General features: G+C 44.0%; 1 protein-coding gene across 1 annotated transcript; it reads right to left on the bottom strand.

The window, feature by feature from the left end:
* Positions 1–53,708: 53,708 nt before the first annotated feature.
* LOC115077686 (olfactory receptor 5V1-like) lies at positions 53,709–54,668 on the bottom strand. Its single transcript, XM_029579977.1, has one exon. The coding sequence runs from the start codon at positions 54,666–54,668 to the stop codon at positions 53,709–53,711; it is 960 nt and encodes a 319-aa protein (XP_029435837.1).
* Between the last annotated feature and the right edge of the window lie 17,421 nt (positions 54,669–72,089).

The raw sequence follows: 72,089 nt of genomic DNA on the forward strand, positions 1-72,089 counted from the left end.
AGGCACGCCGGCGCGCGAGGGCCCTGCGCGCGTAAATCTGGGTGGATTTACGCGCGCAGGGCATTTAAAATCCGCCCCACAGAGTATAACATTATGAACTAGGTTTATAAATTAATCAAGAACATAATACAGAACTAAGTAAATCACAAGAATCTTGGGTCAATCTGTTTTCAAGTGTGAAATGATGAGAGCGGAGTTTTTTTAGTCATTGGGTGAGTTGGTAGGCTTTGGTAAACATCCATGTTTTTAGCTCTTTCTTGAAAGTTTTTAAGTTTTCTTGAATTCTGAGTTCAATTAGGAGGGTGTTCCAGAGTTTGGGGCTTCTAAGTGAAATTGCTCTCTTTTGAGTTGAGGTGAGTTCTTTGGATCTAGAAGGAGGAATCTTTAATAAACCTTTATTTGCTGAACTGAGTTTTCTGTTTGGAGCATGCAATTTTATGGAAGAACTAAGCCAGTTTGCTTGATTTTCATAAATTATTTTATGTAGTATGGATAGAATTTTGTATTTGATCCTAAATTTTATTGGGAGCCAGTGTAGAGATATAAGTGTGGGAGTGATGTGATCATGTTTTTTAGATCCAGTGAGTATTCTTGCAGTTGCATTTTGCAGGATCTGTAATGGATGGATTGTGTTATGAGGTAAGTTGAATAATGTTATGAACCCTCCTGTAGCAGTAGAGATGTGGTTCGTTTTTCGCCCTATTTAGGAAATTTACCGAAATTTCCTAATTCGTTCGTGTTTCGGAGGCCCCGAAACACGAAATAAACGGCGGTGTTTCGGAGGCCCCGAAACCGGAAACGAAATTTCCCCCCGACTTTCGGTGGAAATTTCGTTTGCACCCCCCCCCCCCCCCCCCATCCCGATCCCTCTCCAAGACTTACGACGATCCCTGGTGGTCCAGCGGGGTCCCGGCTTCCATGTGCCCTCCGTGCCAGTGCAAGCCGCGCGCCTCAAAATGGTGCCGAATAGCCCGAACTACCATGTCACAGGGGCTTTCGGCGCTATTGGTCAGCCCCTGTCACATGATAGGAGCACAAGATGGCACCGATGGCCATGTGACAGGGGCTGACCAATAGCGCCGAAAGCCCCTGTGACATGGTAGTTCGGGCTATTCGGCACCATTTTGAGGCGCGCGGCTTGCACTGGCACGGAGGGCACATGGAAGCCGGGACCCCGCTGGACCACCAGGGATCGTCGTAAGTCTTGGAGAGGGATCGGGGGGGGGGGGGGGTTGTTATATATGTACGAAAATGTTTTTAAATGCTTGGGGTGGGTTTTTTTTTCGCTTCGTTACCGATTCGTTTTTCGGTCCGGTTTCGGGTTTCTCGTTTCGTTTTCGGGCAAACGACCCGAAAACGAAACGAGAAGACCCGAATTATACCACGAAGTATTCGAACCGAAAAACGACCCGGTAGAAAAAAATGAAGCACATCTCTATGTAGCAGTGCTATGGGAGGCTTCTTACCTCTTCATGGAGGCCGCTCCAAGCCAGGGCCTCACCTGCGAACTGTCCAGGATTTCCTCCAAGGCCTGGGAGGCCTCGATGTCCGTGAGGCTTGCCTGTGGCTGCTTGTGTTTGCATGGACTTCCTGGTGTGAGCCACGCCCTTCCCTAGGGGCCGGCCCGCAGCACTTCTCCGTAGTTATAGGGCCAGCTAGGTGTGGGCCTTCCATACTCCTCCCAGGGAGTCGTCGGTCTGCAGCCTTATAAAAGGACTTCAACTTAGTCTGTCTTTGCCTTGCATCCGCGTGAGTTCTCTCTGGAGGTTCTCGCCTGCCAGAGCCTTGTAAGGCTTTCTGTTCTTCGTGGAGTTCCTCGTACCATGTCTTCGTGTTTTGATGTCTTGCCTGAGGTCCCTGACCATGTCCTGATGTTCCGCCATGATCCTCCTCATCCTATTGTGTTTGCCTGCCAGGATGTTCTTCCCTGCGTTTTCGTCCAATGCTCTTGAGCCTTCCGTACTGCCGGCCGTGGATCTCCCAGTGACGTGGCTTCGTCTTAGAGATGCTGGCTCAGGAGTCCCTGTTCTCCTGAGCCTCTGTTCCCGCCAGCCATGGGGGAAGCTTCGGATGACACCGGCTTCGTCATTGGAATTCCTCTTTGCCTGGACCTTCCCTGCGCTCGTCCCATTCTCCTCATGGTCCGTGACCAGCCTGCAAGGGCTGTGTAGGGCGCGCAGTGGGACAGGGTGGCCCGCGACTCAGTCCCGCGGGTGGGCTGAGTAGGGTGCCCTGAGAAACAGTGCCAATGTCCTCCTGCCTTATGTCTTGCCCGGTTTGGATGTCAAGTTCCTTGTCATGCCTGTGATACCGTCTGCATCAGCCCAAGTGTCTTCGCCAGTGATACTGTCTGCATCAGCTCAAGTGTTTTCGCCAGTGATGCCATCTGCATCAGCCCAAGTGTCTTCGTTGAGATGCCGTCGCATCAGTCATAGTCCTGCCTACGTGTCAAGGCCTCCGTCTGCCCTCAACCTCAGGCCAGGCCTGCTGCTCCAATGCCGATCAAGCGGCAGGTCTGAAAGGGCTCGGAACAGTCGGAGGACCGTTCCCCTACCAACATCTGATGTTGTTGGCTCTGGGAGCTTGCAGGTCTGGCAGAGGGTAAGACCGTGTTCAGCCATGCTGGAGCATGCCGTCAACCCTCGGCTCAGTCCTGGATTCGTCTGGGGTCGGGCTGAGGCCCAAGGGCACACTAAACATCCCTTCTCAACAGAATGCAAGGCCTTTCGAGGCCGCTCTCAACAGATAATAAGGACTTACAGTAGTCCAGGTTGGAGAATATAAATAGTTGAAGGACTGATCTGAAGTCATTGGGGGAGAGGAAAGGTTTTAAATGACGTAATGTTAGGAGTTTGTGATAACCATCTTTGATTTTAGGTGTGATGTGATTTTTGAAGGAGAGTTCTTTGTCAATTATGATTCCAAGGTTGCGTGCATGATTGACTTGAGTGATAGCCACTTTTTGGTTTATTAAGTTGAGAGGAGGTAATTGAGGGAAGTTGTTCTTTCTGTCCAGTATGATTATTTCAGTTTTATCAAAGTTTAGTATGAGTTTCAAGTTGGATAGTAGTTGTTTTATTTTGTTTAAGTAGGTGGCTGTTTTTTTGTAGGTTTCTTCCAATGAGTTGATTATTGGTATTAATATTTGAATGTCATCAGCGTATATGAAGTGGGTCAGGTTGAGGTTTGATAGGAGGTGGCATATTGGAAGGAGATAACATTTGAAGAGGGTTGCTGATAGTGTGGATCCTTGGGGGACTCTGGTGTCAAGATTTTTTTTTTTTGAAAGGGTATTATTGACGCATACTTGGTATGTTCTTTGCAAAAGATATGATGCGAACCATTGTAGGGTTTTTTTCTTTTGCACCAATTTCAGATAGTCGTTCAATCATAATGGAGTGGTTTACCATGTCAAATGCTGCTGATAGATCGAGTAGTACCAGAAGGTAGCTGTGGCCATTTTCAAAACTTTTCAGTACGGTGTCATTCAAAGACAGTAGTAATGTTTCTGTGTTCAATTATTTTCTGAAGCCAAATTGAGTGGGAAGTAGGATGTTGTTTTCTTCAAGTTGGTCACTGAGATGGGAGTGTACAATTTTCTCAATGATTTTGGCAATGAAGGGTAGGTTTGATATGGGTCAGTAGTTCAGTGGATTATCTGGATCAAGGTTTTCTTTTTCAGAATAGGTTTAATAATTGCAGATGTTAGACATTCAGGGTAGTATCCTTCAGTGAGGGATAGTTTATGATGTCAGTTAAAATTTTAGTTATTGAAGATTCAATATTTTTTAAGGTCATTATGGGAATGGAGTCCATAGGGTGTTTTGCTGGGTTCATATTTTTGATGATTGTTTCGATTTCCAGTGATGATCCAGTTTCAAAACTGGGCAAACTTAAAGTTTGAGAGATTTGTATTTTTTGTTTTTTCTGGTTTTGTGAGATGGTGTTGATGTTGAGGTTGTTATTTATGATGTTTTTTTATTTTCTCATTAAAGAATTCTGCAAATTCATTACTTGTGATCTTGGATGTTGAAGATAGCTGGTCATCATTGATAGGTTTGGTAAGGCTTTTTACTATAGTGAAAAGCATCTTTGCGTTATGTTGGTATTTATTTTATTTGAGTAGAAGTCTTTTTTTGTTTTGTGGATGAGATTTTTGTAATCTGCTAGTTGTGCTTTGTATGCGTTAAGTAGAGTGGATGATTTATTGTTGTTTCTCTATGTTTTCTCTTTCTTTCTGTGTTCTCGTTTGGCTGATCTGATGTTTTCATTGTACCATTGATTCTGATGTTTTGGGTTTTTTATTGTTTTCTTTATCATGGGGTTTATCTTATCTGCTACTGTTTTGGTGATGGAGATCCAGGAGGAGGTTGCATTCTCGGCATTTTATAAGTCTATGTTTGTTAGTTCTGTTTGTAAGTATTCTTGAAGTGTTTTGATGTGAAAAAGTGATCTGTATATGAAGGATTTAGGTGGATTTTTTATTGTAGTAAATTTATGGTTTGAAAATAAATTTGCATGGATTAGAGAGTGGTCTGACCAGGGTATCTTGGTGATCTTTGTTTGGTGGTTATTCCATGTGTTAGTATTTATGAAGATAAGGTCAAGTGTGTGACCTGCTTTGTGAGTTGGGCCATTGATGATTTGGCTAAGGCCAATTGATGAGAGTGCGTCAATGATTGAGGAACAAGTGTGGGAGTGAGGGATGGTATCTATGTGTATGTTGAAGTCACCTAAGATGATTATGGGTTTGTTGATGGATATTTTTGTAAGGAAGATTTCAATAATTGGTGAGCAGTTTTGATCCATAGTTTTGGTGAGTCGAATAGTGCAATTTCCAGAGGGGTGTAGTTATTAGTTGGGAGTAATTTCATCTGTTAGTTAGCACTAAGGGGTGCAAACCTTAGTGCTAACGTGACATTGGAGGGGGCAGGGCTAGCCTCTCGATCACGGCTGTCCCTGGTTCTTTTTAAAGCTTTTAAGGCTTTTTTTTACTTGCCATTTGTGCTTTCTTTTTCCTTTCTCTTCCTTTCCCTGTGGGCGCCTGGTGTTCTCCGAGGCTCAAGTGTTATTGGTTGTGACCGATTTCTTAGAAATTAGAAATTTCTTAGAAATAGATTGACCAAGTTCTACGGCGCACAAATATGGATATATCTTGATATAGTTAAAAGCATGCAAGAGCACAGAAAGCAGTTTCTTGCAATGAGGGAAAGGGTACTCACTATGGGGCGGATTTTCAGCGCCCTGCTCGCCTAAATCCACCCAAAACCGGGCGGATTTAGGCGAGCAGGGCCCTGCGCGCCGGTATGCCTACATTCAAAGAGGCATACCGGCGCGCGCAGACCCCGGGACTCGCGTAAGTCCCGGGGTTTTCGGAGGGGGGCGTGTTGGGGGCGTGTCGGGGGCGGGCCCGGTCGTCGCAGCGTTTCGGGGGCATGTCGGCAGCGTTTTGGGGGCGGGTACGGGGGCGTGGCTATGGCCCGGGGTGGTCCGGGGGCGTGGCCGCGCCCTCCGTACCCGCCCCCAGGTCGCGGCCCGGCGCGCAGGAGGCCCGCTGGCGCGCGGGGATTTACTTCTCCTTCTGGGAGGCGTAAATCCCCCGACAAAGGTAAGGGGGGGGTGTAGACAGGGCCGGGCGGGTGGGTTAGGTAGGGGAAGGGAGGGGAAGGTGAGGGGAGGGGAGGGCAAAGGAAAGTTCCCTCCGAGGCCGCTCCGATTTCGGAGCGGCCTTGGAGGGAACGGGGGTAGGCAGCGCGGCTCGGCGCGCGCCGGCTATACAAAATCAATAGCCTTGCGCGCGCCGATCCAGGATTTTAGTGGATACGCGCGGCTCCGCGCGTATCTACTAAAATCAGGCGTACTTTTGCTTGAGTCTGATGCGCAAGCAAAAGTAGGCCTATTCGCGCTTTTTGAAAATCTACCCCTATGGGTGCCCGATTTGTATTGAAATTCCCCAGTAAATGTTGCGTTAGATTTATGAATAACAATTATATTTTCTTTGACATGGAACAGCTCAGGGATTTTCTCTCTGGCCACTCGCATAGCACCCCAAGGGATGAATCGACATGAAGAAAGTTAGGTGCTCCTTCCTATCAATTACTTTGAATTTTTCCTTTTGTACTCGCTCACTAGTTTCCTTTGCCCCCTGATTTTCCTATATTTAGGTATACATATATTCCGTTTAATAATGTATAGTATGTTATCATTTTCTTGCAGACTATTTATGTGGAAATATGCACCGTGTTCTAAATTGTATAATGTTTGAAATTATTTGAGAATTTGGAAAATTAAAAAAAAAAAATACAGCCCCTTCATTCTCAAAAGCTGTAATCCTCATACCATCTTGCCATACTCACTTAACTCCTGCACTATATCTCTCTATTTATAGAACCATATTTTCACCTTTTTTCTGAAAGATAAGTAATCTTTTTCCTGCTGTAGTTCTTTAGGAGCAGAATTCCTCTATTCTACCCCAATAACAGAAAACATCCTCTTACGTTTTTTCTTTTTTTCCAAACTCTTACCAAAAAGGCACTTGTAACAAATGTTCACCCCCTGAATGAAGTCTCCTTGATGGAATATACTGTCACAACAGATTGCTCAAATATCCTGCACCCCTACCATGTATTGCCTTAAAAACTGTAGATTCATGCTCAGGAGGTACTTGAGGAGCAGAGGTAGAAAACACTCATTATTAGGGATGTGAATCGTGTCCTCGATCGTCTTAACGATCGATTTCGGCTGGGAGGGGGAGGGAATCGTATTGTTGCCGTTTGGGGGGGTAAAATATCGTGAAAAATCGTTAAAAATCGTTAAAAATCGAAAATCGAAAAATCGAAAAACCGGCACATTAAAACCCCCTAAAACCCACCCCCGACCCTTTAAATTAAATCCCCCACCCTCCCGAACTCCCCCCCCAAATAACTTAAATAACCTGCGGGTCCAGCGGCGGTCCGGAACGGCAGCGGTCCGGAACGGGCTCCTGCTCTGAATCTTGTCGTCTTCAGCCGGCGCCATTTTCCAAAATGGCGCCGAAAAATGGCGGCGGCCATAGACGAAAAAGATTGGACGGCAGGAGGTCCTTCCGGACCCCCGCTGGACTTTTGGCAAGTCTCGTGGGGGTCAGGAGGCCCCCCACAAGCTGGCCAAAAGTTCCTGGAGGTCCAGCGGGGGTCAGGGAGCGATTTCCCGCCGCAAATCGTTTTCGTACGGAAAATGGCGCCGGCAGGAGATCGACTGCAGGAGGTCGTTCAGCGAGGCGCCGGAACCCTCGCTGAACGACCTCCTGCAGTCGATCTCCTGCCGGCGCCATTTTCCGTACGAAAACGATTCGCGGCGGGAAATCGCTCCCTGACCCCCGCTGGACCTCCAGGAACTTTTGGCCAGCTTGTGGGGGGCCTCCTGACCCCCACGAGACTTGCCAAAAGTCCAGCGGGGGTCCGGAAGGACCTCCTGCCGTCCAATCTTTTTCGTCTATGGCCGCCGCCATTTTTCGGCGCCATTTTGGAAAATGGCGCCGGCTGAAGACGACAAGATTCAGAGCAGGAGCCCGTTCCGGACCGCTGCCGTTCCGGACCGCCGCTGGACCCGCAGGTTATTTAAGTTATTTGGGGGGGGTTCGGGAGGGTGGGGGATTTAATTTAAAGGGTCGGGGGTGGGTTTTAGGGGGTTTTAGTGTGCCGGCTCACGATTCTAACGATTTATAACGATAAATCGTTAGAATCTGTATTGTATTGTGTTCCATAACGGTTTAAGACGATATTAAAATTATCGGACGATAATTTTAATCGTCCTAAAACGATTCACATCCCTACTCATTATCATGCTCTCAACTGTCCTTCTCCACCTGAACCCAGAGATTCTGCATTCCTATTCATCTGCAGTCTTAACTATGCTCAAAATGTAAGGTATTTGTAGAGCTCTATAAAGTAGGGATGTGAATCGTGTGCCCGATCGTTTTAACGATCGGGTTTGGCTTGGGGGGGGGGTGGGGGGAATCTGATCGTTAGAGATGTGAATTGGGATCGGTTCCGATTCCAATTCACATCACTAATTGTTTTTTAGTGAGGCCTGCGCCGATAATAAAACCCCCACCCCGACCCTTTAAAATTACCCCCTTAGCCTCCCCCACTCTCCCAACACCCCAAAAAAAACTTTTTACACATACCTGGTGGTCCAGGGGGGCCACGGGGAGCGATCTCCCGCTCCCAGGCCATCAGCTGTGCTAAAATAAAATGGCGCCGATGGCCCTTTGCCCTTACCATGTGACAGGGTATCCGTGCCATTGGCCGGTCCCTGTCACATGGTAGGAGCACTGGATGGCCGGCGTCATCTTTAAAGATGGCCACTGCCATCGTAAAGATGGCCACCGCCATCTTTAAAATGGCGCCGGCCATCCAGTGCTCCTACCATGTGACAGGGGCCGGCCAATGGCATGGATACCCTGTCACATGCTAAGGGCAAAGGGCCATCGGTGCCATCTTTATGAGTGGCAGCCGATGGCCCGAGAGCGGGAGATTGCTCCCCGCGCCCCCCCCCCCCGGACCACCAGGTAATTTTAAAAGGTTTTTTGGGGGGTCGGGAGGGTGGGGGAGGCTAAGGGGGTCGGTTTAAAGGGTCGGGTGAGTTGTTTTTTTATCGGGCCATCGGCGCCATTTATATTAATGGCAGCCAAAATGGCGCTGATGGCCCGAGAGCGGGAGATCGCGCTGGGACCCCCCACTACTGGACCATTAGGTAATTTAACATTTTGGGGGGGTTCGAGAGGGTGGGGGAGGGTAATGGATTGGTTTTAAAGGGTCGAGTGGGGTTTTTTTTATCGGGCCATCGGCGCCATTTATATTACTGGCAGCCAAAATGGCGCCGATGGCCCGAGAGCGGGAGATTGTGCCGGGACCCCCCCCCCCCCCACTGGACCACCAGGTAATTTAACATTTTTGGGGGGTTCTGAAGGGTAAGGGATTGGTTTTAAAGGGTCGGGGTGGGTTTAGGGGTTGTTTTGGTGTGCCGGTTTTCTCGCCCTCCCCCCAAATAATTCCCGTGCCCGATTTAACGATGTTTAACGATAAATCGTGGGAATTGTATTGTATCGCGCACTCTAATGATTTTTGATGATTTAAAAATTATCTGACGATTTTTTTAAATCGTCAAAAAACGATTCACATCCCTACTATAAAGTACATTCATTGTCCCCGAGTGACAAATGTGACATAAAAAATTACTAGAGTTGTGTTTCCTTACATTTGCTAGGCCTAGGTTACATAAAGGCACTGAATGTAGCTTACCTCTCTCCTGCTTCACAAGGACTGGCCTTCAGGCCTAACTATGCAGCAGATGGATGACATGAAGAAATCCCTTCAAAGAGCAGCAAAAATAATAGATGCGAAGCACCTACCATTCCAAGTCCACAAGTTGCTTTTGCTCTTTCATATATGGGTAAAGCAAAGGAGGGACAAAGATTGAAAACAATTCTCACAGCAAGTCTCCCAGCATTGGAGAGAGCACAAGGTAGACCAGATATGTTGAGGGACACTGTTCAGTAATAAAGGGCTAGGAAACACATACTCAAAACATGAGGTTGCGTTTGCTGATAGAGAGACAGAAAGCTTGCTGGTATGGCCCAAATAGCTGTCTCACCAAATGAAGCCAGTGGTGGCAAGCTAAGATGAATGGAGCTGGCATCCATGCTATACAACTACCACTCTCCACTCATTCATATTGGATACAGCTAGTCATTCAGGTGTCCTTATCACATTGACTATTCATGAAGTTATCTAGCAGGCAATGGGCTTAGAGAGTGGAAATTGATCTTCTGCAATAGCACTCATAAAATGAGGAACACCTGAGAACCTGAAGGGTTGGATCCAGGATATAATGAGGAGACAATGTTTGACTTCTTTACACAGCCATAGAGATTATGCAGGTAAGATTGCACAATTATGCAAGAAGCCATGTACATGCCTTAAAATGCTTTCTATTTTAATGGGTAATGCGGGTAACCTTTACCCATGTAAACTTCACCCACTTACCCATATAAAAGCACACACAGTTGGGCAGATTTTAAAAGGGTGCACACGGGCATACATGTGCGCTCGCTACCCGGAGCGCGCACATGTACATCCGATTTTATAACTTGCACGCGCCTGCACGCGCAAGTTCTGAAATCACAGATTGGCGTGCGCAAGGGGGTGCACAATTGTCCACCTTGCGCACAGCAAGCCACGCTGCCTTCCCCCATTCCATCCCAGGCTGCTCCGAAATCGAGCGGCCTGTGAGGGAACTTCCCTTTCCCCCAGCCTGAAATTACCACCCCTTCCCCTAACCTTTCCTCCCCCAGCTCTACTCAAACCCCCCTCCAAAAAAAGTTTTATTGTACCTTTTGTGCCTGTCTGGAGGTAGGAGCAGGTTGTGCACGCCGGCAGCCTGCCGGCACGCGATCCTCCAACACAGCGGCAATGGCCGCTGTGTCGGAGGCCTCTGGCCCTGCCCCCGCCCTGCCCCTGGACCTCCCCGCTCCCTCCCCACCCTTTTAGTAAAGCCCCGGGACTTACAAACGTCCAGGGCTTTATGCCCATCACCGGGCCTTTTAAAAACAGTCCCGGCGCGTGTAAGACTGGTTATGTAGTGAGTCCTCATTTTCCCTGATATCAAAATGGACATTGAATGTAGAATGAAGATAGGTATGGATTTTTATACACATAATATCAGATATTTGAGGTAGGATATTGTGTTGAAATTTTGAATTTATTATGTTGCCCTGCAGATGCCTGAAGACAGTCAAGCAGGCATATGTATATTAAAGTGCCACACTCACTATTGTTTGGAAGCGGTTCTATATTGGAGAGACTCGAGGACTACAGTCAAGCTGATATGTGAATAGAGTGAGAAATAAAGAGAGTGAATGTGAAAGTTCATGGTATGATCAAAAATTGTGTATTGTAGTACTATGTAGATTGACATATAATGTATATATTCCAATTATACAACTACATGAGATATAGAGTTGTTATGATGAAATTTATTGTTTTTCAGATACATGAAAGGACATAATACCATGCAATGGACCCACCGAGCATGAATATGTATGCTAGATTTTAAAAGAATATACACACTGAGAGAATCTACTATATAATGTAATACACTCTATAATGTATATCATACAAAATACATTGTTTATTGGTATACATATAAAAGCATAAGTCTCACTAGACAGAGTTAAAACTAACTACTCACATTCACTCTCCATACACACCATTAAAAACATCACAAAAACAATGTGACGATCCAATTGATACAATGTATTAAAGTGTGTTATACTGTCTCAATTCCTTTCCCAACTTATTAGAGTGTTCCCCAAAATGCATCATATATTTTCACATGATACAATATGTGTTTTTTAGTTTCCAAAGGATTACTCTTCTTCAAATATGGGAACTGAACGCTCGTCAGTTTTTTTAAAAGGGTGACAGATTAATAACACACTACAATCAATGCTTCTGCTCTTCGAGGGGACAGATCAGTTGTGGTAAATGTTCTGTATGCCAACATGTTTTGGTGATTAAAGCATTTCAACACTCCTGTTTGAAATATCCATACCAGTTATTGGGGACTTTTTCGTGTGATTCGAGGGGGGTGGTGTACGCAATAATATGCTCTTGTGGCTTAATTTACATAGGACAGACTAGTAGAATGATTCGGTCCCATATTATAGAGCATAGAAGCCAGATTAAATTGTTGAACAGAAATGCACCCTTAGTTGAACATTGGATAGAACAGTCACATACAACTGAAGATATAAAGTTTTTTGTGTTAACTGAATTATCTTTACCAAATGGTGGTGATCTGTCTGCAGTGCTTAAACGAATGGAACAACGCTTTATTTTCAACAGGGTTACGGTGGCCCCGGGGGGACTTAATGGTCCCATTGAATGGGAGGCATTTTGGCATAGTAGTTGATTGACTACCAGGTGTACTTCTTTTACTCTTGATTGGATGATATAAAAGTTGGGGGAGACGTGGTTACACCGTTTACGTTTGTTGGACATGTGACTTCCGTGGTCCCGGAAGAGGTAGACTCGAAGAAGGTAGGTTCCTGTGAACTTTCTTTTTAGTTTGGTTTGGTCCTAATTCTATCAGTTGTGAGTTCCTGATTTGATGGAGTGTATGTTTCTGTTGTATAGAATTGTATTTTTGTTCTGTTATTTTGTTGTTTTTTTTACTTTTATAGAAACCATAATTATAGCTGATATATTCGAGTGGTGATGAAACTGTTAATTGATTTGTCATTGGACTGAGGTTTGAGAAACTTGTATGTGAGTAAAGAAATTCTGTGAAGGTTAGTAGGCAATAATAAAATCTTGGAATGTCTTATAATTGTAGTTACGGAGATAAGGTGATAGTAAATACATTATGTCTTTTTGATAGATAAGAGACGTAATACCTTTGGTGTTTCGATGAGTCCCTGATGAAGCCCCAGTGGGGGTGAAACAATGCGCTTTTGTTGGATGTAGTGTAAATTGAGGAGTGAAGGTAAAACCAGTCCCTGTTTGAATTTCATGGGACTGGTTCAGTACACCGTATATATCGAAGAGCAGAAGCATTGATTGTAGTGTGTTATTAATCTGTTGCCCTTTTAAAAAAACTGACAAGAGTTCAGTTCCCATATTTGAAGAAGAGTATTCCTTTGGAAACTAAAAAACACATATTATATCATGTGAAAATATATGATGCATTTTGGGGAACACTCTAATAAGATGGGAAAGGAATTGAGACAGTATAACACACTTTAATACATTGTATCAATTGGATTGTCACATTGTTTTTGTGATGTTTTTAATGGTGTGTATGGAGAGTGAATGTGAGTAGTTAGTTTTAACTGTCTAGTGATGTACAATCGGATGTACATCATGCTTTTATATGTATACCAATAAACAATGGATTTTGCATGATATACATTATAGAGTGTATTACATTATATAGTAGATTCTCTCAGTGATGGGTGGGAGGGAGAAAAAGGGTGGAGGGAGAAAAAGGGTGGGAAAAAAAGGGAAAAAAAAGGGTGGAGGGAGAAAAAGGGTGGGAAAAAATAAATAAATAAATGGATGAACTGCGTGGCTTGCTGGGCAGACTGGATGGGCCGTTTGGTCTTCTTCTGCCGTCATTTCTATGTTTCTATGTTTAAGGGCTGATCTCTTCTACTAGCACTACCACTTCTTTAAAATCATGCATTTTCTTCTCATTGCGAATATCAAAAAGTGTGTTTCGCAACAGTAAAACTATTTTCTCAGTCCATCATCTATATATATAAATGCCAAAGCCCTCACTGACTCACTCACTCATCACTAATTCTCCCACTTGCAGATAGAGATGTGAATCGTGTGCCAGATCGTCTTAACGATCAGATTTGGGGGGGGGGGGGGGGAATCTGATCGTTAAGCTATGTGAATTGGAATCGTTTCCGATTCCAATTCACATCGCTAATTTTTTTTTTAGGGAGGCCCGCGCCGCTAAAAAAAAACAAAACACCCGACCCTTTAAATCGACCCCCCCTCCCGACCCCCCCCAAAACCTTTTAAAATTACCTGGTGGTCCAGGGGGGCCTCGGGGAGAGATCCAGGGGGGCCTCGGGAGAGGAGAGATCCAGGGGGGCTTTGGGGAGAGATTTCCTGTTCCCAGGCATCAGCTGTTCTAAAAAAAAAAATGGCGCCGATGCCCCTTTGCCCTTACCATGTGACAGGGTATCCGTGCCATTGGCCGGCCCCTGACACATGGTAGTAGCACTGGATGGCCGGCGCAATCTTTACTCATCAGCCCCTATTATAATAGGGGCTGATGAGTAAAGATGGCCGGCCGGGGAGAGGCCCCCCTGGATCTCTTCCCGAGGCCCCCCTGGACCACCAGGTAATTTTAAAAGGTTTTGGGGGGGTCAGGAGTCTGCCTTGCAGACTCCTGACCCCCTTTTTTGCCAACCTGATTAATTTCTTTGTCTCCCTCAGTTGATACAAATATTCTTCTTTGTGCTCCTCCCTTTGGGATCTTTTATATTTCTTGAATGCTGTTCTTTTAGCTTTAATTTTGTCAGCCACCTCCTTTGAGAACCAGATAGGTTTCAATTTTCTTTTGCTTTTCTTTACATTTCTAACATATAGAGCAGTTGCCTTGGTGATTGCTCCTTTTAGATTGGTCCACTGCTGATCCACATCTCTCTCGTTCTCCCATCCTTTAAGTTCTTCCTCCAGGTACTTCCCCATTTCCTCAAAGTCTGTGTTTTTGAACTGTAAAACTCGGGTCTTTGTGGTTCTTTTCCCTATTCTTTTAGTGATATTAAATCATACCGTTTGACTACATATTCTGGAAACAGATCAACTGTAAATCATAAAGGACTAGCTATTAGGACAGGTGAGAGATGCTGTCAAATATGGCAGACCAAGAGCAAGGATCATGAAAGAACTTTTCGTACATCTATAAGATGTATACTGGTCTCAAGTACCTGCAAGGGTAAGGGTAAGAGTTTCATGATCATAGATAGGCTCCGGGAAAAGATCTCTGTAGATACGCATATAGGGGCAGATTTAAAATGTTACATGCGTGGGGTACATTTGTGCCGCGCACATGTTATAAAATCCAGAGTCGGCGCGTGCAAGGGGGTGCACACTTGTGCAACTTGCGCGCGCCGAGCCCAAAGGGAGCCCCGATGGCTTTCCCCATTCCATCCAAGGCCGCTCCGAAATTGGAGCGGCCTTGGAGGGAAGCCCCGGGACATACGCGTGTCCTGGTGCTTGCACGTACCACCGAGCCTATGCAAAATAGGCTCAGCGCATGCAGGGGTAGGTTTTTCGGGGGTTACGTGAATAACCCTTTGAAAATCTACCCCATAGCTTGCAGAAGGATTTAAATGCACTCTTTTTCCTACTACAGAATAATGTAGGCCGTCCTTACCATCTAACCTTTTATTGCTCCATACATGGCCCCAGACTCCAGGGGCCGACCGTCGGTACCTATGACATAGTGAGGGCTAAGGCAATCTGCGCCATTTTGAGTACTGGCATCGGACAGCTGGCATGCAGGAGGTCGCTCCCGGACCCCCGCTGGATTTTTGTCGTCTTGTGGAGGTCAGGAGGCCCCCCCAAGCTGGTCAAAAGTCCCTGGGTGTTCAACGGGGGTCCGGGAGCGACCTCCTGCACTCCGGCCGTCCGATGCCAGTACTCAAAATGGTGCCGATAGCCTTTGCCCATATTATGTCACAGGAGCTACCGGTGCCATTGGTCAGCCCCTGTCACATGGTAGGAGCACAAGATGGCACCGATGGCCATGTAACAGGGGCTGACCAATGGCATCGATAGCCCCTGTGACAAAGGCTATCAGCGCCATGATGAAACCGGCACTGAGGGTGTGAGTGCAGGGGATGGCTCCCGGACCCCCCCCCCCGCTGGACCACCACGGAGTTTTGGTAAGTTTTTTTGGGGGGGGGGGTTCAGGAGGGTTGGGGGGTTTGTTTAAATTTTTATTTAGGTGGCCATATAATTCAGCGAAGATTCGTGTATTCGTGGGGAATCGCAATCATTTTGCTTCCCCACGAATACTACAAATAGTGCAATATACGTTGCAGATCGCCAATACGGCGAAAATAAATGCACACCCCTAATAATTTCTCTTTCAGGTGAATTAATTTCTTTCTCATGGAAAACAGCTGAAGGTAAATTGGAGAATCCTTAATTGTCCAAATGATAGGAACTGGGACATAAGCACCATAAATGTTGCACTGAATAATGAGCATTTTGTTTATATTGATTAATAAACAAGTTGTGGGATTGGTACTTAGGACCTATATTATTCACTAGAGATGTGTTTAGTTTTTGCATGTCGGCTAGGGCTTTGGCTCGGGCGACCTGTGGAAAAATTTGTTTTCCAACGGGTCGGGGTTTTTTTGTTTGGCAATTTTCTTCAAAAATGAAAAACCCACCCCAACCCTTACAATTTAGTTTATTACAAACCCCCCACCCCCCACCCTCTGAACCCCCCCAAAAAAAAACTTGCCTAAAATTTGTGGTGGTCCAGCGGGGGTCCCTGGAGCGATCTCCCATGCTCAGGCCGTTGGCTGCCAGGAAACAAAATGGTGCTGGTGGCCCTTTGTCTTTACCGTGTGACAGGGGCTACCGGTGCCATTGGTCGGCCCCTGTCACATGGAAGAAACAATGGACAGCCGGTGCCATCTTGTGCTCCTTCCATGTGACAGGGGCTCTACCTAGATTTTAGTATTTCCTTGTTTCAATACCCTTTACTGTGCAACTGATTACATACCACACCCATAAGTCTGCTAGTTAGCCCTGCATTTCTCTTAAAAATACACAATTATGCCCAGACATAAGGGGCAATTTAGAGGCATTCCGGAGTGGGACCAATATGTATAAGTGTAAGTTGCTATTTTAAAAGATGCTTATGTGCATATACTAAATATTTGGCAACTTTGTCATGGAAATTTACCTCTGCTGATTATCTGCTGAAAGTGATATTAAATGTGTTTATTATGCAGCACTGACTGGGTGGGAGGTCTTTATCTTTACCTTTATCTTTATTTTAAATTTGTTGATTGGCTATACTCTATGCAATGTACAAAAGGAACCATACATAAAATCTTGTACATCTACAGAGCTTAAGCATAACAAACAAATAACTCAGAGCAAGAAACAAACTCAAAAAACAATCCTGTAGACTAATAAAAAGCCTGTTATAATAACCATGTTTTTACAGAAATCTTGAAGAACTTTACACTGTCCACCAGCCTCAAAGATTCAGGAAATGAGTTCCAAAGGATGAGTGCTGCCACCCAGAAAGCTCTGTCCTTGGTATAACACAATCTGGCTAGCAATGGTGAGGGTACATCTTGAAGGCCCCTCTGCTTTGATTGAGGCTGATGCGTAGGCAGTAGAGATGCAGTAGGACATTACCCCAGGGAGAAATAACAGAAGATATCAGTTTAAAAGTAATGAGAGCAACTTTGTATTTGATACGCTTGGCAACTGAAAGCCAATGTAAGGCATAAGGACAGAGGTGATATGGACACATCTATTGGTACCAGCAGTGAGTTGCATGACAGCATTTCTAAGCAATTGAAGGGTTGTTAAAGTGACTGCTGGTAGACCCAGAAGAATGAAATTGCAATAATTCATAAAGGAAGGACTGAGGCCTATACTGCTCGGTGGAAATTAGAGCTATCAAGCAAATCTTTAAGTTCATAAAGTATATAGAGTTAAAAAAAATACTGACTTTATTCTGCTTTTAACATAAGGGCAAAATTATTTATTTATTTATTTAGTACTTTTTTTTATAGCGGCATTCATGATACAGATCATATCATTTCAGTTTACATGGAACCAGGGGTAGTAACAGTAACCTTAACATAATAGCAGAGGCAAAAAAGTTACAATAAAATAAGGGTGAGGAACTAGGAAGATGAAGAAGCCAGAGAAAGAAAGGTAACTCAGTAACTATAACAAATCAATTATAATGTCTGAGATGGAGTGCACTGAACATAAGGCCTTAGTGAATGGTCTTTGGCATAGCTGATGTAGGCCTGGATTAGGGGAAGGCTTGTTGAAACAGCCAGGGTCAATTAAGATACCTAAATTGAGGGTGCAAGAATGAGGCATAAACAAGATTGTTCTCAATCAAAATTGAGGTATGAAGTGTCTTAGAATGAGGGCGCTGGATTGACATACACTGAGTTTTAGAGAGGTTAAGAGACAACTTAACGAAAAATAACCATCTCTTGATGCTGGACATGCATAGATTTACCAGATCTACCATCTCAAACCAGGAGGGATGGATCCAAACATAAAACTGAATATCATCTGCGTATAGTTTGTAGGGATGTGCACAACTTTTGTTTTCAGTTCGTTTTCGGGTTTGGGTTCGGGGGTGGACAATTTTGGTCCACTCCCCGAACCCGGAAACTTTTTTCGTTTCACTTTTGGAAACAGAGCGAAAAAAAAAAATAACCCCCCCAACCCTTCAAATTTACTTAATTAACACCCCCCACCATCCCTATACCCCCAAGACTTAATAAAAGCCCTGTTGGTCCAGTGGGGTCCCGGGATCAATCTCTCCCTCTCGGGCCATTGGCTGCCACTAATGACTAATAAAAATGGCACCGGTGGTCCTTTGCCCTTACCATGTGACAAGGGCTACCAGTGCCATTGGTCAGCCCCTGTCACATGGTAGGAGCAATGGATGGCCGGCCTGCCAGGAATCAAAATGGCGCCGGCCATCGGGCCTGCCAGGAATAAGACTGGTGCCAGCCTATCATGCCAGGAATCAGACTGGCGCCAGCCTACCATGTGACAGGGGCCGACCAATGGCACCAGTAGCCCTTGTCACATGGTAAGGGCAAAGGGCCACCGGCACCATTTTGATTCTTGGCAGGCCCGATGGCCTGAGAGTGGAAGATCACTCCTGGGACCCCCACTGGACTACTAGGGCTTTAGGTAAGTCTTGGAGGGGGGGATAGGGATGGTTAGGGGTGTTTGTAATTAAGTAAATTTGAAGGGTTGGGTTGGGTTTGCTTGTTTTTTTAAATGTGCGCCTCCTCCCCGTGCTAGCTCAAAAACAAATTTTTTTCTGAAGTTCGGGAAAAACTCCGGTTCAGAATTCGGGTCTCCTGAACAGGATGAATTAGGAAATTTTTTGAAATTTCCTAATTCATTCTTTTTTTTAAATTTACTGTTTATTCAATTTTTCAATATTTACAAAATAGTAAACATTTTACAGTATGTAGATCAATAAAGCAAATTTAAACAAATATATCTTCCATTCAACATGGATTTACATATCTTAGATTCATATCTACTGTTCCAAGAAATCCTTGGGGGAATCTTATATAGGCGGTCTAAGAAAAAATAATTTTTACATTAATTTCAGATTCATGGTTCATCACATGAATGTAGCAAGAATCTTTAATTTGCAACAATGCATAGCAGGACACTAAAACTTCTGCAATTGAATAGGTTCTAGAAAAATATACTTTGCATTCTGGTGTCTTATTATACATTTACTAGGATACCTAATGCTAAAACTAGCCCCTCTCGCCACTACTTCTGGCCTTAAAGAAAAAAAACTTCTTTCACCTCTCTTGGGTTATGTGAGAAATATCTGGATAAATCCAGATCTTTTTCCCATAGTACAATTCTGACCGATTCTGCATAAACCTCTTCATAATCATTTCTCTATCAGTATCAAAAGTACAAGACAAAAATAACATCATTCTTTTCTTAACTTCAGATTCCAGCGATAGTTCCAAGATTTGAGTCAAATTTAATTGATTATATTCCTCTTCACCCATATTTTCTTTAACCTTTCCTCATTTTTCTGGTAAATAGTAAACTCTGGAAATTACAGGAAGTCCTTCTGTTGGTATTTTTAATATTTTTATAGTGTAATCTTTAAGCATTTCATATGCAGAGATTTCTCTGATAAACAGAAAATTCAATATACACAAATTCAAGTATTTTGTTTGATTTTCAATATTTTCTAATTTTTTCAAATTGATGTCTTCCACTCTTAGTATCTCTGCTTGAATGGTCTCCATTTTCTCCATTCGTGCCTCCATCTGCTGGATCTTGGTAGTTTGCATATTCATTTCTTTTCCTATACTTAAGAACCTATTGTTAGATTCAAGTGTTATCTTGGTCAAGTTCAGTATGGCATATTCAAAACCTTTCATAGCGTGCCACAGGGATTCCATAGTTATAACCTTAGGCTTCTCTAGTGGTACAAACGTTTCCAATATTGATTTCTGAGCCTGATTTTCCCCTCCTGCCATGCTCCCTCTCACCACCTCCTCGATGGCTTTCCTTTCCACTTCTTCACTGGTCTTGGGTAAGTCACTCATTTTAAGTTTGTTTAAATCAGCAACAGTCCCAGAAAGAGAATACAGTCCTTGAGGACTTACCCCAACAATCACAGCGTCAGGTGGAACCAGAGATGGGATGGTCATTAGAGCGCCGGGACTAAGTGTGATCTCATCGGCCATCAAGGCCGACATCTGCCCCATGCCGGCACTTGAAGCGGCCTCCTCCACCAGCATTTCTCTTGCTACTGTGGTAGCGAAGAACATTTCAATCCTCATCTGGCCATCCTCAGAGACCGGCGATGATGAGGTGATGATTTCTCTGAGTTTGGCCTTTGTTTTAATGCGGCATCGTTAAAGAACTAAGTTTCAAGGAAAGAGCGACTTCGCCAACCGTTTCACGCTGCATCCATCTTAGATTCCACTGCAAAATGTCCTAATTCATTCTAAACAAATGCACTTCCCTAATAGTTTGTAACCCTCGCACAACCATGCTAACACTTTGCACAAAGGGGATAAATACACATTGAAAAGCATGGCTGAAAGTGCTGACTCTTGTTGCAGACCAGTTGTAATTTCAGCCCAGTGGAAACATTTTTTGTCAAACTTGACTCATTGATGATGGTGTGAAAGAAAGGAGGTGAAGCATTGCAAAACAGTGCCCAATATGCCATATTCACGAAAGCTATGTAGAAGAATAGCATGGTCTACTGTGTCGAATGCCACTGTGATGTCTAAAGAAACAAGAATATAGCTGTTGCCTATATCTAAACATCTTCTAAGTGTGTCCAAAAGGGACAAATTTAGTAATTCAGTACTCAATGATTTTCTAAATCTGTACTGATAAGGATCTAATATTTGCTTGGTCTCAATATAATCAGTCAATTGAATGAAAACACTACTTTCAATCAGTTTATATAAAACGGGAAGAGAAGAGATTGGCCTATAATTATTAGGATCTGATGGAACTAGGCTATTCATTTCACATGGAGTTTATTTCATCTGCAATAGAGAAGAGCCAATCTGGTACAGAAAAAACTGAAGTTGAAAGAGTAGCAACTTTGCTTGTAAAATGATTCAGAAAATCATTGTAAAGAATCCATTCGAGGGACTGAGGGTGAAGCAGATGATCTCAGTGAGCTTTTAGTAAGAGATTTGGCAATTTTAAAAAATTCTTTAGGGTTGTAGCTGATGTTGTATATCCATCTAGAATAAAAGACATGCTTTGAATCTTAAATAGCAGAATGATATATGTTTAGCGAGGAACAGTAAACTGTTAAAGAGTCATTGGAATGATGTTTCCACCAGCAGAGTTCACTGCAATGCAATTGTATTTTAAGAGATCTAATGTCCACGGTCATTCAGGAAGAATCATTTCTCCTGGATTTCTGGTTTGATACTAGAGGGGCAACAGAGAGTTTGCCATAATCGTAGTCCAGATTGAGACTCCATCATGTTAATTGGACAAAAGGAGCTAAGGTTCATACTTACTATATCAATGAGTTCCACATGTCAATGTACCCTCTGGACAGGAGGGTTCCACTGGATTTGGATTCAACTGATCTAAAAGAGGGCGGGCACAGTACTGTGAAATTGATTAGAAAATGGTTGGACCAAGGCACAGGAGTGATTACTACTGAATCAGCACAATTTTTCATTAACGTGCTGTTAACAAAAACAAGGTCTAGAATATTACTGGACTTAAGTGTGGGTATGAGCTGTTCCCACCACAAAGAGGAAAGAATATCAAGGAAAATGGTTCCTTAAGACAGAACATATCCCCTAAAATTTGCAAGTTGAAATCTCCAAGATTATCTTAGTTGGCTTTAGTAAAGACCAGATACTCAAAAAATGGGGAAAGGTAATGGGAAAGTAAAATCAGAGTCCAATAAACCAAACATAACCTCAAAGCATCAGAAAAAAAGACCAAACATTCATAGGGAAAATTGCCACCTAGGTCTTCATGGGACATCATGAAGGTGTCTTTATAAAAATTCAGAAGTCCACCTCCCCGTTCTTTTTTTTTCTTGGCTGGGAAATGACTATGTAACCTGAGGAAGAAATTTGATGAAGCAAAATGGAATCCAAAGGAAGAAGCCATGATTCCGTGATGCAAAAAAAAATCATCCAAATGTTCATGGATCAAGTCAGCAACAATATAATTTTTTTTTTGACTGCTTAAGCATTGATCAGATAGACATTCAGATGTGATAAGCAAAGGGGAGGGGTCATAATTCTATGTGAAGAATTAATGGATATTAAACAAGATGGCGGCCGTAGACCCAGGTGATACCCTGAGAAAAATGATTGGGATAGAAAAACAAGAAGAATTAGAACATAAAGAAGAGGAAGACAGTAAAATTGAGGCTCCACACTCATCAACACTCGGCACGCATGAAGGAGGGCACAAAGAAGCTCCTTTGTTGCACTCCTTTGTGCGCATGACAGAGCATGCACATCTTAGCGGAGGCGCGTACTAGTGCCAGATGTCAGACTGCAGGCAGGAGACTCACTGGGCACTGAAGGCAAAACCTCTCTGTGTGGGAGCCAGATGGAACAGGCTCATATGTTCCAGAGAGGGACCTTGGGGGGGAAGTTTCAGGCTGAAGAACCAGAAAGGTTTTTGATGACCTGGATAAGGACTGGATAAATCGTTGGCCTAGTTGGTAAACTGGTTAATTTCCTTGATGCATGCATGTTTTCAAATTAGCCGATTTACATGTGTAAATTGAGTCTTACATGAGTAAATCCTAGTTTACATTCATGCATAAAATGTAGATGTGTATATTTTTAAAATAGATGGGTAAAGTACATGAGTTCATTATATTGCATGACTGGGGATTGGCCAACATACGTGATTTTATAATATGTATGTATGAGATATTTGCTTATTATAAAATACTGTGGTAAAACTATGCACAGCCACATTTGCATGAATATGCCACTGTGTGCAGGTGTTTGAAAGTTATCTTGGCAGGAGGTGATGTCCTGTGTAATACTTCTGCTTTCCTTTGTTCTACAATTGGGTGCAAGATTTGTTCTTCAGGCAGAGACAATTTGTGTTTCATGTTTAATAGTGAAGGTAATCACATACCTTAGCTCTGTAGTCTAGGATTTTATTCTGAGATATTTTTTTTTAGTTCAGTGGAGCTGGGTGATTGGTTGGAATCGTGCACTGATTGTTTTGGTTATCTTGTTTTGTTTTGTTTTATTGTGCCCTTCCTCCCCATTTGGGGATATGTATGACATGTTCTGGTGTATGTTTTCTTTCTTTCTTTCTTTCTTTCTTTCTAGGTAAAACTTCTTACTGGAAACATGTGACCTCTATTTTTCCAAGCTCTTATTTTGAACGTTTATTTAATTAATTAATTGAATTGCTTCTATTCTGCCTATAGCAGGACAGCTGTGCTAAGCAGACTACATAAAAACAAACAGAATTAAAAACAGCAACATAACCATACAACGAAAAGCAACCCAAAATATCTATTCTAACAATGTACACTTATTGACACCTGAACTGTGATTTACTAGTTTGTGACATGTATCATAATATATATGTTAAAATGACTTTATATATACTTTGGTATATCAGGAAATGTCACATTGATTCATCATCAGGGTTGCAGTTACTTTATTAATGGACTTTGCTAACATCTTTCAGGGTTGTGGATGAGTCTGGCTGTTGCTTGTTTAAACAAATTTGTTGTTGTTATGTTTGCTGTTTTGGTTTTATGTAAATGATTGCATGTGTACTTTATTTTGTTACCTGTCTTGAACTGGGATAGAGAAGGATGTCAGTGTTTTTAATCCAATAAATACATTTATTTATTTTTATTTATTTAGGTTTTTTTATATACCGGCATTCATGATAAAATCACATCATGCCGGTTTACATTCGAACAAGGTGTGCAAAAAATACAATAACTGAATCTAGTGCAGAGGAGTTGCAGTTACAATGAACAGGGGTAATGGAACTGGGACAAGAGAGAGAGAAGCAGAAGAAGGTTAACATCATAAATTAATAATTATTTACAGCACCGGAGTGGCTACATTCTTTGAATATATAGTTGTATACATAACTCCAGCCACTATGCTTCAAATAATGCACCCTGAAATAACAATGCTTTAAGGTTTTAGAAAGAAGACCATAATCAGTAATAGATTAAAGGGCTTATGTTAGGGCATTCCATAGTATGGGCCCTATAATGGAAAAAAGCTTGATCCGATGAGCATACTTAGCAGAAGGCACTGCAACTTCAAACCAGCGCTTTCAGCTGAATGCAAACAACAGAAGGGGAATATGTTTACTATATAAGCCTTTTAAGTAATATGGCCCATCTGTAAACCAGAGTAAGAATCTTCAATGTTATTCCTTGAGCTGCAGGGAGACTGTGCAAATGCTTAAGCAGGGAAGTTCATGCTCCCTAGGTCAATACAGGGTTGCCAACCAGCTCCGGATTTTCAGGATGGGTTGATCTAGTCCTGGTTTTACTTCCCTGCATGCAGGTACTTATAGTCTTGATTTTCTGAGGGACTGCAATAGGTAACTCAGAATAAGTCCCAGCATGCAATGGGGTAAAACCAGGACCACATCAATCTGTCCTGAAAATCCAGAGCTGGTTGGCAACTCTAGATTAATAGTGAACTAATAAATAGATCATAACAATAATAATAGTGTATAATATAAATAACTGAGACACAGAGAGATAATATCCTATGGTTAAATACAAAGGTTTAGAAACAAAGCACATGGAGAAAAAAGTGACTTGACTAAGATCACGCACTGAGAATCAGTTTGCAGGCAAGAGCAGATTGTGAAGCCTGCAATTTATTTGAATTCAGACCGTTAGAATGATGATGCCAGACAAAGTAGAAAAGCGGTGTTTTGAACACCTTTCATATCATTTGTGCACAATTTGTGTGTCCAAGCTTTTATCTTCTGGTAAAAGCTGAGATTAAAAAATGTAGGCAAGAAAATGAAGGGCAGCAGCTCTGTTCATCAAAAGGAACTGATTTTCAAAGGATTTATCCTAGGAAATGTGGAGTTCAGCTGGGCAAATCTTCCTTTCTAAAATACGGATCCTCTAAGGGCTAAATTTGTCCACACTAATTCACAGACTGCATATCTTTAGCTGGGCTAAAAAGTGCAGGCCAGAAGCATTCCGGGAATGGTTATCTCCCATTCTGTGACTATGGGAAAAGTGCTTATTTAAAAAGGGCCCTTGGTTGATTAGCCTAATATTCGGGGATGACTGGTAAAATGTGACTGAACAAATCTTGGTTCTGAAATAGCAAACTAAAATTTGTATTTTATGTATCGATATAAATTTATACCCTGAAAATCCAATACAGGATTGATCAGTATGTCTCATAATATACCAAACATAAAATAAAAACAAATAAAACATAGCAAACATACCAAAATATAAAAATAGTTCATACAGGCTATCTCTTGTACAGGATTTTAATAAGCTGCATTATGCTTTTCCTAAAGTTTAGGAAATCTGTATTGTTTCACAGGTCAGAAGGCAGAATATTCCATAACTATGGTCCAATAATGGAAAGGCTCTGGATCTTGTCTCCTGTAAATGATATTCACAGACTCAGGAAAATGAAAGCATGTTTAGCCCAGAAGATCATCAAGGCCTAGCAGGCAAGTAAGGTAACACTAGATGCAATAAACAGCATGTCTCATCATAATAAACAACTTTATGTAAAATGGCCAGCTCTCAACTACTCTTCCTCAAGTCCCCATACATTAAAGAAAAGAAATTTCATGAATTCCCTGCCTCTCTCATCTCTAAAACTTGCCTCCAGTCCCTCTTCTCTTCTAAACCTGTAAAGTTATACCAAACTGAGCAGGCACTTTTCTACTTTGCTGAAGGCACTGAAAAAGAGCACACACTGTTTATTGGGTGTCACAAAGAAAAATGTCTCTTTTCTGTACTTTCATACATAAAATATCTAATTGGCGTCTTACATTCTGAGCTTTCTCTTAGTTCGACAAATGAACATTAGCAAACATTCACTTTAGTATTACAGAGTTACTGGAATCCACTGGTTGAACAGGCATCTTAGAAAAGTGTTTAGTTGCTCACAAATTTTGGTTTCCTCTTTATAGCTTTTTTCAAGGCCACTTTTAATTCTTTGCTCCTCAAACTGTAAATCAGGGGGTTTAATAGTGGGAGAGTGACTATGTAAAGTGCAATAGGCAGTTTGTTAGATTTAGTAGAGTCTCCTGAACTGGGCTGCATGTAAACTCCTAGTATAGTCCCATATGCCAGAATGATGACTGTGAGGTGGGAGGAGCAGGTGGAGAAGGCCTTGCTTTTCCCCTCTTCAGATCGGGTTTTCAGGACAGTAGAGATGATAAACACATAGGATGTCAGGGTGAGGAGAAAGGGGGTGAAACATGAAATTACCCCTTCAACAAAAGTTATAATTTCAACGTTTGAGATGTCTGTGCAGGAAAGTTTCAGCAGTGCCGTGAAGTCACAGAAGAAATGATTGATTACATTGGAGCCACAGAAAGAAAACTGGGATATAATGACAGCATGAGGTAGTGACTCCAATGGTCCTGTTAGCCATGAGACAGCTGCCAGAAGAGCACAGACCCTCTTATTCATTATAATGGTATAACGCAGGGGATTGCATATTGCAACATAACGATCATATGCCATGGCAGTGAGAAGCTGAAATTCTGTAACTACACTCATCATATAGCAGTACATCTGCAGAATGCATCCACTGAAAGATATGTTACTGCTGTTTGTCAGTATTCCAAGCAGTTTTGGAATAATGATGCTCAAAGAGCAGATATCCAAGACAGATAAGTTGAGCAGGAAGAAATACATAGGGGTGTGCAGGTGTCGATCGGCACATACTATGCAGATAATGAGGAGGTTCCCCAGCATGGCCATCAGGTAGAGGAGTGAGAAGAGAGCAAGGAGAGAGAGCTGCAGCTCTGGGAACTCTGAGAAGCCCAGAATCAGGAATTCTGTCACACTGGTATGATTTTCCTTTTCCCTTTCAGTACCCATAATCCTTAGTGTGCTGAAAGTAGGAAGGAGAGACAGGAAGATGGTGATCCACTTTTAGGTAATCTACTTCAATTTTTATTTTAGAGGAAGATGAGGCATCAGAGGAGGGGGGAATGAACAGAAATTAATCAACATACATCACAAAATATTCTCTTATATGCTAAATTATTCTGTAATTAGAAAAGCCAGGACAGATTATAATTAAAGCAGGTCTGTAATTATTCTATATTAGCTAGCAAGATTGCATTGGTTTACTTTGCCATCTCTTATTTCTAGGTATCTCTTCTTGTTTATATTTTGTCCTGGATGTTCAGGATTATTGCTCTAAGAATGGGAAGAGCTCATGATTTTCCTAGTCATCAGATAGGTTCTTCTCTTGTGCACCACCATTACATTTTCCACTTAAACTGTGATCACTTGGGTGAATTTGTTTTTAAAAGGTAGTTTGTATTCATGTTTATGCTATTTTATAAACATCAAAACTACATGCATATTTTCACTTTCCTGTGCATCCTTATTTATACAAAAAACAGGGTAGTCTAGGGGTGTTCTGGAGTGGGACGAAGAGTTACACACAGAAGTTGCTATTTTAATGTGAGACTTATGGGGCGGATTTTCAGAGCCCTGCTCGCCTAAATCCGCCCAAATCCGGGTGGATTTAGGCGAGCAGGGCCCTGCGCGCCGGTATGCCTACATTCAAAGAGGCCTACCGGCGCGCGCAGACCCCGGGACTCGCGTAAGTCCCGGGGTTTTCGGAGGGGGGCGTGTCGGGGGCGGGCCCGGTCGTCGCGGCGTTTCGGGGGCGTGTCGGCAGCGTTTTGGGGGCAGGTACGGGGGCGTGGCTACGGCCCGGGGCGGTCCGGGGGCGTGGCCGCGCCCTCCGTACCCGCCCCCAGGTCGCGTCCCGGCGCGCAGCAGGCCCGCTGGCGCGCGGGGATTTACTTCTCCCTCCGGGAGGCGTAAATCCCCGGAGAAAGGTAAGGGGGGGTGTAGACAGGGCCGGGCGGGTGGGTTAGGTAGAGGAAGGGAGGGGATGGTGAGGGGAGGGCATTAGAGGATTCCCTCCAAGGCCGCTCCGATTTCGGAGCGGCCTTGGAGGGAACGGGGGTAGGCTGCGCGGCTCGGCGCACGCCGGCTATACAAAATCAATAGCCTTGCGCACGCCGATCCAGGTTTTTAGCAGATATGCGCGGCTCCGCGCGTATCTGCTAAAATCCAGCGTACTTTTGCTTGAGTCTGATGCGCAAGCAAAAGTAGGCCAAATCGCGCTGTTTAAAAATCTACCCCTATGTGAATATCTTAGACAACTTTTTTGTGCAATTTTATACCAGCTAATTATATTGTGCAATTGATATCAGAGTCAGTTGCTGTCTGCCATTGCGTGGGAGATGTGGGTAAACTGTGCAGAGTTCAGGGTGAAGACCTAGGAGGATCTTGATGGCATGGAGAAGGACTGGGTGAACTTGTGACATAATCAGCAAACTGGTGATTTCAATAAAAAATACTGAGTTCCACATATAAATCACTGTTTTATATGATGAAGTAATATTTTTTAACATGAAAATGATAAAATAGTTTAGGAGAAATAAAAACTTTCTATGCACTGCAATGATTCAAGCATAGCCAAAATATTGAAATCTTGCTATAAGAAAAAATTATTTATTTATTTTTATTTATTTGCATTTTTCTATACCGGCATTCACGGAGTTCGTATCATGTCGGTTTACATAAAACAAGGGGTGAGAAATACATTATAACGTAAATAACTAATAACATAAAAGTATACATTAAAAAGTAAAACAAGTGCATGGAAGAAAAAGTTACAATAAAACGGGGGTCATTCTAACTGGGATTAGAGTTAGAGGAAAGATAAAAAGTTTAACAAGAAGTAAAACATAGTAATGATTGGTAGATAGTGACTGTTTCAGTTTAATAGGAAATAATAAAAAAATAAGGGACTATCTTTTTTAAAGTGACCATCATATAGTACTTCCGGCTGTTTATAGCTTTTTTCTGAATAAGCACTGAGTGGCACTAGGGCTTTATAATCATCGGTCACTTTATAGAAATGGTTTATCTAGATTCATAGATTCCTTGTCTTAGAGCTATCTGTGCACTTATCTGGATGAAGTTCACTATATGGTCGAGCCTCTTATAATCCGTTATCCGACACTGCAATGTTTCGGAATAAACGTTCCTTCTTCAGGGAATCAAATCTCTAGAATGTCGGCATTAGAGATGTGAATCGTGTGCCCGATCGTCTTAACGATCAAAATCGTCTGGCAAAAGAAGAAAATCGTGTTTGGCACGATTTTTTAGTAAAAAAATAATTTTTTCCGATTAGTGCGCACTAACAGAAAATGATACAATTTGACACTTTTCAGGGAAGTTAAGGTCAGTTTAGGAATGAATATGTATTCCTATTGGCTGCCCTCTTATTTATTCATGTTACCAAGGTTCCCACTGACAATATATGGGGGATGGGAAATGGAAACGGTTGGTAGCTTGACAAAAAAAGTAATGTGATCAATGTGACTAGAACTTGTGCCCTATCCCTGATACCGGGAGTGCTGTGATCTTCCTGCACACAGTACCCTATCCCTGATACTGGGAATGTTGTGGTCTTCCTGCACACAGTACCCTATCCCTGATACCGGGAGTGTTGTGATCTTCCTGCACGCAGTGCCCTATCCCTGATACCAGGGATGTTTTGATCTTCCTGCACTCAGTGCCCTATCCCTGATACCGGGAGTGTTGTGATCTTCCTGCACACAGTGCCCTATCCCTGATACCGGGAGTGTTGTGATCTACCTGCACACAGTGCCCTATCCCTGATACCAGGAGTGTTCTGATCTTCCTGCACGCGGTGCCCTATCCCTGATACCAGGAGTGTTGTGATCTTCCTGCACGCAGTGCCCTATCCCTGATACCAGGGGTGTTGTGATCTTCCTGCACTCAGTGCCCTATCCCTGATACCGGGAGTGTTGAGATCTTCCTGCACACAGTGCCCTATCCCTGATACCAGCGGTGTTGTGATCTTCCTGCACTCAGTGCCCTATCCCTGATACCAGGAGTGTTGTGATCTTCCTGCACGCAGTACTCTATCCCTGATGCCAGGGGTGTTGTGATCTTTTCTTTCCTGCTTCGTTGTTGAAATAGAATATGCATTGGTTTTTATAGTTAAAGGAGTTATAGTATGTACTCCTGAAACCTGTTATTTATTTAAAGCCTTTGGCTGTTATTTGTTTACTTCCTGTATAACCGGTTGTTTACCTGCTGTTTACTTACTGTATTACCTGTTGTATGTAAAGCCTGTTGCTAATTTATTGTTTACTGTAAACCGAGGTGATGTATATCTATACATACCGCGGTATATAAAAATCTCTAAATAAATAAATAAAAATAAATCTTCCTGCAGTCAGTGCCCTATCCCTGATACCAGGGGTGTTGTGATCTTCCTGCACTCAGTGCCCTATCCCTGATACCAGGGGTGTTATGATCTTCCTGCACTCAGTGCCCTATCCCTGATACCGGGATAGGGCACTGCAGGCAGGAAGATCACAACACCCCCGCTGAATGACCTCCTGCAGTCGATCTCCTGCCGGCGCCATTTTCCGTACGGAAAATGATTCGCGGCAGGAGATCGCTCCCGGACCCCCGCTGGACCCCCAGGGACTTTTGGCCAGCTTGGGGGGCCTCCTGACCCCCACAAGACTTGCCAAAAGTCCAGCGGGGGTCCGGAACGACCTCCTGCAGTCGAATCGTGTTGGTCTATGGCCGCCGCCATTTTGCGCCGCCATTTTGAAAAATGACGCCGGCTGAAGACAACACGATTCAATTGCAGGAGGCCGTTCCGGACCGCTGCCGTTCCGGACCGCCGCTGGACCCCCAGGTAATTTAAGGCATTTGGGGGGGGTTCGGGAGGGTGGGGGATTTAATTTAAAGGGTCGGGGGTGGGTTTTAGGGGGTTTTAGTGTGCCGGTTCATGATTTTAACGATTTTCACGATACTTTAAACACCCAAACGGCAACAATACGATTCCCACCCCCTCCCAGCCGAAATCGATCGTTAAGACGATCGAGGACACGATTCACATCTCTAATGAATACAGTACCAAGAGCTAAAGAGCAGATCTTCACTAGCACCCCATGCAGTTATTGTAATGATGCATTTAAAGCATGAATACAGCACCAAGAGCTGAAGAGCAGATCTTCACTAGCACCCCATCCAGTTATTGTAATTATGCATTTAAAGCATGAATACAGCACCAAGAGCTGAAGAGCAGATCTTCACTAGCGCCCCATGCACTTATTGTAATGATGCATTTAAAGCATGAATACAGTACCAAGAGCTGAAGAGCAGATCTTCACTAGTGCCCCATTTGGACTTCACATTGATGCATATAAAGCTTAAAATTAGCATGGAAAGCTGATGAGTGGACAAAGGAAATACAAAGATGAAATTAGAAAGCATGAAATGAATACAATGTTTGATATCATTCTGTCATATGATTCTAAGATTCTTTAAGTGTATTCATGAATATTTCAATGCCCAATGGAAAGATTAGAACAATTCTCAATCTTATGCACATAATCAGCTTTGAAAATTGCCCAGGAGGAGGAGGATTTTCATACGTAAAAGTACACATAAAGGAAATTTTGTGCATGCTATCTTTTGTATTATAAAAAGCATTCCAGGGGCAGAAAAATCATTTATAAGCATACTTTCAATTTTGAAAAGTAAACGTAAAAGTACACATAGGTATTAAAATTCCTCCTGAGCAAGCATAAATGTGCATGCATATGCTGTGCTGGGTTCTGCACAATACACCCATTAAGTTTCGAAGCAGACTCGTATACCTAGACATTTTTAAAATTTGGGCAGAGGTCTATGGATAATTTCTGTATAGTTCTAGGAAGGCTGCCAAGAAGTTTCAGTTCAAAGGTTTTGCTTGGCTATCCTTTGAACTGAATCAGGCAAAAACTGAGGTCTGAATTCCCACTCCCCCCATCCACTGGCAATATTGTAGGCAAATCGTACAAAAAGAGGTGGTGCATTCACATGGACTCCTTGTGTGTAAGTGAGCATCAGCTGCACAGAGGCTGCAAAACTGAACAAGGGGACCTGCAGTATCAGGAAGCACCAGAAGCAAGTTCCCCATGCTGTGTACAATTCAACAGGATAAAGCACTCCCTCCTCAATAGCAACAGGATTGGCAGGTTTAAGAGAGCAAATAGCTTTGTACAAGGTGATGCTATCTGGTTGATTGAAATATAAAATGAAGTGTACTTAAGTGAATTGAATATTTGCCTTTTAAGTTAGGCATCCTCTTTAATGACATTTAAATTCACAAATCTGGAATGTCTCTCCCTTTAAATGTTTTAACCTTTTTTTATGTAATCATAATCCCAATATTCATTTTAGGAGATTGAAATGATTGCATGATCCATGAGCTGCTTTACTTTCCTTCCCTTCTATAATTTTAAGTTGCTGATGTGTGCTCGCATTGCGCTGTTTGCTGGGTCAGGTGTGAGACATATTGTAGCCTCTCTAATCCTAACCCAATTCTCATGATTATTGGAGCGATAGAATCAACTTGCCATCTACCCCAGGACATTAGTTAAAAAAAATCCTAAAGCATATTTTAAAACATTTTCACTGGTTTAGATCAAAAGGAGACATTCGTAGCCATACCTGCTTATGAAGTAGTCAAGAAATGAACTAGTTCCTATAGATCATCTTTGCATCACTTTTACAATAACAGTGGATATCATATCAAGATCATTCACCCTAAGTGCTTCGGAATATAATATCGGATTCATATTGTAGAACATTTGAACATGTTACAATCTAAAGTAAAGAAAGATCTGATCCTATATCTTACCTTCTTGGTCAAAGATTCCTGCATCTCTGGAATGAAGAGCCTACTGACTCAGGACTGATTGCATTCCTTTATATATCATTTGGGATGTGATCCCTGGACACACAGACATTGCTTTTTCTTTTGCTACAATTAAAATTAATAATGTTTACCTTATTCCATCCATGAAATAGTTTGATAAAAGTTCTGTGTGCTTTTTTAATGATATTGCATAAGAAATATTGACTTTTTTTTCTACTAAAATAAACCAAGCCTGGTGTATCTTCTGGAAATAAAATTTGTAATCTATGCAAAACTCAAAGAATGAGAGACAAAGAGAGGGATGAGTTCATGATTTGGTCATTCTTTCTCTCATTGTGAGATCTTTAAGCATTATGGGTTTTCTACATTATGAACTGCTGCATGTATCTCACAATGCCTGACAAACTCATCGTGAGATTTTATTTATTTATTTATTTATTTAAGGTTTTTTTATACCGGCATTCATGAACTCGTTCACATCATGTCGGTTTACAGAAAACAGGGGTGCAGATAATACAACCAAAAAACATAAATAACGTGATGAAGAGAAGCAGTTACAATTAACAAGGGCTAATGAACTGGGAATGTAAGAAATAGAAAGAGATAGAGGAGAATAATTATGTACAAAAGTTCAATATAAATATGGTGTCTCATATGTACAGTCTCTGAGTAGAGAGTTTGTTTATGGTGCATATTAGGTAGAGTTCGAGAAGGCTTGCCTGAAAAGCCATGTCTTGAGTCTTTTCCTAAAGGTTAGGAGACATGGTTCGTTTCTGAGTTCTGGAGGGATGGAGTTCCATAACTGTGGGCCTGCGGTGGAAAGGGCTCGGTCTCTTAAGGTGCTGTGATTAGTGGTTTTCGTGGGTGGAACAATGAGGCATCCTCTGTAGGCTTCCCTGGTCGGTCTTGTGGATTTGTGGAAGCGGGGAGGAATTTGTAGATCGATTGTGGTATGTTGGTGAATGATTTTGTATATCAAGGTGATGGATTTATAAATGACTCTGAAATGAATTGGTAACCAGTGGAGGTCTTGTAGCACTGGGGAGATATGGTCTCTTTTCTTAGTGTTTGTCAGTAGACGGGCTGCTGCGTTTTGGACCATTTGGAGCGGTTTTGTGTATGAGGAGGGGAGGCCAAGTAAAGTGGAGCAGCAGTAGTCCAATTTTGAGAAAATGAGGGCTTGGAGGATGGTTCTGAAGTCTTTGGCATGGAAGAGTGGTCTTATCCTTTTAAAACTTGCAGTTTATAGAAACAGTCTTTGGTGGTTTTATTGATGTGGGCTTTGAAGTTTAGTTTATTGTCGATTAGCACACCTAGATCTCTTACATGAGTGGTTTGTAGGTTGTTTGGCAGAGAGGTTGTGAGATTGTTATCAGGAGTTATGAGTAATACTTCAGTTTTGGCGGAGTTTAGTACCAGATTGAGGCTGTTGAGGAGGTTTTTGATTTCTAGGTGACAGGATTCCCAGTATTCAAGGGTTTTTGAGTATGATTCTTTGATGGGGATCAGGATCTGGATGTCATCTGCATAGAGAAAGTGTATTAACTTGAGGTTGATGAGGAGTTGACATAGTGGTAGGAGGTAAATATTAAAGAGTGTAGGGGATAAAGAGGAACCTTGTGGGACTCCGATGGTCGAGTCGTGGCGTGATGATTCTTTATTCTGGATTTTTACCTTGTAGCCTCTGTTGGTTAGGAACGATTTGAACCAGGAGAGCGCTAAACCAGAGATTCCTATCGCAGCTAGCAGTTTGATGAGGATAGCGTGATTTACGGTATCGAAAGCTGCTGAGAGGTCCAAAAGGATCAATAGAAAGGATTGACCTTTGTCTGTACCTAAGATGAGTAGGTCTGTTAGGGAGGTAAGTAGGGATTCTGTGCCCCTATTTTTGCGGAATCCATGCTGTGAGGCGGATAGAATTTTGTTGTCTTCGATGAAGTCCGATAGTTGAGCGTTCACAAGCCTTTCCATAATCTTAGCTATGATAGGGAGATTAGCTATTGGACGGTAGTTGTTGGGGTCTTTTAGGTCCAGGTTGGGTTTTTTTAAAAGAGGTTTGAGTGAGGCTTGTTTGAGGTCTTCTGGGAAGGAACCTTGGGATAGCGAGCAGTTGATGATGTCTGCTAATGTTTTGGATATGGTGTCTGGTATTGAGAGGAGAAGTTTTGAGGGAATATGGTCCGCTGGGTGCGAAGATGGTTTCATTCTTTTAAGGATGGTTTGGATTTCGGAAGACGAAGTGGGTTCAAACATTTCAAGATGAATGTTTTTGATGTGAGGCATTAGGGCTGGAGTTAGAGGGATGATATTGGAGGGAAGTTGAGTAAGAAGATTTGTGATTTTGTTTTGAAAGAAGATGGCGAGTTCATCTGCTTTAGCTTGAGCTTGGTTACTAGGGCATTCTGGTGAGGGTACTTGGGTTAGGGAGGAAACATAGGAGAATAGAGCTTTTGCATCAAAGACTAAGTTGTGGATTTTGGAGGCAAAAAAGTCTCTTTTTGATTTGGAGGTGCTGGCCTTGTATTGTTGTAGCGAGCGTTTGTAGGCTGAGAGTGTGCTAGCAGTAGGACTTTTCCGCCAGTTGGATTCCATTTGTCTTAATTTTTGTTTTAGCCTTCTAAGATTGTCGGTGAACCATGGTTGTTTTTTGGAGGCGTCTGGGTGGGATTTTTTTGTTGTTAGAGGGCAGAGCTTATTGGCTATGGATTCTGTGATGGAGTTCCATGATCGTAAGGCCGTATTGGGATCGGTGAGAACAATAGCGGGAAGGTGTTTGGTCAGCTGATTGGTGAGGTCGTCGGGGTGACAAGGTTTCCTGTAATTAAAGGAGGGAGTAGGTGGATGAGGAGCAGTAGATTTTTCCAATGCGAATGAGGTAGAAATCAGGGAGTGATCCGACCAGGGTATCTTCTTATTTTTTGGTGGGGAAGACGATTTTATGCCTTTGTTGATAAAGATCAGGTCCAACGTATGTCCTGCTTTATGTGTCGGGTTATTGACTATTTGGGTAAAGCCCATCGCTGAGAATGCTAGAAGGAGAGTTTGGCAGCTAGTTGAGAGAGCTGAGTTATCCATGTGGAGATTGAAATCTCCTAGTATTATTGCTGGGGCGTCCAGGTTTAGGAAGGTTGTGGTTATTTCGATGATGGGTGAGACGTCGGCTTCTAAGAGTCCTGGGGGGGCATAGATGAGAAGTATTTGAAGTTGGTGTGATGTGAAGAATCCAATTTCAAGTTTGGTATCGGAGTGGATCGGATGTTGTGAGAATTTGAGGTCTTTTTTAGTTGCAAGTAGGATTCCTCCTCCCCTCTTTTTCAGTCTAGGCAGGGAGAAGATGTCATAGGTTAGCGTCGGTAGTTGGTTTAATATTGCAGTATCTGAGGGTTTCAACCATGTTTCAGTTATTGCGCAAATATCTGGTTTATCGTCAGTGAGGTAGTCGTTGAGGATTAGTGATTTTTTGGTTATAGATTGCGCATTGAATAGCGATAGGGTGAATAGGGAGAGGCCTAGTAGTTGGGTTATCGGAGCTATTAGGATTGGTGTGAGTGTTTTAAGGTTGCGAAGGTTTGCTTGTCTGGTTGGATTTCTTTTCTGTGAGAAATAGTGAGGTGTGATTGGGATTGCAAATGTTGGATGCATTTTAGAGGCTAGGTCCATTTTAATTGTGGGTGTTGTTATAGAAGATGCTGTGTTTGTTTGAGTGGAGTTGTTGAGTGGAGTGGCTGCTGGGTGGATGCTGGAGTCCTGGCGTGGCTGCTGGGTGGATGCTGGAGTCCTGGCGTGGATGCTGGGTGAGTGCTGGGTTCCTGGGTGGTTGTTGGAGTGTGTAGTCGTTTGTGAAGTTTGATTGTCTTTGTTTAGCGTTGTTCAGAGGCTGCTGGAGTCCTGCAGAGTTGTCAGTGTGTTTCACCGGTACTGCTGTTTGCCTCTGTATATGTCGTCCTGAATTGTTGTTTGAGAGGGAGAGCGTTTGAGCGTTAGATGGCTGACCTTGAATGTGTAGACGGACCTGGTTCTGATATGTTTGGAAATCTTGGTGGATTTTAGCAGGTGTTCAGCCGGCTTCAGTTAGTGGACGAGGATTCAGGGGCTCTCAGGGGCTGCCCGAAGGGGCGCTCAAAGGGGCAGGCCCCTTTGTCGCGCTCCTTCGGCGCGTGACGCTAGGCGCGTGACGCTTGACCAGGTTAGATTTTTATAGATGACTCTTTTTTGTGTCGCTCAAAAGTGATGTCATCAATATGGGTCTTAGCATCCAGCACAGAGATTTAAAAGCGGAGTCGTTAGAAGCAGGGCAGTCTTCCAGCTGGGGGAGGGGTCAACAGCCACGAGGTGGAGGAGGAGGAGAGGGTCCAATGGAGGGCTGGGTGCAGGAAACAGCTCAATCCAAGCCCTGGATCCTGGCTTGCAGAGCAGAGAAAAGAAAGGCAAGTACCTGTACGGAGATTTAAAAGCACATTCGTTAGAAGCAGGGCAGTCTTCCAGCTGGGGGAGGGGTCAACAGCCACGAGGTGGAGGAGGAGGAGAGGGTCCAATGGAGGGCTGGGTGCAGGAAACAGCTCAATCCAAGCCCTGGATCCTGGCTTGCAGAGCAGAGAAAGAAAGGCAAGTACCTGTACGGAGATTTAAAAGCACATTCGTTAGAAGCAGGGCAGTCTTCCAGCTGGGGGAGGGGTCAACAGCCACGAGGTGGAGGAGGAGGAGAGGGTCCAATGGAGGGCTGGGTGCAGGAAACAGCTCAATCCAGATAGAGAATTAACTAAACTTACACTTTGGTGGGTTCAGTGAGTGGAAATTTGCTAACACACCAGGATGTTTTATAGGTAGGGAATGGGGACGAGAGGGGAGCATGGACTTTGGGGATTTTTTTGTGAAGAAAGAAAGGTGATTTGTGGGGCAGAGGTGCTTAGTTATACATTGCCTTTATGAGTTTATTGCTGATCTGAGTCAGCTATATGAAGCGTAACATTGATGATGTCAGAACCCATGTGAAAAGCATATATTCTCATTACAATTTCTAGTGGAAACATTGTATTTAAAATGTAGAGCTAGATGTGGTCCATGGCATAGAAAATTAATATGGAAAACAGCAAAATTGCATCAAGAGCTGCACACACAAACCAAAATTTTCCACTGAAATATTCAAACAGCCATGTACTATTCCATCTGTTGCCTCTCTTAATCTACCTGAAAGGCCCTTAAAACCTTGTTAAGTGTGTTGCAGCTGGAGAGGATAGTGGACCCTTGGGCCGACCTACCAAGGAAACCAGGGTAGGCCGGGAGGCGGAGCTGTCAAGGCAAGCCTTCACCCGGAGCCAGGGACCCCCCCGGGAGGAGCCTGTAGGGGCCCGGGCCCTTGGGGCTTAGGTGCTGTTATAGAATGTCCAGAAGACTGAGGCAAAGAGAAGGCCGGAACCAGGACAGGCAGAGTGAAATAAGAGTTCGAGATACCCGGGTAGGGTTGAGAGCCAGTTGCGCTGAGCAGAAGGTTGGGTGAAGACAGGGCAGGCCAGAGGCTGGTGTGGAGTCAGAAGCAAACCGGAGTCAGAGGCAGGCAGCGGGCTGAAGCGGAGTCAGAGGCAAACCGGAGTCAGAGGCAGGCAGCAGGCTGAAGCGGAGTCAGAGGCAAACCGGAGTCAGGAGCAGGCAGCGGGCTGAAGCGGAGTCAGAGGCAAACCGGAGTCAGAGGCAGGCAGTGGGCTGAACCGGAGTCACAGTCAGGCAGCAGGCTGAAGCGGAGTCAGAGGTAAACCGGAGTCAGAGGCAGGCAGCGGGCTGAAGTGGAGTCAAAGGCAGGCAGCGGGCTAAAGCGGAGTCAGAGGCAAACCGGAGTCAGAGGCAGGCAGCGAGCTGAGGCGGAGTCAGAGGCAAACCGGAGTCAGAGGCAGGCAGCGGGCTGAAGCGGAGTCAGAGGCAAACCGGAGTCAGAGGCAGGCAGCGGGCTGAAGCGGAGTCAAAGGCAAACCGGAGTCAGAGGCAGGTAACAGGAGATCAACAGGAACGCAACTGGAAGCAACTATGAAGTTGGGAACCTCGTTGCAAGGCGTTTAGGGAACGTCTGAGCGCTGGTTATATCGGGAGATGGGCGTGACGTCAGCCGCGAGGGCGAGACCGGGCTTCCGGGAGCTGGGCGCACAAGACGGACATCCTCACGCGCGCGAGAGACCGGAGAGGAGTAGACCCGTAATGGCGGCCTCCACGTGGAGAGGGAGAGGCCACCGGAGCCCGGACCAGGCGGAATCCGGCAACTACTGGAGCGGAGGTAGGCAGGACTGAGCCCTATCAGGAGAGGGGCGGTCGGGGCCGCAACAAAGTGCTGGATCAAAGACTTTATACAGAAATTCCATTTTATCTAATGGGAGTCCTTGATTTCATCATCTATAGCAGAATCACCTGGCATGCTCATAAAAATGAAAATAAAAACATATATTTACTAATTAGATGTTAGAGACAACTTTATAGGTATAATTTCTGATATTAGATACACTACAGAGATAGTGAAGACAAGAATGGTAATGGAATTCAAAAGGACGTGGGATAAACACCGATGATCCCTAATGGCTAAAGGATGGAAATAAAGAAAAGGGGTAACTCATGTTACTTAGAGGTTACCTGCAGTTACTACCATTAGCAGAAGGCATGGAGGGTTACCTGTATGGAACGGCAGTAACTACCCTTAAGGTTTAAGGTTTATTTGGTTTTTTATACCGTCACATTAGTGGGAACCTTAACAATGGTTTACAATCATTAACAGAGGGCAAGGGGGGGAATAACCTGCGTGGAGTGGCAGTTACTACCTATGAAATAAATCTTGCTGGGCAAACTGGAGGGACCACTCAGGTTTTTTTCTGGTGACATTTACTATGTTACTATCTGGGTCATTCTTCAAAAAGCATTAGGGCTCTAACATGTGTCAAATGGGGTCTAAGACAAGATTCATGCGTGATAAATAGCACAACACAAGCTAGCAAGCAAATTTAAATTTTAGTATGCAAGTGGGAGTAGTTAATGCAAATTAAGGTGTCCTACCATATTCCATGATAGATTAATGCACACTATTGTGGGAATTGTTGGAAATAACTATAGTTTTTGGGTTTTTTTGTGACACAAGGGAAAACAAGATTTTATCACATATCCACTGGAATTATCGCCGATCATGACTATTATTTTATGTGATAAAATGAGGCCTTCTATCAGACATACCTACAATGCCCTTCTGGGTTAATAAAAATACCTTTTCTTACCTGGCTTGTTGTTGCAGAAGTGTACCCTTAGCCCGAGGTGGGGTTGATGCAAAGTGCAAGAAGGAGCCTTGCAGGCCAGTATGACAAGATGTAGTCGAGTCAGGCCACAAGTAGGACAGGGGATGAGGCAGTCGTCAAAGGCAGGCAGATTTCAATCAAAGATGAAATACAGGTGGTTGTCAGTGGCAGATGGAGGTAAAGCAGTGTCAGGTCCAGTCCAAGGTCAGCTAGAAGATCGATCTGAGGAGGAGGATGAAGAAGAGGAAGATGAGGGATCACAGGTACACGGAGAGACACTGAACACTGATGAGGGAAGTCTGACCACAGTCAAGGAGATCCAAAGGCAAGCCAAACTGCAGGAAACAAGAACGGAAGACACTGACACAGGAACACCACAGTGGAGACAGGAACCAAGAAGTGGGATCAGGAAAAGGAGTCAGGAACACTGGCAAAGTACTTCTCCAGGAGGAGTCGACATATTGCCGAGGCACTGGAGAGGCATCTGGAGCAGCTTTTTATATGTGTCAGCCAGTGATGTCATTAGAGGATGCCACCTGGCTGTTCCCACCACTGGCCCTTTAAATGTGGGGGAATCAGTCACATACACACCTAGGGAAGCAGGAGGGGAGGCTTCCTGGAAGGAAGTCCTGGGCCTAATGATTCAGTGGCATCCTGCCTCACTGAAGAGAGACTACAACCCATTTGGCTGGGGCCAATCACGGATACTTTTGAGTTTTTCCAAATCCATGGTGAAGTCTTTACTGGAAACAATGCACCCTAGGAAGGGAAGGCTCAAATATCGGTATATCGGTATATCGGTATATTAAAAGTTCATAAATAAAAATAAATAAATAAACTTCTCCAGTTTGGTGTATAGCTTGTTGCCACAGATGTTCTGAAGTACTCAGTGGACATCATGGCAATGAGAGATAAGATCCTTGGAAAAAATGCAGATGTCAAAGAGGTAGACCACAACACAGGTGTACAGAAGGACTCTAAAGTTCTCATTCATCATCTTTTGGAACACTGCAAGGGTATTGCATAATCCAAACGGCATCACAAAGTACTCATAATGCTTAACCTTGGTGTTGAATGCTGTCTTAGTGTCTTCCATTCTTCATTGGCATGGATGTGGACCAGATTGTAAGAACCTCAGAGTTCCAATTTGGTAATAATTCTCATGCTTGTAAGCATTAGCAATTGAACAATTCTAAGATTAAGGGCAATGGATATTGGTCATTTTTAGTAACTGCATTAAGGCCCCTATAATTGATGCAGTGTCCCATCCTTTTTGGAGACGAAAAAGAATCCTGCACTGGCTGAAGACATAGCGGGATGGATGAACCCCTTGTCAAGATTTTCATGGATGGTTAGTTGGGATTTAAGGGTTGGGATAACAGGGTAAAATGTAGGCTAGTTAACTATGGGGGTCAGGAAGACCTATACTTTAACTTTAAATTGGAGAGGTGGAGATTTGAATAGCATTCTTTTAAGATTAGAACAAAAATGTATTTATGATTTTAAAACGCTAATTCCATGTGGCTTGAATAATGAAATTGATTACACAGTGTACCTGCTAAACTTTGTAATCAATCCCTGCTAAACATTGCACATTGTTACAGTGATTATAGTTTTTTTTGTTACAGTTATATTAATATGATTATGAGCTATGGTTTAGTGCAAATATAGTGTCAACACCTACATCTGAAGTACAAGTATTGGTTTATTTTTTAATTTCATGTACTGTATTAAAAATCACATACATGAAATCTATGTGCCGGATTTTAAGTGGTACGCCCAATTTTATAACATGTGCGCACAGCCACACGCATGTGATAAAATCTGGGGTCGGCACGTGCAAGGGGGTGCACACTAGTGCACCTTGCGCGCGCTGAGCCCTAGGGGAGCCCCAATGGCTTTCCCAATTCCCTCTTCCCCCCTACTTTCCCCTCCCTTTCCCTACCTAACCCGCCCCCCAGCCCTACCTAACCCCTCCTCACCTTTGTTTTACAAGTTGCGCCTGCCTCTGGGCAGGCATAGGTTGTGCTCGCTGGCCGAATGCCGGGACGCAATCCCCCAGCCTAGCGGCCCTACAAAGGCCTCTGGCCACGCCTCATCCCCGCCCCGGACCACCCCCACCCGTTTTTTCAAGCCCCGGGGGGCTTGTGCGCATTGCTGGACCTATGCAAAATAGGCTCAGTGCGCGTAACCCTTTTGCATGCATAAATTCAGCTGGATTTACGCACATAGGGCTTTTAAAATCTGCCCCTATGTATACAATTTTTAAGGTTTTATTGGTATTCAATAATAATTTTTTAAGGTCTTAAATTTTTAAGGTCTTAATTGAATTTATTTTTAAGCTAAGTATAATATATATTGTTTATGTTGTTTTAAACCATTGTGATTAATAATAGAATAACAGTATATAAACTAATAAATAAATAAAAAAATACATACATTTAATTGAGTCCCCTGCCCCAGGCTACAAAAACACTCCCATCATAGTCCCATATGATGAATGTGAAGTATGATAAGCAAATAGAGAAGGTTTTGCTTTTCCCCTTTGTAGAATGGATTTTCAGGATGATGGAGATGATAAACACATTGGATACAAGAGTTAGAAAAAATGGGGTGAAGGTTGTAAACACCAATTCTATAAAAGTCATATCATCAATGATTAGATGTCAATGTATGGAAGTTTCAGCAGTGATGAAGTTTCACAATAGAAGTTATCATATTCATTGGTGTCACAGAAAGAAAATTATGAAATAAAAATACTAGGGGCGTGCATTCGTTTCCAATGTATTGGTAATCCGCAACGTATAGGGCCATATTCGTTGTATTCGTGGGGAAGTGAAACGTGTTGCGATTTCCCATGAATACAATGAATCTTCGCCGAATTATTCGGCCGTCTAAAGGAGCAAATTTAAACAAACCCCCCACCATCCTGACCCCCCCCAAGTCTTACCAAAACTCCCTGGTGGTCCAGCGGGGGGTCCGGGAGCCATCTCCTGCACTCACACCCTCAGCTGCCGGTATTCAATTTGGCGCCAATAGCCTTTGACTTTACTATGTCACAGGAGCTACTGGTGCCATTTGTCATCCCCGTCACATGGTAGGAGCAATGGATGGCCGGCGCCATCTTGTGCTCCTACCATGTGACAGGGGCTGACCAATGGGGACCCTCCTGACCCCCACAAGATTTGCCAAAAGATGGTGCCAGGCATCCATTGCTCCTACCATGTGACAGGGGTCGACCAATGGCACCGGTAGCCCCTGTGACATAGTAAGGTCAAAGGCTATCAGTGCCATTTTGAATACAGGCAGCCGACGGTGTGAGTGCAGAGATGGCTCCAGGACCCCCCGCTGGACAACCATGGAGTTTTGGTAAGTCTTGGGGGGGGGGTCAGGAGGGTGGGGGGTTGTAGTTAATTCAATTTTAGCCAGGAAACAAATAATAATTAATGCATGAACGTATCGGGGGCCCCCCTTGCCGAATGCAACGTATGTGCCCCCTGACAAATACGAATCCCGAATGGAACGTATGGCATCCCTCTGCACATCCCTAAAATATACTATGATGTAATATCTCTATTAAACCTGTTATGCATTAGGTTGCTGCAAAATAAATAAAGACTCTTGAATTCATTATGATGCTATAATGCAGAGGTTTGCCTATTGTAACTTATTGATCATAACCATTGCAATCAGAAGGGTAAATTCTATACCTGCAATTATCATGAACCAGTACATCTGTAGACTGAATCCACTGAAAGAAATATTGCTGTTGTTAAAAAGGAGGAGTGCCAGCAGTTTGGCAATAATGATGATCAGAAAGCAGATGGACAAATTATCTAGGATAGACAAGCTGACCATGAAAAAATACATAGGGTGGTGCAGATGTCGATCAACACGCACTATGCAGATAATGAGTACCCTAGCATCACCATTAGGTAGAGGAATGAGAAGAGAGTAAAGAGAAGAAGCTGCAGCTCTGGAAATTCTGAGAATCAAAAAATCATGAATTCTGTCACACCACAGTAATTTCCTGTTTTCATTTGTTCAAGCTTCATGGAATGCTAAAGAGAGGAAGAAGAGACAGGATATGGTAAAAATGAACCTAAATTAAGAAATACTATATAGGGATGTGCATTCATTTTAATCAAATTTGCAAAATACAACAAATAATGGCCAATTTGTTTCAGTCAGGGGGCCCCAAAACAAATTGAGAAGTCACCCCCTACTGAATTAAACACATTTTATTTGCTTAATTCAGTTAAAACTTCAGCCTAAATCTGAGTGTGATGCCAGTGCCTTGGCCTAAGCCCCAAGCTGGAGTCTTATCTAGTGGGCCGAGGCCCAAAATAAGGACCATGGCCTAGCCTAAAGAGTGACGCTGAGGTCTCGGCATAGTCCCAGATTGATGCTGGGGCCTTGGCTAAGACCTGAAGCAAGGGTGAGGACCCCCCTCAAAAAATTATTTACCTGATCTATTAGGTATCCAAAGCCGCAGCTAAGTTGGGTCCAAACGCTTGTGCCTTGGCCCAGGCCCAAACATGATGCTGGGACTAGGCCCAGAGGAAGCATCCTGAAGCCTGGGCTTCAGCCTAGACTACAGCGCAGGCCCAAGCCCAATGCTGGGGTCTGATCCAGAAGCCGGGTTCTGACATATAGGTCTGAGCCCAGGCAAGGTCTAATACTGGGTCCCACTATGGAGGCTGTGTCCCAATGCCTGAACCTCACCCAAGCCAAGGACTGAGACCGGTGTCTGACCACTGGGCCTTGGCCTAGGCCAGAGTCCAGACCCAGGCCCAATGCTGGGGCCTAGTCAGGAAGCTGAGTCCTAATGCCTTGACACCAGCTTAGGACAGAGCCTTGGCCCGGGTCTGACACTGGGGTGCGGTCTGGAGGCTGGGTCCAATGCCTGGGCCTTGGGTCAGACCCTGGCTCAACACAACCTCCCAAAAATGAAATGAAAAATGAAATATTTTTACACTAATTTAAAAGAAAAATATCACAAAGTTGTTACCCTATGTTAAAAGCCTTTCCCCCGGTGTTGCTGTCCTGTGCTTCCCCCTCATCCCGGGTCAGCCCTCCCTGCGTGGTCGGCGTCGGCCCATTGGGGCCAAGGGAGGTGGACTCGCGATAGACCACCCACGTGGTCACTGGGGAGGCCCGTCTTTCCAAATAAAAGCAGCGCTGAAAAAAAAAAAAGAAAAAGGAACAGACAGAGCTTCCTTTTAATATCTAGAAGGAAGCCGCTAAGCCTGGTAAGCCCGCCCTCTGAACCCCTGACGTCACCATCAGCGATTCCGAGCCCTTTAAAGGGCCGAGACGGCTCCAGGCATCGCGTGCCTAAGGAGCGCGACAAAGGGGCAAGCCCCTTTGTGCGCCCCTTCGTGCGCAGCAGAACCTTGAATTGGCAGCCACTCTCTACTCTCCATTTTGAAAATCCTACACACACCTAACACAGGTCCTCCCTAGTATTTATCCAGCCACCTTTAACATTCAACCAGGATCCTCAGCATTCATCTAGCCATCTCAGCATTCATCCAGTCACCCTCAGTATTCAACCAGGTTCCTCAGCATTCATCCAGTCACCTTTAGTATTCAACCAGGTTCCTCAGCATTCATCCAGTCACCTTCAGTATTCATGTGCACACATGTGCACCCGCATGCCAATTTGAAAACTACAATCTTTTAGGCCAGTGGTCCCCAAACCTGTCCTGGAGGGCCACCAGCCAGTCGGGTTTTTGGGATATCCTCAATGAATATGCATGAGAGAAAATTTGAATGCACTGCCTCCATAACGTAAATTTTCTCTCATGCATATTCATTGGGGATATCCCAAAAACCCGACTGGCTGGTGGCCCTCCAGGACAGGTTTGGGGACCACTGTTTTAGGCCAATGCAATAAAATGTGCTTAGCCTAGCACATAGCTAAATGAGTGATTGGACATGTGTTTTGGACGTGCTAGGCTAGCACACAATGCAATAAGGAAATTAATGCATCCAAAATGAGCATCCAAACAAATGCATGGCTAATAGTGCTCATCACATGTAAGTGCTATGTAGATGAAGCTATTAGCTATTCCCAATGATGCAAAAAAATTGACATACACACAATGTGTACTTTTAATACAGCAAATTTAGCATCAGCCCCGGAGCTGGCGTTGTCTTGCCATGCATCAAGGGCTGAAATATAAAGACAAAAAAAACCAATATTGTAATTTCTCCTACTTAGTATTGTCATGATACTAAGTAGGAGGAAGATCTATTCCTCACCGTGATTAAGAATTATGCATAGATTGAAAAGTGAAAATCAAAAACTCTCCACGTTTAAAAAATGTTTCCTGATCTCATCATTACTTGTTAAAAAGTGCAACACCAAAGATCCAAAAACAAATGCCCTGCTGTTAGATAATGTTCAACTGTACGACTTTTTAATTGACTTGTTTTCAAGCAGTTGCAGTATTCAATAAATTAGGTCTTCACTGGACGCGGCGGAATAAAATGGACGCTCACATTGAGCATCCGTTTCCCTAACTCGCACACAGCCTCATCTCTTGTGTGCCCTGATGGAGGGCTAGGGTCACACAATTTCCCCTAAAGCATCCTTTTCACCGTGATAGCTCATTAGATTATTACATCGGGCGCTCAGGAGAGGTGGTTGTGCACACACTTGGAAAACAAGCGCTCAATATGAGCACTCATTTTACCGAGCAGTTTTATTGCATCTGCCCATAGCTTATAGTCCCACTAAGATCTGGGGCTCAGGAAATGCCCAATGTCTACAGTAATCCCGAAATCAATCATCGTTATATAATCACTTGCCTAATGAAATGAACTTTCCTTGCCAGCAACTTTCTTAGATATTTTTTTTAACTCAAATTAATTGGCAAGAATAATACTGGAGTATTTTAACCCTGTGAGTATTATCATAGAACACTGTGAGGCAGCAAAGTTACTTAAAGGCAGCTTTCTATTTGACATGCCAGAAAATCTTTCTAGATTACTGAACACCGAAAAACAGTGACTGTGACAGTAAAACATACATGCGGGTGCCCATTTACAAGCGTATATGGGTACGAGCCAACATCCTCAGGAATTTTAAATGATCTATGCAAGTGCACAAATACTATTAAAAATACACCTAGCACGTGCATTGAGCATACATTAATCACATACCTTCCTTAGGGATGCACATTCAATTTTTGACGATAGGGAATTTTCATATGAAATTCCCTAAATCGTCATGGATTGGCAACACTGAAAACCGATTCCATTTTCCCTGTATTTTCGGGGAAAAACATTTTTAGGGTTAGCCCACACTAACGGGAGTTAGTGCACACTAATTCCTGTTAGCAAGCGCTACCTCCCATCAGTGCGCACTCACAAAAAAACCGTTAGTTTTTCCTACTTTTTGATAGATTTTGTTAGTGCGCGCTAACAAGAGTTAGCGCGCACTAAGCCGAAAACCGATTTTTCACGAAAAAAAAATGCCAATCCACGGGAATACGAGATTTTCCCATGGCCACATGAACCTGAAAGTGGAAACAATCGGGCACCCGATGCACATCTCTAATCTTCCTTAGACATTTCTTGGCTTTAACACGAAAGCTAAGCAACTTTTTAAATATGCACACATGAAGGAAATAGTTTGACCAATTAATTCACCAGTTTGCCCAGTCTATCTCTAGATTATTCAGATCCCTGGGCTTCTTCAGCTGCACTCCACCCAGTTTACCCAGACTCAGTCGTTTTCTTCAGACTTACACCTCATTGAGAGTAGAAATATATATGCGTGGGTAATAGCCTGACGTGTGGGTGTTGGATTTAAAATCTATGGGTCGGATTTTAAAACCCCTGCGCGCGTAAATCCAGCCGGATTTACGAGCGTAGGGCCCTCCCGCGCTGGCGCGCCTATTTTGCATAGGCCGCCAGCACGCACAGAGCCCCGAGACGCGTGTAAGTCCCGGGGCTTTCTGAAAGGGGCGTGTCAAGGGCGTGGCCGCGTGACGCGGTGTTTCAGGGTGGGACGCGGCGGGACCGGGGGCGGGACCGGGGGCGAGTGCCGGCCCGGGGGCATGGTCGAGGCCTCCGGACCAGCCCCCGGGCCGGCTGCTTTTATTTGGAAAGACGGGCCTCCCCAGTGACCACGTGGGTGGTCTATCGCGAGTCCACCTCCCTTGGCCCCGATGGCCCGACCCCGACCGCGCAGGGAGGGCTGACCCGGGATGAGGGGGAAGCACAGGACAGGAACGCCGGGGGAAAGGCTTTTAACATAGGGTAAAAAGTTTGTGATATTTTTCTTTTAAATTAGTGTAAAAATATTTCATTTTTCATTTCATTTTTGGGAGGTTGTGATGAGCCCCCGGGTCGGATGACGGCGCGCCTCACAGGCGTAAATCAAGGAACAAAGGTAAGGGGGGGTTTATATAGGGACGGGGGGGTGGGTTAGGTAGGGGAAGGGAGAGGAAGGTGAGGGGAGGGCGAAAGAAAGTTCCCTCCGAGGCCGCTCCGATTTCGGAGCGACCTCGGAGGTAACAGAGACAGGCTGCATGGCTCGGCGTGCGCCGGCTGCCCAAAATCAGCAGCCTTGCGCGCGCCGATCCAGGATTTTATAAGATACGCGCGGCTAAGCGCGTATCTTATAAAATCCAGCGTACTTTTGTTTGCGCCTGGTGCGCGAACAAAAGTACGCGATTGCGCTTTTTAAAAAAAATCTACCTGTATATTAAGAACATAAGAACATGCCATACTGGGTCAGACCAAGGGTCCATCAATCCCAGCATCCTGTTTCTAACAGTGGCCAATGCAGGCCATAAGAACCTGGCAAGTATCCAAAAACTAAATCTATTCCATGTTACTGTTGCTAGTAATAGCAGTGGCTATTTTCTAAGTCAACTTAATTAATAGCAGGTAATGGACATCTCCTCCAATAACTTATCCGATCCTTTTTTAAACACAGCTACACTAACTGCACTAACCACATCCTCTGGCAACAAATTCCAGAATTTAATTGTGCGTTAAGTGAAAAATAACTTTCTCCGATTAGTTTTAAATGTGCCACATGCTAATTTCATGGAGTGCCCCCTAGTCCTTTTATTTAACACTAGCAGCCGCCACTCTGACCCACTTGTCCATCGACTATCTCTTGTACCTTAAATGTACCTTATATCACAATTATTCATTTATATGTATCATATGGACCACTCAGAAACTGATGTTATTTATTTAACTATTTATTTAACACTTTTATATACCGACATTAAGTTGCAAACATCATACCAGTTTACACCCGAACTGGCTGTTAGAAAGTACATAAAACAGGAACAGGGGAGGCAGTGTACAAGGAAGTGTGGAAAGAGTCAGAGAATGAGCAGAAGGTATAGTGCAAAATAACATTGAAGTGCAATAACTAACAAGCAATAACTAACAAGCAGTAGTGACGAACCATGTACAAGAGCTGGCAATGAAATTATGCAGGATCAGATCAGGGGGTAGCATAGGTGAGAAAAGGTCAGTCACTAGTCAGGGTAGGCCTACTTAAAGAGCCAGATCTTTAGTTTCTTTTTAAATTTGGTGGAACAGGGCTCCAGTCGAAGAAAGGTGGGAAGAGAGTTCCAATGCTTGGGACCAGCAATGGAGAATAAGGTAGAATGTTGCTAGAATAAGGCCGCAGTAATATGTGTCCATCACTGCCTGCCAGAGGGACCAAGCAAGGCAGCGTTACTCCATGACCCCCCACCTTGTCAACGAGCAAGGGGGGGGGGGCCCATCTGTTGGCACCTTCCACGCTGCCACCTTTTGTGCTTCCCCCAGCGCTAATCGGCTACCCAGCCATCCTGTGATGCTGCCAGCACCACTTGCCATATGCCCAAACCGGCCTGGGTCACCGCCTCTCCCTGCAAGCTGCGACAATGTCCCCAAACATTACATAATGCTTTTAACTGTAATTTACTAACATAGTTTTAATAACCACAGTCTACATAAACCTGTTGAACAAAGGTGTGCATGTTAATATTATCATCTTAACAGCATAAACTTCTCCTTGATTTCAATTAACTTCAAATTACAGCATGGGGGGGTGGGTTTCCATTGGGAGGGATCCAAAAGGAATCACCTCCCAGCTGTAGCGGCCCTTTAAATGACCTGTGACATCATCAGGGCACACTGGAGTTGCTCACCTTCGCATCATAGCCCTGGGCGCGGCTATGACATGAGTATATTCTTTTTTCCCACTCACAGGGAGCAGGGGAAGGGGGAGCGCCTGCACTCGCATGGGAGTGCGCACTGGTGCTCCCCCTCCTCTGTCACCATCCATTGCATGGGAGTGGGCGTCACCACTGTTATTAGTGGACTCTGGCTATTGTCAGGCCCACCTATATCTGAAACAGTAAATAAATGATTCACATTTACCCATTCTAGACCTCTCATGATTTTAAACACCTCTATCATATCCTCCCTCAGCCGTCTCTTCTCCAAGCTGAAAAGTCCTAACCTCTTTAGTATTTACTCATAGGGAGCTGTTCCAATCCCTTTATCATTTTGGTTGCCTTTCTCTGTACCTTCTACATCACAACTATATCTTTTTTGAGATGCGGAGACCATAATTGTACCCTGTATTCAAGGTGTGGTCTCACCATGGTGCGATACAGAGTCATTATGTCATTTTCCATTTTATTCATCACTAGCGGAATCCCCATGCTGCACTATGGAGGAGAAGTTGATAGAAACATGTGAGTTTATTTCACGCAAGTTGAAATGTAATTGTTTTGAGTGAGTGAGGGCTTTGGAGTTTAGATATTTAAAATGAACATGTTATCATTATAGAGTGGGGTTAGTGTTAATAAAAAATGTGAAATGAATATGTGGCATGAATGTACTGTGAGTTGTCTGTCACAACCTAATGATTTCTTTGTATACAATGTTTGCTGTGTGATCCCCTATCTGCAATATGATGAGGCTATCAGCTGAGCCGACTCTATATATATATCGTTTTAACATATGATATACTATTGCATGATTGGCATGTAATATCCTGCATTACGGACTACTATTCATATCCCATTCCGACTGGGTATGTGAGTACTCAACATTGGACTACTATTCATATCCTATGCTATCTCATTCCAACTGGGTATGTGAGTACTCAACATTGTTTTTGGTGACCCCGACGTGACTCTGGCGGGGTGTTGCATTTGATGGCATTATGAAATGAACCATCAAATGTAGGAAAGTAAGAAGCAGTTAGTTTTTCCAACAACATGATAGGGAATGACAGAGATAAGTTTCAGCCTTGTCGGTACTCAAAGTGTATGAGAATTAGTGATGAGTGAGTGAGTGATTGAGTCAATGAGGGCTTTGGCATTTATAGATATAGATTCCCTTTCTAATAATTCCCAACATTCTGTTTGCTTTTTTGACTGCCACAGCACACTGAACTGACAATTTCAATGTGTTATGCACTATGATGCCTAGATCTCTTTCTTGGGTGGCAGCTCCTAATATGGAACCTAACATTGTATAACTATAGCATGGGTTATTTTTCCCTATATGCATCAACTTATATTTATCCACATTTCATCTGCCATTTGGATACCCAATTTTCCAGTCTCCCAAGGTCTTCCTGTAATTTATCACAGTCTGCTTGTGATTTAACTACTCTGAATAATTTTGTATCATCTGCAAATTTGATTACCTCACTTGACATATTTCTTTCCAGATCATTTCTAAATATTAGGGATGTGCAGAGGGACGCCATACGTTGCATTTGTGATTCAGATTTGTCGGGGAGCAAATGCGTTGCATTCGGCCGTATGGCATCCTGATGCGTTAATATGGCGATTTCTATTCGTGTCCCAGCTAAAATTAAAATTAACTACAACCCACCACCCTCCTGACCCCCCCAAGACTTACCAAAACTCCCTGGTGGTCCAGCGGGGAGTCCAGAAGCCATCCCCTGCACTCTTACAACCTCGGTGCTGGTTTCATCATGGTGCCGATAGCCTGTGTCACAGGGGCTACCGGTGCCATTGGTCAGCCCCTGTCACATGGTCACAGGTGCCATCTTGTGCTCCTACCATGTGACAGGGGCTGACCAATGGACCGGTAGCCCCTGTGACATAGTATGGGCAAAGGCTATTGGCGCCATTTTGAGTACTGGCATCGGATGGCCGGAGTGCAGGAGGTCGCTCCGGGATCCCAAGGGACTTTTGGCCAGCTTGGGAGGGCCTCCTGACCCCCACAAGACTTGCCAAAAGTCCAGCGGGGATCTGGGAGCGACCTCCTGCACGCCGGCCGGCCGATGCCAGTACTCAAAATGGCGCCGATCACCTTTGCCCTCACTATATCACAGGTACTGATGGTTGGCCCCTGTGACATAGTGAGGGCAAAGGCGATCTGCTGCCAGTATTCAAAATGGCGCTGGTCCAGCTGACTCCTTCACAGTCTTTCTGCTTTGAATATATTTTTTAAAGTTTTTACTGTGAGTTTTTGCCTCTACGGCCAACTTATTTTCAAATTTTCGCTTAGCCTATCTTATAAACGTCTTACATTTAACTTTCCAACGCTTATTCATTATCCTATTTTCTTCTGTTGGATCCTTCTTCCAATTTTTGAATGAAGAACTTTTGGCTAAAATATCTTCTTTCACCTCCCCTGTTAACCATCCTGGTAATCGTTTTGCCTTCTTTCCACCTTTTTAAATGTGTGGAATACATCTGGACTGTGCTTCTATGATGGTATTCCCTCCTGGGCAGTAGGCCTTGGAGACACATCCTCAGTGTGAAAGGACAATGCACCACCTGGAGAGCAAGATTTTGCTACAGGATCCTTTCCTGCTGTATCAGGTTGATGCTCTGCCAGTCTGAAGTTGAACTTGGCTACTATGTCCCTGAAGGTCTCATCTATAATCCTCTCTGTCTGCCTCAGCTCCTCCAGGTCTGCCACTCTAGCCTCCAGAGATCGGACTCATTCTCTGAGAGGCAGGAGCTTTTTGCATCGCATGCACATGTACAATTTCTCACCAGCAGGTAAAGAATCATACATGTGACACTCGATACAAAAGACTGGGACGCCCCCTTCTTGCTGCTGGACTGCTGCCTTCATCTCAGATTTCTTCAGCTCCTAGTTAAGTTTTAGGTTGCTATGGGAGTAGGAATGTGTCTAATTAATGTCCTTTATATATATTAGTGAATTCATTATATGTCCGGTTGTGGCCTACAGGGGAATGATCAAACTCTCAATAAGGCTGGGTTTTTTTTGTTTTCTTTTGTATTAAAGTGGCACCTGCCTAAAAATTAATGGATGAGCTACATGTGTTTACATGTTGGCCATGCCCCAGAATGCCCTGATATGCCCTAACTCTACCTCTTTTTTCCTACACATTCGATTGCTTGTGCGTGCACATATACGCATCTATTTGGCTCATTTTAAAACATGAGTTGCTCGTCCTCCGCCCAGATACTCATGTAGTTGGGCTTTTTAATGCGAGCAATTTTTTTTTTTTAAATCACCCTAATATATTTCTTGGGTCACCACAAAATAATGCTTTTTTTTTTCAATACTGTCTTCTATTTGAGCTTTTTCTAGGACAGACATATACAGTACCAACATTAGCAAACCCTGCAGAGTTACTGGAATCCATTGGTTGAACAGGCATCTTACAAAAGTGTTTAGTGGCTCACAAATGTTGGCTTCCTGCTTAAGGCTTTTCTCAGGGCCACTTTTAACTCTTTGCTCCTCAAACTGTAGATCAGGGGGTTCAGCAGTGGGACAGTGGCTATGTACAGTGCAGTAGGCAGCTTGTTTGATTTAGTAGAGTCCCTGGAAGTGGGCTGCAAGTAAACTCCTAACATTGTCCCATATGACAGAAAGATGACTGTTAGGTGAGAGGAGCAGGTAGAGAAGGCCTTGCTTTTACCCTCTGTGGAATGGATTCTCAGGATGCTGGAGATGATAAACACATAGGATATTAGTGTTAAGAGAAATGGGGTGAAGCCTGCAATTACCACTTCAACAACATTTATAGTTTCAATGGCAGAGGTGTCTGTGCAGGAAAGTTTCAGCAGTGCTGTGATATCACAGAAAAAGTGATTGATTACATTGGAGTCACAGAAAGAAAACTGGGTTATAATGACAGAATGAGGTAATGACTCCATTGATCCTGCAAGCCATGAGACAGCTGCCAGAAGAGCACAGACCCTCTTATTCATGATAATGGAGTAACGCAGGGGATTACATATTGCAACATAGCGATCATAGGCCATGGCAGTGAGAAGCTGAAATTCTGTAGCTACACACATCATATAGCAGTACCACTGAAGAATGCATCCACTGAAAGATATGCTACTGCTATTTGTCAGACAGATGGTCAGCAGTTTTGGTAGAATGTTGGTCAAATAGCAGATATCTATACTGGATAAGTTGACCAGGAAGAAATACATGGGGGTGTGCAGGTGTCGATCGGCACATACAATGCAGATAACGAGGAGGTTCCCCAGCATGGCCATCAGGTAGAGCAATAAGAAGAGAGAGAAGAGAGGGAGCTGCAGCTCTGGGAATTCTGAGAATCCTAGGAGCAGGAACTCTGTCACGCTGGTGTGGTTTTCCATTTCCTTGTATTCATGTTCCATGGGCTGCCAAATAGAGGATGAAGATGATTCACTTTTATGTGATCCTCCTCAACTTTTGGATTTAAACAAAGAAGAATCATCATGGAGGAAAATTAACAAAAATTAAACAAAATATTCCCATATATGCAGAAGTAATACATCAGAACAAGTGAGACAGAGCCTTGTTGGTGTGGCAGATATTACCCTTTGCAAACAGACTTCAAAATGTGAAACAACTCCATCATTGCTCGCTGCTTTATTGGCAGGGAGAAAAGAGGAAATGAATTCAGACAACCAACAAAGGCCTAGATTTACCTATGTTGCAGGGGTCCCTGACTCACGCACTAACGGGAGGCCGGGGGGGGGGGGGGGGGGGCGGGCCTGCCGGCTTTCGCACCTTATAGCACCATCATAAAAGGTGGTGCTATTTGGGCGCGAAATGGGCAGCGAAAAGAGCTCTTACCTTTTCGCTGTCCACGATGTCCTCGCTGCATCCTCCCCGACTCCTCCTCTTCCGGGACAGACGCCCCGCCCCTTTTTAGCTATCGCACGTGAAAAGGGACTTTTTTCGTGTGCGCTAGCTTTAGTAAATAACCCCCAAATACATGGGCTGTAGGGTCTGAGAAAACACATGAGCATAGGGGTAACTTGCTTGATGCTGAGGTTACTGCACTTCTGATGCAACCTCAACATTGCACATTGCTCTCTGATTCAACAGCAATGGGGAGGGAAATTGGTCTCAAACAGTAACCAACAAGAGCCCTGACCTTGGCAGTCTGAGAAACTGATAACTGTGGGATCTTGCTGAGCAGACTGGATGGGCCGTGGGGTCCTTTCATGCCATCACTTTCATTGTTTCTATTATTCCATTGCATCCAGCAAGATGGCATGAGGCACTTGGCCTTCTCTGATTTCTAGTTTTCTCTTGTAATCCAGAATCCATTTTATTTATTTTCTGCCCTGGCTGTTCTAGCTTCTCTTCAACACCACCATGACCTTTTCAACCTACTGAAGATCACAGAGACTTTATGGGGGTGCAGGTCTTTTTGATTTTATTTCATTTGGGACATGGGAATTGGGGGGCTGATTCATTTCATTTTGGGGCTTATTTTTTAAGAGACAATGGGAAAGTGAAAAAGCCTCCCACCCACCCACATCCAGGCTTAGCAGGAGTGAGTTCTGAATGAGGATTGCTCTGTTCAGTGACAGCGCAGAGAATAAAGGAAGGCTTAGCAGGAGTGAGTTCTGAATGAGGATTGCTCTGTTCAGTGACAGCGCAGAGAATAAAGGAAGGCTTAGCAGGAGTGAGTTCTGAATGAGGATTGCTCTGTTCAGTGACTGCAGAGAATAAAGGAAGGCTTAGCAGGAGTGAGTTCTGAATGAGGACTGCTCTGTTCAGTGACTGCAGAGAATAAAGGAAGCTTAGCAGGAGTGAGTTCCGAATGAGGATTGCTCTGTTCAGTGACAGCGCAGAGAATAAAGGGAGGCTTAGCAGGAGTGAGTTCTGAATGAGGATTGCTCTGTTCAGAGACAGCGCAGAGAATAAAGGAAGCTTAGCAGGAGTGAGTTCTGAATGAGGATTGCTCTGTTCAGTGACAGCGCAGAGAATAAAGGAAGGCTTAGCAGGAGTGAGTTCTGAATGAGGATTGCTCTGTTCAGTGACTGCAGAGAATAAAGGAAGGCTTAGCAGGAGTGAGTTCTGAATGAGGATTGCTCTGTTCAGTGACAGCGCAGAGAATAAAGGAAGCTTAGCAGGAATGAGTTCTGAATGAGGATTGCTCTGTTCAGTGACAGCGCAGAGAATAAAGGGAGGCTTAGCAGGAGTAAGTTCTGAATGAGGATTGCTCTGTTCAGTGACAGCGCAGAGAATAAAGGAAGGCTTAGCAGGAGTGAGTTCTGAATGAGGATTGCTCTGTTCAGTGACAGCGCAGAGAATAAAGGAAGCCTTAGCAGGAGTGAGTTCTGAATGAGGATTGCTCTGTTAAGTGACTGCAGAGAATAAAGGAAGGCTTAGCAGGAGTGAGTTCTGAATGAGGATTGCTCTGTTCAGTGACTGCAGAGAATAAAGGAAGGCTTAGCAGGAGTGAGTTCTGAATGAGGATTGCTCTGTTCAGTGACTGCAGAGAATAAAGGAAGGCTTAGCAGGAGTGAGTTCTGAATGAGGATTGCTCTGTTCAGTGACTGCAGAGAATAAAGGAAGGCTTAGCAGGAGTGAGTTCTGAATGAGGATTGCTCTGTTCAGTGACAGCGCAGAGAATAAAGGAAGGCTTAGCAGGAGTGAGTTCTGAATGAGGATTGCTCTGTTCAGTGACAGCACAGAGAATAAAGGAAGGCTTAGCAGGAGTGAGTTCTGAATGAGGATTGCTCTGTTCAGTGACTGCAGAGAATAAAGGAAGGCTTAGCAGGAGTGAGTTCTGAATGAGGATTGCTCTGTTCAGTGACAGCGCAGAGAATAAAGGAAGGCTTAGCAGGAGTGAGTTCTGAATGAGGATTGCTCTGTTCAGTGACAGCGCAGAGAATAAAGGAAGGCTTAGCAGGAGTGAGTTCTGAATGAGGATTGCTCTGTTCAGTGACAGCGCAGAGAATAAAGGAAGGCTTAGCAGGAGTGAGTTCTGAATGAGGATTGCTCTGTTCAGTGACTGCAGAGAATAAAGGAAGGCTTAGCAGGAGTGAGTTCTGGATGAGGATTGCTCTGTTCAGTAACAGCGCAGAGAATAAAGGAAGGCTTAGCAGGAGTGAGTTCTGAATGAGGATTGCTCTGTTCAGTGACTGCAGAGAATAAAGGAAGGCTTAGCAGGAGTGAGTTCTGAATGAGGATTGCTCTGTTCAGTGACTGCAGAGAATAAAGGAAGGCTTAGCAGGAGTGAGTTCTGAATGAGGATTGCTCTGTTCAGTGACAGCGCAGAGAATAAAGGAAGGCTTAGCAGGAGTGAGTTCTGAATGAGGATTGCTCTTTTCAGTGACTGCAGAGAATAAAGGAAGGCTTAGCAGGAGTGAGTTCTGAATAAGGATTGCTCTGTTCAGTGACTGCAGAGAATAAAGGAAGGCTTAGCAGCAGTGAGTTCTGAATGAGGATTGCTCTGTTCAGTGACAGCGCAGAGAATAAAGGAAGGCTTAGCAGCAGTGAGTTCTGAATGAGGATTGCTCTTTTCAGTGACTGCAGAGAATAAAGGAAGGCTTAGCAGGAGTGAGTTCTGAATAAGGATTGCTCTGTTCAGTGACAGCGCAGAGAATAAAGGAAGGCTTAGCAGGAGTGAGTTCTGAATGAGGATTGCTCTGTTCAGTGACAGCGCAGAGAATAAAGGAAGGCTTAGCAGGAGTGAGTTCTGAATGAGGACTGCTCTGTTCAGTGACAGCGCAGAGAATAAAGGAAGGCTTAGCAGGAGTGAGTTCTGAATGAGGATTGCTCTGTTCAGTGACTGCAGAGAATAAAGGAAGGCTTAGCAGGAGTGAGTTCTGAATGAGGATTGCTCTGTTCAGTGACTGCAGAGAATAAAGGAAGGCTTAGTAGGAGTGAGTTCTGAATGAGGATTGCTCTGTTCAGTGACAGCACAGAGAATAAAGGAAGGCTTAGCAGGAGTGAGTTCTGAATGAGGATTGCTCTGTTCAGTGACTGCAGAGAATAAAGGAAGGCTTAGCAGGAGTGAGTTCTGAATGAGGATTGCTCTGTTCAGTGAAAGCGCAGAGAATAAAGGAAGGCTTAGCAGGAGTGAGTTCTGAATGAGGATTGCTCTGTTCAGTGACAGCGCAGAGAATAAAGGAAGGCTTAGCAGGAGTGAGTTCTGAATGAGGATTGCTCTGTTCAGTGACTGCAGAGAATAAAGGAAGGCTTAGCAGGAGTGAGTTCTGAATGAGGATTGCTCTGTTCAGTGACTGCAGAGAATAAAGGAAGGCTTAGCAGGAGTGAGTTCTGGATGAGGATTGCTCTGTTCAGTGACAGCGCAGAGAATAAAGGAAGGCTTAGCAGGAGTGAGTTCTGAATGAGGATTGCTCTGTTCAGTGACTGCAGAGAATAAAGGAAGGCTTAGCAGGAGTGAGTTCTGAATGAGGATTGCTCTGTTCAGTGACTGCAGAGAATAAAGGAAGGCTTAGCAGGAGTGAGTTCTGAATGAGGATTGCTCTGTTCAGTGACAGCGCAGAGAATAAAGGAAGGCTTAGCAGGAGTGAGTTCTGAATGAGGATTGCTCTTTTCAGTGACTGCAGAGAATAAAGGAAGGCTTAGCAGGAGTGAGTTCTGAATAAGGATTGCTCTGTTCAGTGACAGCGCAGAGAATAAAGGAAGGCTTAGCAGGAGTGAGTTCTGAATGAGGATTGCTCTGTTCAGTGACAGCGCAGAGAATAAAGGAAGGCTTAGCAGGAGTGAGTTCTGAATGAGGACTGCTCTGTTCAGTGACAGCGCAGAGAATAAAGGAAGGCTTAGCAGGAGTGAGTTCTGAATGAGGATTGCTCTGTTCAGTGACTGCAGAGAATAAAGGAAGGCTTAGCAGGAGTGAGTTCTGAATGAGGATTGCTCTGTTCAGTGACTGCAGAGAATAAAGGAAGGCTTAGCAGGAGTGAGTTCTGAATGAGGATTGCTCTGTTCAGTGACAGCACAGAGAATAAAGGAAGGCTTAGCAGGAGTGAGTTCTGAATGAGGATTGCTCTGTTCAGTGACTGCAGAGAATAAAGGAAGGCTTAGCAGGAGTGAGTTCTGAATGAGGATTGCTCTGTTCAGTGACAGCGCAGAGAATAAAGGAAGGCTTAGCAGGAGTGAGTTCTGAATGAGGATTGCTCTGTTCAGTGACAGCGCAGAGAATAAAGGAAGGCTTAGCAGGAGTGAGTTCTGAATGAGGATTGCTCTGTTCAGTGACAGCGCAGAGAATAAAGGAAGGCTTAGCAGGAGTGAGTTCTGAATGAGGATTGCTCTGTTCAGTGACTGCAGAGAATAAAGGAAGGCTTAGCAGGAGTGAGTTCTGAATGTGGATTGCTCTGTTCAGTGTCAGGGCAGAGAATAAAGGAAGGCTTAGCAGGAGTGAGTTCTGAATGAGGATTGCTCTGTTCAGTGACAGCGCAGAGAATAAAGGAAGGCTTAGCAGGAGTGAGTTCTGAATGAGGATTGCTCTGTTCAGTGACTGCAGAGAATAAAGGAAGGCTTAGCAGGAGTGAGTTCTGAATGAGGATTGCTCTGTTCAGTGACTGCAGAGAATAAAGGAAGGCTTAGCAGGAGTGAGTTCTGAATGAGGATTGCTCTGTTCAGTGACTGCAGAGAATAAAGGAAGGCTTAGCAGGAGTGAGTTCTGAATGAGGATTGCTCTGTTCAGTGACTGCAGAGAATAAAGGAAGGCTTAGCAGGAGTGAGTTCTGGATGAGGATTGCTCTGTTCAGTGACAGCGCAGAGAATAAAGGAAGGCTTAGCAGGAGTGAGTTCTGAATGAGGATTGCTCTGTTCAGTGACAGTGCAGAGAATAAAGGAAGGCTTAGCAGGAGTGAGTTCCGAATGAGGATTGCTCTGTTCAGTGACTGCAGAGAATAAAGGAAGGCTTAGCAGGAGTGAGTTCTGAATGAGGATTGCTCTGTTCAGTGACAGCGCAGAGAATAAAGGAAGGCTTAGCAGGAGTGAGTTCTGAATGAGGATTGCTCTGTTCAGTGACAGCGCAGAGAATAAAGGAAGGCTTAGCAGGAGTGAGTTCTGAATGAGGATTGCTCTGTTCAGTGACTGCAGAGAATAAAGGAAGGCAGGGAGGAGGTAAGACTCTGCCCTTCTCCTGCTGGGCTAGGAGTACATTTTGGGGTTTCAGGGAGGGGCACTTTACCATTTACATTTTTTAAGGAGGGGAGGGGAGGGGCATGGACTGCTGCACTTTGGGAATCTGGAGGAGAGGTTTGGGCTTCAGGTGGGAGGGGGCATTAAGTCAAAGGAAAGGGGCCTCAGCAGGGGCGGATTGGACTATTGGGGGATCGGGCATCCCCCGGTGGGGCCGGTTGCTCCAGTCACGTGGTCTGCCGTGCACGGCCGTGACGGAGCCGCGGTTGGCAGACCACGTGATGTATTCTAGGCCAGCCTGGGCGGCGAATCCCCGGGCCGGTCTTCTTCGGGAATCCGCCGCTGGTCCTCAGGAGGTGGTGATTTGCAATCCGCACTTAGTATTGTAAATGCCGGGAGCTTGGAGTGACTGTTGACTCTTTTTTTTTTCTTAACTTGCCTGGTTAGTGTTGAGTTTCACTGATAACTGATTAGAATTGAAATTCTGGCCATTTTAATTAACCAGAAAAGTTGTTTAAAGATTATTGTATTTTATCGGCTAGTTATCACAAATGCAAAGTAGAACTTTGAATATTAATGTCATAGTAAAATTAGGAGGGTTAAATTTAGCAATTCAGCCTGGTTAAATTTTTTAAAGTCATTTAGATCCCTATGGAAACTGAACCCTTACACCAGTGTATTTTCAAAGGAGTTATACAGGTAATTGTAACATACTATCATAGTAATTTTTAAAAGACATTTAACCACTTTAGTGGTTAAATGTACATATAACATAGTACATATAACATTTATTGACAATTCAATGGCATATATTATAGTTATTTTCAAAAGCTCATTTACATGTATAAAGTGAATTTACACATGTAAAGCACAGTTTTAATGTTTTTGAAAATCAGGCCCTTATTGAATACAACATAGCTGAGGTAAGTACTTCATGAGCATCCCATGCAATCATCACACTGATATAGGGAAAGCATGAACAATACATGAACAGTTGAAGAGCTGATCTTCCTTGTGACAGGCATCACAGACATACTGTACATGCAAAGCATGAATACAGCTTGGACAAATGAAGAGCAAACATTCATCAGAACCCCAAACATGGAACGTTGAAGACTAACTCCTTATCAAGGCACCAGTCTGAAACATGTAAAGCAGGAATACATCCTGGCCAGAATGGAGCTTAATGAGCCTCCAGTTAAGCATGGCAATCATAGATGGAAAGCATATGTATGGCACCTTCAGCTGTCGAGCAGGCACTTGTAAGAATTCATGTAGATATCATGTTCAGCTACTGAGTAGAACTTCACCAGAGCCCCATGCCATTATTTCACTAATGCATGTAAAGCAAAGCAGCAATTGAAATTCGACAAATGCACAGTATGTTAATCATTTACCAGATTTTATATATGGAATTATTGTTTTTTCTTTTTTTTTTCTTTTCACTTATAATTGTGATAGCTGCTATATAGTCCATGTGGATACTCATCAAAATAACAACATAGTTATGTATTTAAGGGCAGCCATGTCATAAGAATAGTGAAACTATGAATGACTCTGATATTAACCGGACCGGCCTCTTGTTAGGATGGTGGACCCTTGGGCCATCTTGTTAGGATAGAGGACCCTTGGGCAAGCTTGTACTGTGGGAACCCACAGTGGGTGTCACAGCTGGGAGGTGGCACTGAAGAGGAGTTCCGTAGAAGGCTTCACCCCTGGAAGCCCGAGATCCCCCCAGGAGGAGCCCGTAGGGACCCAGGCCTCTGGGACTTAGGTGTGACCCTATGCGACCAAGGGTCAAGGGAGCGGCCGAAGAGATGGTCGATGGGAATGGCAGAGTCTTCAGCCTTGGAAGCCCGCGGCTCCCCTGTGAGGAGCCCGTGAGTGCCCGAGCCGCTGGGACTTAGGAGAATCCTCCGGGCAAGCAAGAACTGGTTATCTGTGGATGATGAGGAAGCTGAAGTCGGAGTCAATGAATGAAGCAAGATAAGAAGCCAGAAGTCAGAAGTCCGAAGTCAAAACCAGGAGCGGAAGCTGAAGCCGGAGTCAATGGATGAAGCAGGGTCAGAAGCCAGACGTCAGAGTCCAAAGCCAAAACCAGGAACAGAAGCCAAAGTCAGGAGCCAGTAGTCCAAAGCCAAGGTCAGAAGCCAGAAGTCCAAAGCCGAAGTCAGGAACCAGAAGACGAAAGCAGCAACTAGACGCTCTCAGCAGAGAGTGAACCTCGTTGCAAGGTGAAGTTTAGGCCAAGCTGCCCTGCAGCTTCTGACGTCATCCAAGGGAGTCTTCTGGGTTTTCCTGCACTGGCCCCTTTAAACTCTGAGCCCCTGTGCGCGCGCGTGTGCCTAGGGGGCGGGGCCAGACACGACGGGATGCCGGCATCTCCCTTGAGGAGGGAGCATCGTGGCCGAGGCCTGGGCAGGCCGAATCAGCACTACAGCAGCCCGGGCCGGCCTCGAGGTGAATGTAGATTCTGGGGTACGGCCCGGGGCCATAACACCTCTGAAGCAGGCAATAACCCTGTTGAAACACTGACAGTGTCGGGTGGTGGTCTTCATGACTTTGGTCAGATAACAAGATCACCCAAAATAAAGAGCTAAGAAGCTAAGTATTATATAATGTAATACTGTTTTTGAGTACCAGTCATGTGGTTGCTGTATATTAACTGACTTAATGGAGAAATAACTATTTCTTATTTTGGCAATTACTCACATGGACTATATAGCAGCTATCAAGATTTTAAGTGCAAATAAGAATTTTAAAAAAGCAATATTTCAAGTATATATTTGTCTGTTAAATGATTAAATTACTGTGCATTTGCCAAATTTCAATGGCTGCTTTGCACAAAATATGATACCAGCAAGGTAGAAGATCATTCATGTGGATTTTCCATCCATGTAGTTTTTAATATTGTTATTTGGAGGAACATTTCAGATTTTTTGTATATAAAGCATAAATACAGTACCAAAAGCTGAAGGGAAGATCTTCTTCTGTTCCTCATTCCAATTTCTCACTGATATATAAAAAGCTGGAATATAGCATAGAAACCTGGTGAGGGGACATGGGAGAGACAATAGTAAAATTAGAAAGCATGGGGAAAAGAAAGTATGGAAGCAGTAAAACTGACCTAAAAGTTAGTGAAATGGATTGAGAACCAAACTCCGCTTCTTCCACTGATACTCCTTATGACCTTAGGCGAGTCACTTTATCTCCTACTGCCTCAGGTAGCCACTTTGGCTGTTTGAGGCAGGGACTTCTTGTACCTGAAAAAGTATTAATATCATACAGTGCTGTGTATATCCAATAGTGCTGACAAAATAAGTATTATTAAATTATTTTGCCAAATAGCTCTATACATATACAAATTAATGAATCAATTCCAACCGGTATTTAAGGCAGCTTTTGAAGCTTAGAGCAATATGTGGAACCAAAACCTTTATGAAAAGCATTGAAGACCTGGCTATTAGGGATGTGAATCAGGTCCAGAATCGTGGGAAATTTTCATTCCCGCGATTCGTAGCATTCCGTTTCATAGCGCTTTAATCGGCTGCACCCAAGCCCCAACCCTTAAAATCAAATTCTTTAGAATCCCCCACCCTCCTGACCCCACCAAAACTTTCTTTAAGTACCTGGTGGTCCAGTGGCCCTCCTGACCCCCCAAAAACTTTCTTAAAATACCTGGTGGTCCAGCGGGGTTCCCGGGAGCGATCTCCCACTCTCAGGCCATAGGCTGCCAGTAAACAAAATGGCGCCAATGGCTCTTTGCCCTTACCATGTGACAGAGGCTTCCGGTGCAATTGGCCGGCCCCTGTCACATGGTAGGAGCAATGAATGGTCCGCACCATGCTTAAAGATGGCACTGGCCGTCCATTGCTCCTACCATGTGACAGGGGCCGACTAATGGCACCGGTAGCCCCTGTCACATGGTAAGGGCAAAGGGCCATTGGTGACATTTTATTTACTGGCAACCGATGGTCCAAGAGCGGGAGATCACTCCCGGGACCCCTGCTGGACCACAAGGTATTTTAAGCAAGTTTTTTTGGGGGGTCGGCAGGGTGGGGGATTGTAAAGAATTATATATAAAGGGTCGGAGTGAGTTGGGGGGGGGGGGGGGTTGCAGGGTTGTTGTTTTTTTATGTGTTCCCTTTTTCACCTACCCCCAAAATGATATGAAAACCACACTAACCATTTGTGGGGTTTCCTATCTGTTTCGGTTGGGGGGGGGGGGAGCTTCGAAATCTGACAAATTTTGAAATATCATACACTGTATTTCAAATCATCAGAAAAACGATTCACATCCCTACTGGCTATTTAAGGCAGCACTTGAAGCAATGAAATTATGATATTATCCTCAAAGCATGTATCAAAATTGGATAAATTAGAATATCATTGTTATGTATATCTCTTACTTTTAAGTATATATATTTTGCAATGGAAAATTAATGTATACTTTCATTCTTGAAAACCACTATGATCAATGGAGTTGTAATATATATATTTATATAGTTTAAAAATAAATATTGTTATTCGACGATTTGTTTTAATGTAACCATAACCGCGATTGTTCTGTTTCAATGGAAACCAATATGATTTGATATTTTTTTCAAGAATGTCGGTATATAAAAACTCTAAATAAATAAATAAATAAATAAATAAATAAATAAACAAAATAATATTAAAAGTGAATAGAAAATCACCAAGACAATGATATTCAAAAGATATGTTCAGCTTCCTTTTGGAGTTAATCAGAAAATAGCTTGAGATTTGTATTTTTCCCCAATACTCACAAAGGTAAAATCTTTCTAGTTTGCTCAGGCAACTCTGATTAATAGCACTATCCTGAGAAAGCTACCTAGGTAATTTTGGTTGGGTGAAAGCTGGCCTAAAGTTACTCTACAGCAGACATTCAGCCAGGCCACATTCAGGTTGAATATCTGGATAAAGTTAGCTGGGTAAACTTCTCTGAGTAACTAGCTGGTGAGGTCAGCTGAATATTAACCTCTAAGTTGCATTGCTGTTATTAAACCAAGTTAATAAGCTTCTCAGGAAGTCTGATTTACCACAGTGATGAAGTGGGAACTGTGGGAAAGCACTTGTTTTCTATGGTAAACATTAAAAGAATGATTGTGGCATTAGGTTTACTCAAGGCAAGCTAAACATTAGAATGGAGATTCTACACTTAGAGCTATAAATATTACATTGTAGATCATTTATTTATTTATTTGCTTATTTAAAATTAATTCTAGCCCAGCTCTCCAAGGTTCAGTGCAGATTACATAAAAGAACATACACAATTATGAAAACATACATCGACAAATTATATCTGCTAATAGATAATTAACCTTACTTTTTTAGGATGTTATTTAAACCACTTTTGGTTTTGGGTTTTTCGGTAAGTTTCCTGCAAGATTATTCCACAAATCTGATTCCTGGGGTATCAGTGAGCACCGGCTGTATAGAGTCTGCCAGACTGAAGAAAGGTTCCCCCAGGGTCTCCAACCTCATGAAATCAGTCTCCCGAACTCTACAGAGTATAGAAGGAAACAGCGCACCCTCCTCAATAGCAACAGAACTGGCAGGATAAAGAGACCGGACAGAATGGCACAAAGAAAAGGCTTAAAAATATAAACAAAATGAATTGTATTTAAGTTAACTGAATATTTACCTTTTTTTCATAATTATTTTTATTGAATAAGACAAGGAATATACATATATAGCCATCAGAGAGCGATATTCTCACTGCCAGCAAGATCGTAATAATAGCAAATATGCAAACCAACATTAGCAGAACAAATGTCTTTTATTCCCATTTTATATTTTACAAAATCAGCCGCCCTTCCCTTCCCAAAAAGTGCCCCTTCCCCCTAACTGTCTCCACCTAGCAAAGCTAGTTATCCTTTATAAAGAAAGAGATTCTATTTCTGAAATCTGGAATGCTTTGCTCTTTAAATGCTGGGACTTTTTTTGTGCAATCAAAGTCCCAGTATTCATTTCAGGCAATCTGACTCCTTGCATGGCCAGTGAGCACCTTCACTTTACTTCCTTGCTCACTTGTGAGCAATCATGAAGCTGAATGTTAGCTCCTGCCTCTCTAATCCTAACCTGACTCTAAATGTCTATTGGAGTGATAGGATGAATGTATTAACTACTCCAGGACATTATTTTTTTTAAAAAGATAACATTTTATACATTTTGCATTGGTTTTGATGAGAAATGGACACATTTTCATCCATACCTGATGATGAATTAGTCAAGAAATTAATTAGTTACCATAGATCACAATTACATCACAACAGAAAACATCATGACAAGATCATTCACTATAAGAGCTTCTAAATATTCTGTCTGACTCATATAAGAAAATATTTGTACCTGTTGCAAAGAGAAGGTCTGGTCCATAATGCACCTTCCTGGCCAATGGGTCCCACATCTCTGGAATAAAGAGCTTGACGAGCCTGATGACTGTTTAAATTCACTTATACTTCCTCCATGGATTTGAACCCTGGAGACACAGAGCTTGTTTTCTGTTTTGCAACATTTAAAATGAATAATGTTCACCTTAACCCATTCATGAAATAATTTGCTAAATGTTCTATGTACTTTCCAGCAGAGGACCAAAAATCCATGCATATTTTTGACCTTGCGCCCAGCTATGGCTTTGAAATTCTGTGGGCACATAATATAAGAACACGTTTCTCATGATTTTGATATGTGCTGGACTTTTAAAATCTACCTCATTGGGTGCACAATTTATAAAATGGCCACGTATCATTCTGGATGTGCATCAATGCCCTCATGATAAAGTGTCTTAGGGTTTATGAGGTAGAGAAGAGGGAGGGAGGGAGGGGAAGCCTGAACTTGGAGATTTTTTTATTTTGATGGAAAGGTAAATAAATAGAGGGTTGGGCTGCTTAGTTGTAAATTGTCTTTATGAGTTTAATTACTGATATGAATTAGCTAAATCAAGTTTAGTAATTGATGATCAGTCGGGACCAATGTGTAAAGCGAGTATTATCATTACAACTTCTCATGGAAAGGTTGAATTTTATTTTTAACATAGCTGGTTGCAGTGCTATCTTTCCGGTAAATAGATGCCTGCACTACATGTAGAATACATGGATTTTTTAAGGGACCATAGGGAAAATTGAGCAGATGGAGGAAAAAAGTGCTGGTACTCAGAAAAACAAAACGTCCTGGCTAGATGTAGTTCATGTGATAGAAATGAGTATGGAGTACTGAAGTACAAAATCTGGTCCTAGAACTGCAAACACTGCACCAAGAGTTGCACATACAAAGCACACATGAAATATTCAGTCAGTCATGTACTATTCCATGTGCTGCCTCTCAGAACCAACATTAAATATCTTTGCTTAGTAAACAAAAGTCACAGAGAATTTAAGATCATCCAGGTATAAAATCTATACCTGAAATCTAATATGAGAACATACCTTAGGCAGATCTACATTAAAAAGAAAACATGATCTGTTTTATTCACATTCAGTATATTTTAAAGCATGCATGAGCAATTAGAATCACTAGTTTGCCAATACCTCTCTACCAATTCACCCTTCTTCTGATAATTGAGAATCTCCTAGTAGAGATGTGAATCATGTGATCGATCGTCTTAACGATCGATTTCGGCTGGGAGGGGGAGGGAATTGGATCGTCGCAGTTTGGGTTTTTTAAATATCGTGTAAATCGTGTAAATCGAAAACCGGCACACTAAAACATCCCTAAAACCCACCCCGACCCTTTAAAATAAATCCCCCACCCTCCCGAACCCCCCAAAATGCCTTAAATTACCTGGGGTCCAGTGGGGGGGGAGGGGAAGGGGGAGGGCGGGAAAAACGGCACACTAAAAACAACCCTAAAACCCACCCCGACCCTTTAAAATAAATCCCCCACCCTCCCGAACCCCCCCAAAATGCCTTAAATTACCTGGGGTCCAGTGGGGGGGGGGGAGGGGGAGGGCGGGAAAACCGGCACAGTAAAACAACCCTAAAACCCACCCCGACCCTTTAAAATAAATCGCCCACCCTCCCAAACCCCCCCAAAATGCCTTAAATTACCTGGGGTCCAGAGGAAGGGTCCCGGTGTGATCTTTTACTCTCGGACCTCTGTGCGTTGTAGAAATGGTGCCGGCGCTATTTTGTTTTTTTGTCCCCTGACGTCAGGAGCGTAGGAGATCGCTCCCGGACCCCCGCTGGACCCCCATGGACTTTTGGCCAGCTTGGAGGGGCCTCCTGACCCCCACAAGACTTGCCAAAAGTCCAGCGGGGGTCCGGGAGCGATCTCCTACCGCGAATCGTTTTTCCATACGGAAAAACGATTCGACTGCAGGAGGTCATTCCGGACCCCCAGGGACTTTTGGCCAGCTTGGGGGGGCCTCCTGACCCCCACAAGACTTGCCAAAAGTCCAGCGGGGGTCCGGAACGACCTCCTGCAGTCGAATCGTGTTGCCGTACGGCCGGCGCCATTTTGGCCGGCGCCATTTTGCGCAAAATGGCGCCGGCCATACGGCAACACGATTCACGGTAGGAGATCGTTCCGGACCCCCGCTGGACTTTTGGCAAGTCTTGTGGGGGTCAGGAGGCCCCCCCAAGCTGGCCAAAAGTCCCTGGGGGTCCAGCGGGGGTCCGGGAGCGATCTCTTACGCTCCTGACGTCGGGGGACAAAAAAACAAAATGGCGCCGGCGCTACCTTTGACCTGTCATATGACAGGTCAAAGGTAGCGCCGGCGCCATTTCTACAACGCACGGAGGTCCGAGAGTAAAAGATCACACCGGGACCCTTCCTCTGGACCCCAGGTAATTTAAGGCATTTTGGGGGGGTTCGGGAGGGTGGGGGATTTATTTTAAAGGGTCGGGGTGGGTTTTAGGGTTGTTTTAGTGTGCCGGTTTTCCCGCCCTCCCCCTTCCCCTCCCCCTTCCCCTCCCCCTTCCCCCGATTTACGATTTTCTGACGATAAATCGGGGGAATTGTTATTGTATCGTGGCTCTAACGATTTTTGACGATTTAAAATATATCGGACGATATTTTAAATCGTCAAAAAACGATTCACATCCCTATCTCCTAGTTCTTCACTGTAAACTCCCCACATTTCACTCAGAGCCACCACACAACCAATAGAATAGAATGGACTATCTGACAGCAATTATAGGAGATAATAGCAGATGTAAACTTACGGTAAAAAGTTGCCAAATTTAAGCATTTCAATGTCTTATAAAATAGCAACTTCTTGCGTGCTTACTTTTTTTTTGGCCCTGCCCCTTGCTTGCATGTGAAAATGTGCATGCAAGATCAAAACTACACACCATCGACAGTAACTGTCAAACAGCCACACGGGTGCACATGTATGCGCGTGTGCTGGCTCATGCCCAGAGATGTGGCCATTTAATAACATGCACGCGTATATGTGTATCTGATATAAAATCTGCTATACGTGGGTACATGTGCACAATTTTATAGAGATGCGTGCATGTGCAAGCAAATGTTGGCTCTACCATGTAAGTTGGGGAATTTTATTAGATATGCGCATTGATGCAATAGCCCTTTATCCCAGTTTTCTCCCAGTTCACCCAGTTAACTGGATTTTCTTATCCCCCTTAGCCTCCCTTTTACCCTTTTAACCCCATCCCTTAAAACCACACTGACTTGCCTAGATTTTTAATTGTAATCCATCCATAATCTGCCATCCATAGCAGAAGTTAAGTTATGTGTTAGTGGACCCCAGTGCATGCTTGTGTGCATAAATACTTATGTTCACATTTCAAAGTAACTTTCTGGAAGCCCTTATCCTGCCCATTCTCCACCGAGATCACGCCCATGCCCCACCCCTTTTTAAAGTTTTTGATTTCTGTGCATATCGGGAGAAACACATGAACTCAAACACTTTTGAAAATGTGCATGGTGCATGCCAGCCCAAGGCACGCACATATCTCCCAGTTTTCATGCACGTAGGGCATTTAAAATCAACCTTATACCTTTGATGTTTATAAAATATGGGGCGGATTTTCAGCGCCCTGCTCGCCTAAATCCGCCCAAAACCGGGCGGATTTAGGCGAGCAGGGCCCTGCGCGCCGGTAAGCCTATTTTACATAGGCCTACCGGCGCGCGCAGACCCCGGGACTCGCGTACGTCCCGGGGTTTTCGGAGGGGGGCGTGTCGGGGGAGTGTCGGGGGGCGGGCCCGGTCGACGCGGCGTTTCGGGGGCGTGTCGGCCGCGTTTTGGGGGCGGGTACGGGGCGTGGCTACGGCCCGGGGGCGTGGCCGCGCCCTCCGTACCCGCCCCCAGGTCGCGGCCCGGCGCGCAGCAGGCCCGCTGGCGCGCAGGGATTTACGTCTCCCTCCGGGAGGCGTAAATCCCCCGACAACGGTAAGGGGGGGGTGTAGACAGGGCCGGGTGGGTGGGTTAGGTAGGGGAAGGGAGGGTAAGGTGAGGGGAGGGCAAAGGAAAGTTCCCTCCGAGGCCGCTCCGATTTCGGAGCGGCCTTGGAGGGAACGGGGGGAGGCAGCGCGGCTCGGCGCGCGCAGGCTATACAAAATCGATAGCCTTGCGCGCGCCGATCCAGGATTTTAGTGGATACGCGCGGCTCCGCGCGTATCTACTAAAATCCAGCGTACTTTTGCTTGAGTCTGATGCGCAAGCAAAAGTAGGCTGTTCGCGCGCCTCTTAAAATCTACCCCTATATGTGCAGTAGAAAAAAATTAATTTCACTTCAAAATTCATTTTATGGCGACTCCAATTTGTTTCTATAGTTTCAAAACAAAAAAAATTATTTTTAGTTTGATTCATTTTCTGTTTGCCATTAAACTCAATAGGGACACTATAGCCCTAATTGGGCTTCAGAATAGGGGTTTTCTAATCAATTGTCTGAAAGCTTGCAGCAAGAAAACAACAGAAGGGAAAAAGATCTCCAAGATTCCTAGAAATACTGTGGATACTGGACAGAGGCACCAAAAGTGGTAAGAACAGCCTAAGACTCCATGAAGGGTAAAGGGCTCCCAGAATTGGCAGGATTTCACCAAGTCACTGTGAGAGGAGCAGAAAAGCAGACAAACATCCCAAAGCTCCAAAAGGTTTGGTTAGTCATCATAGTTAGGGATTCAATTATTAGGAATACAGATAAATGGGTGTCTGGTGGGCATGAGGTTCTCCTGGTAACTTGCCTGACTGGTGCGAAGGTCGCGGACATCATGCATCACCTAAATAGGATTTTAGACAGTGCTGGGTAGGAGCCGGCTGTCGTGGTTCATGTGGGCACCAACGACATAGGAAAATGTGGGAGGGAGGTTCTGCAAGCCAAATTTAGGTTCTTAGGTAGAAAGCTGAAATCCAGAACCCCCATGGTAGCATTCTCTGAAATATTACCTTTTCCACGCGCAGGTCCCCAGAGGCAGGCAGAGCTCTGGAGTCTTAATGCAAGGATAAGATGATGGTAAAAGGAAGAGAGATTCAGATTTGTAAGGAACTGGGGAAACCTTTTGGGGAAGGGAGAGACTTTTCCAAAGGGATGGGCTTCACCTTAATCAGGGTGGAACCGGACTGCTAGAGCTAACCTTTAAGGAGATAGAGCAGCTTTTAAACTAGAACAAAGGGGAAGCTGCTGTTCTGGGTTCAGACCATGCACACTGTCATTCTGCCCAGAGGCTCTGACCTGGGGGGGGGGGGGGGGGGGCTAATCTCACTGAGGTCTACA

This window comes from Rhinatrema bivittatum, chromosome 16, assembly GCF_901001135.1.
Source record: "Rhinatrema bivittatum chromosome 16, aRhiBiv1.1, whole genome shotgun sequence".
Classification (NCBI taxonomy): Eukaryota; Metazoa; Chordata; class Amphibia; order Gymnophiona; family Rhinatrematidae; genus Rhinatrema; species Rhinatrema bivittatum.

Coding starts and splice junctions, on each gene's coding strand:
- LOC115077686 (XM_029579977.1), bottom strand. CDS start 54,668: ATGGAACATGAATACAAGGAAATGGAAAACCACACCAGCGTGACAGAG.